Source organism: Apium graveolens, unplaced genomic scaffold, assembly GCF_009905375.1.
Source record: "Apium graveolens cultivar Ventura unplaced genomic scaffold, ASM990537v1 ctg3792, whole genome shotgun sequence".
Classification (NCBI taxonomy): Eukaryota; Viridiplantae; Streptophyta; class Magnoliopsida; order Apiales; family Apiaceae; genus Apium; species Apium graveolens.
In genome coordinates, this window is record NW_027418265.1 from 46,307 (window position 1) to 111,283 (window position 64,977).

The following is a 64,977-nucleotide window of genomic DNA, read 5'->3' on the forward strand; positions in this document are numbered from 1 at the left end:
CCCCTGAAGACACTGTCTTAGGATGTCGGGGTCTTGAATATATAGACTCAGTAGAAACCTCATCTTCATCATAATAGTAATCATCATCATCCTCTGAAAGCTTTACATAATCAAGTTCCTCATCACCACCTTCCTTAATCAACGCTTATTTCAACTCTTGCTGCAAACGATGAATCTCTCTTATTTTTTCCAATTTCGCCTCTAGTCTTTGAGTTTCAGCTTCTAACATCTTGAGCTCTTCATCTGAGCCTTCTACACCGTCTATCTCTTGTTCTCGTAAGAGTTTCTTCTACTACAACTTTTGTAAATGCAACCTAGCATCACTGGAGAGCACATGCTTCCCCTTTTCTGTTAAAATACGAGAGTGAGTATCCTTAATCATTTTCCTCTTGCGTTTGACTGGTTGTCTCTGCGCCTGAGATCCTTCAGGTGGGGGGTTTTCCTCCACCGGAAACAACCGTCTTGGTTTAAGGGTCGACGATATTTTATCATTTTCTGCAGGAGCAACATGTTCTGATTTTTGAATAGTTTGGATCTCTGTCGTGTTCCCACATTTCTTTGGATCTGTTTCTTCAATGATCATGTTGGAGTATCAAATTTAAGAGCTCCTTCTAGCGTCAAATGATGACCCTAAGTTTGAGCCATGTTTATATGAGGAACTATACTCTTTATTGATACTTATTTTTCCAACTTTTTACAAGTAGGGCAATTAGAGCGGGGCCGTATCTTGCTGGGTAAGTGAAATCAATGGTTGTCATGTAGATGACAGATTCAGTGGCTCGGTTTATATCCTGATCCAACTTTTATCGTAATTATACTTTATTGGAAACATCTACATGAGGATCTATGAAAGAAAAAGATCAAAGTTAGGATATGATTTTCATAATTTGATGAAAAAAATTACGAAGCCAAGGGTTACGGAGGACAAAAGTTGCAACCAACAAAGAAAAAAAGCATTATACAGACAGGACTCATGAATAAAACAACTGATCTTTCCTGGAAACTGTTGTTTATAATGATCAAGTGAACCAGCAACTAAATTGACACAATACTACACTCTAAAAAATATATCACGATTCCCGACCTAAATGTTGGACAACATATTATAATTTATATTAAGGTTTTTTGAAAAACACAAGCAATTTAGAGTGATGTTTGATCACATCTATGTGAGAAATCCTAAGTATGAAATTGATTACAAATTTTAGATTTTCTTTCCTCATTTGTCATATGTGATTTGTATTTTTAGTATATAATTATTTGATAACTACTTGGATTAAAAATATGAATAGTGTGTAGCCTTACTTGTAGACTGCAAATTTGTTGTATGGATGCATTAGAGGACATTTTACACATTAAATTATAGGTAGGTAGCTAACTAATAGATGTGATGGAAGTTCATATACAATGCTGACCTTTTTATAAATAATTTTAATTCAAATAAAAAATTAAAATTTTACCTCCTAATAAATGTAGACCTCACTTCTTTTGGGAGCACTTTCTTCATTGTTTCCTGTAATATAAATATTGAATATTTTAAAATTAAAAAATGAAAATGATTCATGACTTCTGTTAAACCTTGTATATGGATCAATTTTTTTCTTAAGGAAAAAAATTCATGTTAACAATTTTAGGCTATATCTTAATAAAAAAATCTAAAATCAAACTTAATGTAATTTGATTTACCGTAATATAATAAATAAACATAGATGTGTACATATAAGCATGTAACACTTAATCATGGTTTGAATCAAGTTCTTCTTCTGGTATGGTTACACTAAATATAAAATAATTTTTTTTTTGTTTAAGAAAATCTGAACAAAAAAAATCAAGATGATTTAAAATGTAATCATAATAAAGTATACATTCATTACTTTGTAAAATGACCCATTTCCGAGCACAAATACACACACATATATATATATATATTAAAAATTGATTCAGATGACGGGGTAAGTCGATTCATATTAAAATTAAGATGGTTAGCATTTTATAATTATAACTGGTTATAATTGGGAAAAGTTGGAAAAATTTACCAATATAGGAAAAATTTTAATTGTATTATTCCTGTTTTTGATGATTTTATTGAGTTATAACTCAAAAATAGTATACTACTAGAACAATTAATTCAATTTTGGTATAATAGGAATGATAGGATAGCAAATATATTTTAAAATTTTGAGATTATATTGTTCAATGATTTTATTGAGTTACAGTTCAAAAATAGTTAGAGTATTAGAACCGTGATTTAAATTTTTTAAAATTTATTTGGAAAGAGACATAGATCGGAAGGATGGATGATGTGTAAAGTGTCAAGGCTAGATATAGATAAGGGATGGATGTAAGGGTAGATATAGATATGCTATGGATGATGTAAAGTAAGGGTAGATATAGATAAAGGATGGATGGATGATGCACAGGGTAGATATAGATAAAGGATGGATGGATGATGCAAAGTGGTCACACGAGGACGTGGGAGCGACTTTCAGCACATAAACATAATCGAAAAAAAATTAACACAAAACTACTAAAATTCATGAAAAATACTTAATTCAAACGCTCATATTAATCTTAATAATTGATTAGAGTGGGTAATGAAAGATGCATGAATCCCAATACAATCCACTCGCACAATTTTTCTCTCTTGCTATGTCCAATTAAGGTACCGATGAATGATGAAAAATGGTTTGATGAGGAAGATGTGGGATTTGAGCATATAAACACAAACAAAATATTAAAAAACCTAAAATCTTAACTTCAAGGATTCATGAAAAAATTGTTAATTCAGAGGCTCAGAATCTTACGAGTTGATTGAAGTAGATACCGAAAGATCTACAGATCTGAACATATTCCACTTGCACAATTTATGTTTCTTTCTATATCCAAGCAATTGGTTGAGAATCGTCCAACAATCTACAACAAGAATGATTGACCGTGAATTGTCCAACGATCTGGAACAAGAACGATTATACAAATGTGTGCTCTCTCAGTGTTTCTCTCACTTGTGGGCGGCTAAGTATTTCACTGTATATGATATGAGTAATATTATTTTGAGAAGGAAATACATTTTGTGTGTATATAAAGGCAAGAGGAAAATCATATTTCCCTAAAGTGTTCAATAAAATTACTATTCCAACCCTGTATATCATATTTACAATTTTGTAATTAATTTATATAATTTTATCTAGTTAAATGTGAAATAATGTTATATTCGTAACTAGTATTTTTACAAGCCATTTAGTACAATATATTTAACCAACTTGAAAGGCATGAAGAAATTTAGAAAATGTAATATTTACTTTCTACTCTTTTTTGGATAACAACCTTGTAACTAATTTTTTGACATTAACTTAAACACGGTATATTAATATACATATTAAAAAAATTACGATGAGTAATGAGAAGAACTCCCTTCATCCAGTTTTTCCTTTTCATTAATCAGAATTCATATTTTATTCAATCAAACAAAAAAGGGTGATAATTGTGCTAATATAAAATTGAGACAATGATATTCACGCTCTATTTATCATAATTATTGGATCGGACAAATCATTTGGGATAAGAAAAAAATAGTAGAAATGGACAACAAGACTAAAATGGACGGAGTGTATATAATATTACAAAAAAAAGTATAGTTCGGTGTAACATGTAAAATGGTCTAATATATGAAATTTACCAAATTCGATTCTCTAAGACATTAGACTTCTTTTACTTAGATTATATTCAAGAGTATTGAATATCCTAGAGTTATATCACTATCTTCAATGGAAGATCAAGAACATAGGTATTCTACATAGTACTCATATTAATATACGACGTTCTTTTGCTTTTTCCAAACTTTCTAATATTCTTTTAAATTGTAAGGATGATAACTACAATTCTATAAACTTGCAGGAACTTTGTGGAATCATGATTTAAAGAAAAGTCTACAGAACATAAGATTTCATGTTCAATTGTTAGGTTCAAATCACATATATTTGAGAGGTGAAGTTGTCTCTTGGTGAAGAAAAAAATGGTCAAAGGTAAAGAATAATGATTTTAGATTTGCCTTATTTAGTTTGAAAGAGTATCGACAAGACTTGTTTTTTATCCTAAATTTCTAACAACTATTGTGTTCCTCTCATGTTAAGTTGTTCACTCATGGGTGTAAATTTATTAATGTGTTCTATTATGTTAGAATTAGGTGTGTAGATCTACTAAAGTATTTTGTTGTTCGTTTATGAAGATGTTATTGGTATTTCATGTTCGTCAAGAGCATGGGTGTAGATTGATCATCAAGGTACTCTGTTAACGAGAATGTCCTATTGTTGAGGCTCTTTAAGCATATATATTTCTATTTACTACTAAGAAGCAGGCACCCAAAAATAATCTTCTAGCCTCTCCAATGTATTTGTAAATATCCATCTACAAGTCTAGTAAAAAAGTAATGTGTAGAATTAGAAGTGAAATTGGAAAATGAGGAGAACTTATCCAAAATTTGAAATTAGAAGTGAATTAGAAGTAATGTGTAATGTATTTCATCTTTATATAATAGTATAGATATATCAAAATAAATATTTTATTTTATTTTGAAATTCTTCGAGGTGATTTTTAAGATCTAAAAATATTCAAAATACTACCCTCCTACTCTAAACAAACAAAATAAAGATATGTTTACACAAAATCCGAACCACAAGATCAAAATCAAATCAACCGTAATCAGTAGGACTCTCTAGTTCTCTCACTAAGCAGGGATTTGTTTTGAAATTCCTACAATGTATATGTATGTATTATATGAGTAAAATTCTATAAAGACCATGTTTTTCTTGGAGACCACGGAGACCACTTATGTTTTACAACTAAAATCTTGCATAAACATTATAAAATGTAATATTTTACGAATTATGTTCTACAAAGATTATTATTTTATTCAAAATATTGAATATCATACATGTACTTGCATGTAGAACATTACAAAATGTTTTATCCTACGAAACATGTTTAGTTTGCAAAAAAAATTGTTTAGATTACAGAATATACACATTATACTTATTAAACTTAAATGATATTCAATAATTTTAATAAATTAGTGATATTCATAAACATACTTCAGAAAATAATATATTTTATAGGGTTTTGATTGCAGAACATAGGTGCTCTCCGTGGTCTACAACAAAAATGTGGTGACTCATATATATATATATGCATTTTTTCAAATAGAAATAATCCTTAAAATGAAAACTAGAAAATAACTTTTAAAATTTGTATTAAGCTTTCTTTATTTTTAACACTAACATTTTACTAGTTCACACAATAACTTTCCTAATTTTAAAATTTAGCCCTCCACGTTAGTAGGGACCAACCACTACTAGAAATAGTGTCTACGACATCACCCTTTTAACATCGGTTACAAAATTTCACCGATGTTAAAAGCACTTTTAACATATGTCGCTTCAAAACCGATGTTAAAGGTATTGTCAGACATCGGTATCTTAACTAACCGATGTTTATAATCGTTTTAAAAAAAAAAAGGTCCGCTTGTTTCTTTCCCCCATTAATACACCAAAAAATTCCCCGCTTAACCAAAAATTTTATTCTCAGTTTTTCCGGATCTCCCCTCTCTCTCTCATTCTCTTTTCTCTTTTCTCTCTTCTCTCTCACTGTCTCATCTCTCTTCTCTCAGTCTCTCTTCTCCCTCATCTCTCACTGCCTCTCTTCTCAATCACTCTCTCTAAACCTAATTATACCTCTATTTGTACTAACCTTTAATTAAACTCGATTAATTCCTAAATCGAGCTCGATTGGTGCTAAATAATCTTGAAAGAAGTTGGGTGTACTCAATTTATGTGAGAAAAGTAAGTTTATTTCGAATTTATTTTCGAATTTTATGTTTTTATTTTAATAAAGTTTTGTTTACAGGTCTTTGGAGCTTTGTTAGTGTTAAAAGAAATTGGGTTTGCTTGATTAGGTAAGATTAACTTCTAATCTACTCAATTAAAAGTTGGTGTATGTATTGTTAATCTTGAAAGAAGTTGGGTTTACAGATTTTTATAAGCTATACTGGTGGCCTTGTTATTGTTACTGCTAGACAGGTGTTGTATTGATATTAATTTTTTAGAATTTAATGTTGAATCGGAATTTTTGGAGGAAAGCCTATTCAAATTAGAATTTACTGTTGTCATTTCGTACTTGCATAAATGATTTTATTTGTGTAGCTTATAGCTGAAGATTACATTGATGTTCTAACATTAGTGGGGGGATGCTGTGTTTTTCGGTGGCTGTGCAGGGTCCCAAATATTATATTTTCTTAATGATTTGAACTGTTATTTTATCCATGTCTTCAGAGTGCAGCACGTGTGTTGGTTCCTGCTGAATTTGGGGATCATGGGATTAAAGGAATGATACTGGCTGCTAATTATGTTCCATATCTTGGGATCTTCTTAGGAATGCAGATTTCTGTTATTGATTTTGCTCAATCTGTAAGTTAGAGTTTAATTTATAGATTTATTTATGTAGAACGTTCACTGAAAGATAATATACACTTAAGATTAACTGCATTGCTTCATGCATCTTGTAGGTGTTGGGTCTATAAAAGTTAAACAGTTCGAAATTTGATGCTCAGACACTAAATCATGTTGTAATTTTTATGCCAGAGGTACATGGCCGTTCATGATAATACTTAACGGTTATGACATCGACAGATGCCTTTTACATTCCTGAGCTCTAAATGCGCAAGGGTTTGAACATTTTGTAGGAATCAACTTACTTTAAGGTAACCTTGCACGTGTTATATTCACAGAGTCTATTTACTCATCAAGAATCATGTATCTGGAAATTCCTACCATTCATTAGAGTTTACATTACCTATTTATGGCACCTGAGTGTGTGTATAAATGTCTAATAACATTTTAATGTGTTGTTTACAGGGGATGTATTATCAGGAAACCAGCCGGACAGACCAGTTCACTTGGGAGTACTGCAAGAATGGTTTGGCATCCACTGGGGGAACACTCGAGCTTTCGCTCTTTTGTTCACTCTAATATTCATTTCACTACCACTAGTTTTGTTCCGTCGAGTAGGTCAGTACAAATAATCAATGTAGACCTCTCTCGTACATACATTAGCTATGTTCCAGTTTAGTGATCCCTGTATCCGTGTTCTTTGTTTTTTGTTTTAAAGAATCATTAAGGTTTAGTTCAGCAGTATCAGTTCTGTTAGCATTGGTGTTTGTGGGGATATGCTCAGGAATGGCAATCTCAGCACTCTTAGAAGGCAAAACAAATACACCAAAGCTCATACCTCAGTTGGACAATCGAGCCTCCTTCTTTAACCTCTTCGCTTCATCTCCAGTCACCGTCACTGCATTCACTTTTCACTTCAATGGTTAGTTACAACTAATAGAAACAAGTACTCTTAAATGACACTAATTTTCTGAGGAAATTACTTACGAAAATGTTTTTAATTTCAGTTCATATTATTAGAGGGGCGCTTAGGGAAGCATCAGATATGACCTCAGTTGTTCGAATTTCTCTAGTACTTTGTTCAGGAATCTACTTTACCATTGGGCTCTTCGGATACCTGTTGTTTGGGGATTCCATTATGGCAGACATACTTGTAAATTTTGATCAGGGTTGCCAGAAGTTAAAGCTACCCTTGTGATATGTCCTCTTGTTGTTGTGATTCAATGGGTAAATGAGATTGATCGATTTAACTTAAGAGGTAGCAACAAGGTGCTAGTGTGTCATGGAGGCAACAGAGGCAAAACCCTTCATGAATTCTCAGATTATGATTTTGTTATTACTACATATTCTATTGTTGAAGCTGAGTACAGGAAAAATGTTATGCCAGCTAAATATAAATGCATTTGGTGTGGAAAGTTATTATTTTATGAACATAAGATATCTATTCACCTGAAATATTTTGGCGGTCCAAATGCTGTTAGAACTAATAAGCAGTCGAAACAGAAGAAGGGTAAGAAATGGGATCGTATTATACTGGAAGAGGTGAGTAGGTGGTTACTGTTAGAAATTATTTCATGCTTGGCTGGTCTGATTTCTTATCTCATGTGTGTGGATATGTACATATTTAATTCATCTTTCTCACGGTTACTCTTTTTTGCATCTCTTTGAATCCAGATGATGTAGAATAAATTAGGAGCTGCTCTAATCATTTTTTTTGTCCAAATTTAAGCTTATAAGTGTATTTTTTCTGGTCAAGAGTGTCACCAAATTTCTTACTTACGGCTGCTACTACAGCAGGAAGCATCATTGGAATGACTTTTGTTCGGATGGGGTTTTTCACAACAAATTGTATGTTTGATAAATTCCTGAATCGGCTACTGGTGATACCCCTTTCTACTCTAGCAGGACTATCAGAAGTGTTATTGATTATTTGTTAGGAGCCACATTCCAAATTACCGGATTTTTTAGTGTTCATAATAAGGTAAGTTTCATATATTGCTTCGCTACACTATTATTTATATATTTTTGTAATTGATATGAAAGGCTCTACAAACATATTCTGATGTGACACGACCCTAGCTAATTTGGTAAAGTTGTTTTAGATAGATTCTCTTCTTCTCACTCTAGCAGCGACAACCAAGCCTTAATCAGTGGTTTTTTTCTTATCTTGACAGCTCTTTGAATTACCCTATTTCGAATTATTGATTTAGTTGAGCTGAGAGCAATGGTTCCTAATCAAGGTCCAAGACACCCTACTTTAGTCATTATCCGAGCTGTTGAACAAATTATGAGAGATAATTTATTCAACTGTAAAAGTTTTAAAGCAATAGCGGCTAGAGATAACTTTTTAATTTCAGCTTTGTGCTAAATATTCGGTTGTATTGCTTTTAGACTGATTATTAACTCATATTGTTGTGCGACTAGGGAACACAAAGGTAAGATCTATGAAGTCATTGACGAAGCTAGAGCTTTTGTGGAAGTTTTATGTGATGGTACCAACTTTGCTTCAGCTGATACTATTTATGGTTTCGCAGCATATCCATCTGGGGAGAATTGCTTGGGGAATGCGGCTTTAGTGAGTTAGATAGGTTAGGAATGTAATTGTAAGTAGATAGTTTTTGATGTTGATGTAGATGTAGATATAGAAATATGTTGGTTGAATGCTGATATATAAGTTTTTTGGTATATATTTGTTCTCTTTTAAGATTATTTTTTATTGATATAGCTTTTAATTATTAAATGGGTTATTCTAATTGAGAGCTTTGTTTCTGTATTCAATGGGTTATCCTCATTGAGAAACTTTGGAGGTAATTCTCCAATTTAAAGTTGTATGCTTGGAATCACTTACCTTGTAGTCTGGTGGATCAATTATCATGTAATGCATGGATTATCGTCCTTGGTGGATAAGAGGGTAAGCCAAGGCTATACCTAAACCTAAATTCAAGTGAGACATGTAATAATCGGAAATACCTAAAATCCCAAAAACATATGTAGGCCTTGGTTCATTGTGACTAGGCCTTATCGTTCGGCATTTTCAGACCGAGTTGGAGTCATAGTTAGATTTGGAGTCGATTCGGGAGTTTTTGTATTAAACTTGGATTAAATAAAATTAAATTAAAAATATGATATTTTTATAACCATACAAATTAATGAGCATGTTCAATTTTTAATTAAATTAATTTAATATCTAAATAATTAAAACAATAAAATTAGTTGTTGACCTCTAATTGAAGATGAAACAAAATTGAGTAATGAAAACATTGCTAAACTCTATTTCAATACGTCATTTTTACGTTAAGATTTTAGCGACACCAATGATTTAACCAATGTAAAAGTTTTACTTAATTCATTTCAGTTAATACTTTTTTAAGTTGGTAGTTCTACTCAAAATTTTGTTGTAATACAACCTCTATTTTTTTATATAACGCTTTAATTTTTGCACATATTTCAATCCGCTTATTTAGAAATATAATTTTTTAAATTGTTTTTGTGAATTAAAATACTTATCTATTTTTATTCACAGAAAGAAAATTGTGCAAATAAACTTTATCTGCCTAGTTAAAGAACATTGAAATGTGTGTAAAAGTTAAAGCGTCATATAAAAAGGGCGTAATGATTTAGCTCAATGCTAGTTATCATGTGAAAATTCCTTAGTATAAAAAACTAATAAGTTTACATAAGTTCATAAAGAGTTTTTTACAGTTAAGCATCGTGCGTGCATGAGTTCGTCACTATGTGAGTTATCATCAAGAAGCACTTGAATGTATAATTTTACTTTATTGTATTTGACTGGTTAACTACATATCACAACCGGCGTTTCTTGAACACTTTACATCCTCCGCTCTTCTATTTTTTAAGTATGCAATACAACATTTTACATTCATTCAATCAATTATACAAACATGAGCAAGTTAGCTAGGCTACAGCTAATTTGTAATCCGCATCCTTCAGAGTTTCTGGATTGATTGTTTTCTCTATTGTATCAAGTTACACATGGACGGATTTAAGGTGGGCATTGGTGGCCATAGTCCCCTCAAAACCTCTTCATGAGCTTACAATGTTCCAAATTATGTATAAAAATTGATTAGATAGTGTATTTCGTCCTCCCATAAATTGATGATCCCCATATAAATTCACAAATCTTGGAGCATCTCCAACAATGGATTGCCAAAATAGTTGTTAACCTTGTCAAATCATCATGGATATTAATATTTTATTTTCACTCAATTTCATATTAACTTGGCAACATTGTACTCCAATAGTTAGTAACATTTGTAGTCCCTAAATTAAATTATAAATAACTCAAAAACTAAAAAAAGTATTATTAATATACACATTTTATGCTTATATATATAGGATCTTACTCCACTGAGAACCTGTTTTATTGTGAGATATGAGATTCAATCATAACGACTGATTCTTATACATTATTTAATACTTTACCACACATTAATTTTTTAATATTTAAATATTTTATCACCCTATTCTTTCTAATTCCACCACCTGCCGCCTCCAACCACCGCCGACCTCCATTTCAGGCGACCAACATTTCCGGCGACCACCAATAATCATCACCGTCAAATATAATATCACTTACCACCAGAGAATGAAAAATCACCACAATAAGAAATCACCACCATAATAGCTGAAATCACTCTATCTGACCACCGGTAAACAGAAAATCACCGTCGCAGAAAAAAATCACCACAATTGATCACTTCCTCTACCCACCAGATCCGGCCACTAACTCCATCATTAACTCCAATCACCAATATCATTACCAAAACCACCAAATTTAATTAAAGAACACCACATTTAAAAACAAAATCATCACAATATCACTACACCGAGCATATATACAAACCACCAATTACATAAGAATCGCCAAATACAAGCCAAAATCACCACAATTAAATTAAAAAGACTAATACACAACAAAGAAAATGCAATTTTGTAAATATAAATCGGAAGCTATGTATATCTTTGTAGTCGTTAATTTTCAAGTGAAAGACGTCGGCGGCGATGAGGATGGTGCTGGAGGTAGGGGATGAAGATGGGGAGAGATAGAGGGAAGGGGGAAGGAGAGAGAGAGAGAGGGAAGGGGGAAGGAGAGAGAGAGAGAGAGAGAGAGAGAGAGAGAGAGAGAGAGAGAGAGAGAGAGATGAAAGTCCGAAAATGAGTGATGGAGCGGCGACGGCATCGGGTGGTGGAGGTGGAGAGAGAGAGCACAGGTTGGGGTTGTGTTGATGAGAGGGACTGATGAGAGGGACTGATGAGAGGGACTTATAAAGAAATTTTTGGGTTGGAACAATAATTGTGTGGTGGGGATTAAAAGAAATTTATAAAAAATTTAAAATAGAGGGCTGAGATAGTTCTCATATCTCACGGTTCTCATTTGAGCAACTCTATATATATATATATATATAATTGGAACAATGTAAGCTCGTGGGGAGGTTTTGAGGGGACCATGGCCACCCCATTCCCCCCTAAAATTCGTCCCTGTGTAGTTTGATACAATAGAGACAATGATCAATTCGGGAACTGTAAAGGATGCTGAGTACAGGCTAGCTGAGCTAACTTGCCCATGTTTATATAATTGAATGGATGTAAAAAAATGTTTATATTGGATACTTAAAATGTTGAAGAACTGAGGATGTAGAATGTTAAAAATAGTAAAATCGCACTCAAGTAAAATTTGAACTCAGGTAATTATATACATTGGAGGGCTTTTTGATGGATAACTCACCCAAATGCATGTAAACTTTTTATATTTTTACGGTTAAGAGTAAACGCAATTGAGCTAAAGTATACTGTACTCATCAATCAAAATTTTCAAAATGACCAACTTCAAAAAAAATCGTCAAATATTAATAAAGTATTTAGTATTTACTGATCAGAAGTCCATGTCAGCTACATTCTCCACATCATCCACTCACCATTCTCCTGGATCACTCCTCCGTCCTCTTGTCTTGCCTTTGGACCGATTAGGACCACCTTCATTTCTGGTATCCTTATAATTTTTGTTTTATCCTTGTTGTTGGAAAATTTCTGTCTTGGTGCTTATCATAAACTTTGTTCAACCTATTGAGACATGAATGAAATGTTAATAGAGATGTGCTTGTTTTTGTTCAACACTTGTGGTCTTATTCGCATTTCTTAGATTTTGTCTATTAATCATCATGGTAAAAGAGCTACTAATGCAGCACATTTCCTAAGTTTCTTTTGAGTTTTTTTAGTGCACTTTTTGCTTCTTTTTCATTCCTTGAAAGTATGAAGATGGAGAGAGAGAGATAGAGAGAGAGAGGACGGGGAAGGAGAGAGATATAAAAGCCCGGCGATGAGTGATGGAGCGGCAGCGGCGTCAGGTGGTAGTGGTGGAGGTGGAGGGAGAGTGCACGGGTTGGGGTGATGTCGATGAGAGGGAGGGATAAAAAACTGTTGGATTGGACCAATAATTGTGTGGTAAGGATTAAAAAAAATTATAAAAAAATAAAATAAAGGGCTGAGATTAGATCTCATATCTCAATATAATTGGGGATCTCATTTGAGTAACTCCATATATATATATATATATATATATTAGATAATTTGATGTGCCCCAGATATATTCACAAACCTTACACATTTTGAGGTTTTATACACATAAATTCACAGTATGGTTCTTGCAAATCCATAATGTCTCAAAAAAATTTGGCTTCAAAAGTCATGTTCTATATTTTGGCCTTCCAAAAAAAAATTCTGGTTCCATCCCTATAGCTATACTGGTGGAAGTTTCTGATTTATGTTGATACTTACGTTGTTGTTAAATATCAAAGGTGGTATTAGTATAGATGATTGATGTTGACTTCAGTATGGGTGTTCCAAAAAAATTCAGTTTCTGATTTATGCTGATACTTACGTTGTTGTTAAATATCAAAGGTGGTATTAGTATAGATGATTGATGTTGACTTCAGTGTGGGTGTTATGAGCATCAAAGTTCGTATTGATATCTAATTTGATATGACAACAAAGTAAGTATTGATTTCAAGAGTTCGGTTTGAGTAAACTTTATGATTTATTCCATGATCATTGTTTCATGTTATTGTGGTTTACGATATTTCCGTAAACACTGTTTTATGAGTTTTATTCTCGTCAAGATTCAAAGTATTGCTGAAGCATTTCGCTCAAAAATATCAAAATGGTTTTCAATATAATTAAGGAATTAAATCTGGGATTCCTCAACTAAAATTTTATGATTCAGCAACTATGATTCTAAATGTTCTGCTCTAACGCAGATGTCAGTTTTATATCAAAATGACCCTATATATGTTATAATTATCTTGCTGAGCATTTCTTTCGCTCATACTTGCCTGTTTTCAAATCTAACCTCCAGTGAGGATTAGCTTGCGCTGTTTAGCTGCGTAATTCGAGAAAGCAAAGAAGAAGCTTTTGGGAAGGTGGTTGGTCCAGGGTTTGCGGACTAGTGTAAGTTTTATTGTATAAAGTTATTTATATTATATTATATTATAGTTGTGTATTTTATTTGGGCCTAGTATACTTCATTTCGAAGTTAAACTAGCGGGTTAAGTTTGGAGATTGAGAATTATTGAAAAGAGTTTTAAAAGGAAGAGAAAAAAATTTATTTGTGGAATTTGGATATCTTGTTTCTAGAACTGTAACCTTAAAAGATCTTGGATTAGTTTATGGTCATAGATGATAAATATCTTCCGCTGCCATTTGTTTATTGATTAAACAGGTTAATTTGGATTGAGGTTTCATAGTGACGACCAAATCCTCTGACCCCGGATTTGGGGGCGTTACAGGTTGGTATCAGAGCTGAGGTTATAGTAAACTAGAAACGAGAGTGTGTAGGAGTGTGTATAGCTATGTGAGGACGTTTGAGCTCATATCGAGTTCCTGTTGAACTATCGAATATAGTACCAACGAGTAAGTTAAGATAGGCGTATTCGTTTGAGATGGTTGTGATGAGCTGGATGGAACTCCGGGAAGCTACAAACTTCTATTGTGGAACCTTTCGAGGATACTATGATTTGACGACGATGAAGATTATCGATATCCCTGGAATATGAAGAAGTGTCGAGAATCGGATGACGAGTCAACAGAAGAATTCAAACAGAAGATAAGCATTAAGACTTTGGCAATACCTTCTCTTTCTATAATTTCTTTTGGCCTCTCTCAAAAGAAGTAATTGTTAGAGGATATATTCCCTAACACTCATTTTCAATCATAATTGTGTTTTAAATGTGCCAGAGCCTGTCATGAAGCCTATTTTTTAGGTTTTGATAGCTCTGTCAAGTTATGATAATTAATTCCACTTTTCTTATTTGGTGGATAGTTTCTTGATGATGTGACACCATTTGCTCATTTGGTGCCATAATTTTGTTCTCTGGATTTCATTTCCTTCAGAAATATCAGCTTTGAAATCTTGTCAGCTTTATTCATTTGATTTTCAATTTCTTTCATATTCTTTTATTCTGAATGAGATGAACAACCCTAACTATAGGGGACACAAGGTATCCCTGTCTGTGTGATAGGAGTTGGATGGGACACCATCACTTGTGTGTGTTGTGAATACATGAAGGTTAACAACCTTTTGTAGTGTCTTAATTTGGACACGCAATACCAAGTTCATTTGATCATATTGATCTCTCAGTTATTCTTTTATTTCAATAATACTTTTTCTCAAATTCAGATTTTGGTTCCGTTATGGTATCAAATTCTTTTCTCTTTGAAATTCTATGTTTCATCATCTCAAATATTCGAAGGTATGCCAATCAAGTTAAGCTAAGTTGTCCTGGTCAAGTCAAAGCAGGGTTATGTGATAGGATTACCAAGAGCAACAGTGGACTGCGATGCGGTTAGAATATCAGTGGCGTATAACGAAGTCAATCTGTTTCTTTATTTCTCTCTCTATCTTTCTTTCTTTTCTTCTCTCTATCTTTCTCTCTATTCTTCTTTCTCGCGATCAGTAAAAGTGATTCTATTGAGGAATTGGTCAAAGGATGTGGATGGAACAATGTTGCAGGGTGAAGCTTCAGTGGTAACTGTGTGGTATAAAGAATTGCAGTGTTATTGGAAATTCTAAGAAAAGTTGCATATGCAAGATTGGGAAGTTGGTTAGGAAACCCTTAGTGCTCTCTTCTGCTGATTCCGAGGACGGAATCCTTATAAGGGGGTAGATTGTAATATCCCATATATTCAAATATTATTATTATTATTATTTAGAATTATTAATTTGACTTTTATGTGAATTTTAGTGAATTATCTGATAAGTGGAATTGATGTTTGGGTGTTTAGATGTGACATTATTTGAATATTTGAATTTTTATATGTACACAATAAAATATAGATAATTGTGATATTTTTCTGGTAATTTTTGGACTGTTAGATGATTTTATATTGATTTATGAATTATTAATTATTTTCTGAATAATTACCAAAATTATTTTATAAAGCCGGGAATCGTCCGACTTCAACTGTTTTTGCGTTTTTACAACCCGAAACTCTTCCGAAAACTCCTTCCTAACCTAATCTGGTAATTCCGGACATTTTCCGTGTTTTGACTTTTTCAATCGGGATTACGGTTTGACCCGTGCGCGGCCCGGCGCAAGATTTTCGATACGATAGTTATTTCGGTAATCAATAAAACCCGTATTCTCGAGATACGGGATATTTTTACGTTATTTTCGTATATAGTGTTTTATAAAAAGCCGGTTTTTATAATTATCCAATTCTGGTATTGAATTGTATCATTTTTATAGTTACTTAGCGGCTAAGCAACTAATTTAACGATCCAAAACGATCCAGAACGATCCAATATTTCATAAATATAAATAGTCTATTTCTTATTTCATTTATTCTGTTTATTCATTTGCAACCAGTTAAAATACCGTAAATACAGAGAAAAACCCGAGAAACAGAAACGTTTCCGAGAATCAATCACACGAATGAAGGCGTTATCAAACTCTGATTCGGGCGTACAGCATATCAAAACGAAGCTCTCGAAATCCTCTTTCTGAATCAATCATCAGTTTCTTCCCATAAATTATGGTAATTTTCTTATTTATTTATTTATATTCGAATTATTTAGTAATTAAATTATGAAAATTTGTTCTTGATGTTGTTGATATGATTTGATGCTTCCATGTTGTAGAGCATGTTTTTCTGGTCGATTTGGTATATTATACTTCAAAAATAGAGTTCAATATCATATAGAAATTAAGGTTTGATTTTCTGAAAATTTCTTGAATATGTGTTCTTGGTGTTCTTGGAGAATTCTGAAAATCAAAGTTAATTTTGAAGGTGTTATTGAACAGCAAATCACAAGTATGAATATCCGTTGTGAAGCTCTCAATCTATTCTATCTGATTTGAGCATCAAAATCAATTGAGGTTTGGTAATTTTCAAATTCGTAATTTTTGGGTTTATACCCGAATTTGGGGTTTTTATTTCTGCTAAACCTGGGTTGGATTAAATGATTTCAGTATATTACTCGTGACCTGAGCTTTGTTTTGAGATATATTTCATTAAATTTGGTGTTGGTTTGTGTAAAATCGGTGTTTGGCCGGAAAATCGGGCTTCAACGGCGGCGAGTTTTCCGTTGGCTTTTCCAGTTGATTCGTCAATGGTTTGAATGATTAGTTGTAGCAGATGAATTCCTGCAGGGTTGTAGAAGATTTTCCCATGTTTTTGACTGGGTTTGGTTCACTATTAGGCTTGCCGGAAAGCTTGGTGGCCATCGTTAATGGCGGCCGGCCCCCGGAGCAGAACTGGGGAAGACGATGGCAAACTTCAGTTTAGCCATCGTTCTTTCGTCCTTTTTACAAACCAGCCCCTGGCTTTTTCAGAAGATTTAAAAATTGGATTTCTGTTTTTATTATTTACAAAAATTGTATTATCTTTTTATAATTACTTTCAGAAAATGTTTGTATTTATTTTAAATTCCAAAAATCAATATTTTTAATTATTTAGTTAATTAATTTTAGTTGATAATTAATTATTTAATTAGTCAATTAATTTAAATATTAATTGATTAATTAATTTAATTAGTTATTAATTAATTTTAATTGATTATTTAATTAGATTTATTTATTTAAAATTGATTTAAAAATTCTGAAAAATAGTTTGAGCTTTAAAATATTATTTTGAATTATTTTCAGGCTCAATAATTCTTATAAAATTATTTTCGGGTGTTCGAGCCCTATTATTTAATTATTAAATGATTCGGAGATTGTTTTTATTCCGAAAAATGTTCAAAAATTGATAATAAATCAACCGTTCGTCCGTTTAATACAAAACGAACGCGTATAGACTCAGAAAAATATTCTGCTTTCAATAAAAATACTGTCGAGACCCAAATCCTTTTGTTTTGAAAGGTCGCTTGTTTTACGAATCATTCTGAGTCGATTATTGATCAAAAAATCATATTTTTGACCCGATTTCTGTTTTAAACATACTGAGTCGACCCTTTTGATGAACCGAGTCTTATGTGATATGAATTATGTGATCTATGAATTATGTGCTTATGTGCTATGTGAATTATGTGCATATGTGGATCAAGAGTCCTGTGATTGTCTGTTATAATTATGTGTGGGCTATCGTATGGGTAGATGATAGGATTTTGACGCGTAGTTCATCGAGTGATTATCATTTAGGCGATTAAAGTGTATCTTTTAATTATAGATGCGGATCGTTCGAGTTGATCAGGATAAGACGTTGGATAAAGAATGAGATGGAATGGCATTGGATATCTGGCTTCTAGCAATCGCAGGAGCAACATATTGATGGAGTGTTAAAAAGAAAGATGGTGATGTTTTGAGACAGAATGTCAGAATAGATGCGTCTTTATGAGTGTGACTAACCACTAAAACCCAAAGGCAAGTATCTCTATCATCACTTATTGTTCAAGTGATATTTATTTTAAATCTTTTGATGCAAGTATTGTTTTCCCTTTTCTCAGTTTAGAATCGATAAATGTTTTACATATCGTTGAATTAAATAATTCTGTTTATGAAAGTATTCTTCCGCTATTCTATGTTGAGAGTAGCTAAGTGATTTTACTTATCCAATTATCGGATTTACAAATGTTTTGGATTTTGAGAAAAGTGATTTGGTTGCGAGTATTCCTGCCCAAGTGAATGGGAGAATAAAATTATTTAGGATGTCGAAGGATTCGGCTCCTTTTTCAATAAAAAGGTTTTAAGATTGGAATGGTTACTGGTTATTGGTTACAGCGTAGGTGATCGAGATATTGGTCCAGCTGTAATATCTTTCAAGGCTAGTTATGCCTTTTATGGCGCCCTACAGGTACCGTATGTCTTCGGGATACGGGTAGTACCTATATTTACGGTATGGCTGCGGGATACCGGTGCTGTTTCGTGACTGATCATCAGGAACAACATAGTGCATAATTGGTTCCAATCTAAATAGATATCTAAAATTCTTTATTATTTTGATAATCATAGCATAAATGATTTATCAACTGTTTCTGTTTTGGAATAATGGTGAAATGCAGTTTTGATTTAGATTCTGATTTATGTTGATACTTACGTTGTTGTTAAATATCAAAGGTGGTATTAGTATAGATGATTGATGTTGACTTCAGTATGGGTGTTGTGAGCATCAAAGTTCGTATTGATATCTAATTTGATATGACAATAAAGTAAGTATTAATTTCAAGAGTTCGGTTGAGTAAAGTTTATGATTCATTCCATGATCATTGTTTCATGTTATTGTGGTTTACAATATTTCTGTAAACACTGTTTTACGAGTTTTATTCTCGTCAAGATTCAAAGTATTGATGAAGCATTTCGCTCAAAAATATCAAAATAGTTTTCAATATAATTAAGGAATTAAATCTGGGATTCCTCAACTAAAATTTTATGATTCAGCAGCTATGATTCTAAATGTTCTGCTCTAATGCAGATGTCGGTTTTATATCAAAATGACCCTATATATGTTATAATGATCTTGCTGAGCATTTCTTTCGCTCATACTTGCCTGTTTTCAAATCTAACATCCAGTGAGGATTAGCTTGCGCTGTTTAGCTGCGTAATTCGAGGAAGCAAAGAAGAAGCTCTTGGGAAGGTGGTTGGTCCAGGGTTTGCGGACTAGTGTAAGTTTTATTATATAAAGTTATTTATATTATATTATATTATAGTTGTGTATTTTATTTGGGCCTAGTATACTTCATTTCGAAGTTATACTAGCGGGTTAAGTTTGGAGATTGAGAATTATTGAAAAGAGTTTTAAAAGGAAGTGAAAAAAATTTATTTGTGGAATTTGGATATCTTGTTTCTAGAACTGTAACCTTAAAAGATCTTGGATTAGTTTGGGGTCATAGATGATAAATATCTTCCGCTGCCATTTGTTTATTGATTAAACAGGTTAATTTGGATTGAGGTTTCATAGTGACGACCAAATCCTCTGACCCCGGATTTGGGGGCGTTACAAGCTATGTGAGGAAAGTGACATTTTTTGACAAGTTTGTTGAACGGGTGGATGCTGAATTGAATGCTCAATCTGATGATTCTTTTGTAGTTATTATAGCAAGTGCTAAAGTTAATAAGTACGAAGGTACATTCTGGGAACTCTATCAAACCTTAATCTTAAAATTATAATTCATTGTTGTACCTGAGAATGAACTTCTAATTTCATTTTGTACTTTGATATTTAGGTGAACTTTATCTCACGAACTATCCGGCAACGAGATTTTATATTAACATCAACAACTATAGTGTAAAGGATTTGCAGAAAAAGTAATTACAATTGTAGTATAATAATATTTGCTTATACATTAGGATTGCTTCATTTATACCATATTATGAATATGTTAATTTAGTACTTCTAATATTAGTTCTGATATTAAAAACAGAATGATGGATCCTACTTTCCGAAGAACTCCAGATGATGTTGATGAAAATGACATTGTTCTCTTAAAGAATGTAGAACAGATTTGTAAGCTTGACGAAAATTTCAAAGGGGTAATTTGTTTAAATATATTATTTCATGAAGCATTACTGAAATATTGTTATTAGAAGCGCACTATCAAATTTCCATCCTATAACAAATTATGTTTTGTAGTGTATTGTCAATTGCCACCTTACCTTAAAAAAGGTAGAATATGAATCAAACTGGTTTGTTTACGTATGTTGGAAATGTGATCTTGATTTGGTCTTGGAAGATAAAAGATATACATGTCCTAATGTTGCATGCATGAGATATTACCCATACCCTGAGAAAAGGTATCTGCTGAGTATACTCTGAAGCAATTGACTTTTCATTTTATTTGAAACTTAAAATTTACTGAACTAATCGTGAACATTTAATATTAAATCAGGTTTAGAATTTGTGGGTTATTCTCCGATTCAACTGGAGTACTTCCTGTTGTACTCAAAGATGCTGAGTTGAAGAAGTTGACCGGCAAAACTGTCTTCGAAGTAATGTTGGATGAAGCAGAAGTACGTTCAATTTCCAGCTATTTGTTATTTGCATGAGCATTTCTTATTTTTAACATTGGAATCCACTGTGTTTATTATTTGGGAGTTCCACAATTTTTATAATTTTTTTAATTAAATGACGAACATGTTTTGCTTTACCTTTTAAGGATGATTGTTCTATATCAAAGTTACCTCCATGTATAAAACTGCTTGAGGGAAAAGACTACACTGTCACGTTATGCATTAAGGAAGAAAATCTGAAAGGTGCTAGCAAACTGTATGAGGCATGTTCTATTTTTGAAGGTTTTGAAATGGTTGATGAGAACAATAATAATGTTGATCCAAAGGCTTATACTGAAGAGAATGTGAATTCAAGTGTAAGAAACTTTACAGAATATGACCATATATTGTGCCCAACTAATGTTAAATTGCAGGAATCTTTATTTAAAATAACATAGATTTTTTTTCAGGAAATGGATTGTTTTGTGGTGGAACATGTTCCTAAGAATCAGAAGAAAAATGTACATGAACCGGGAAAGAAATCTAAAGCGCGCAAGAAGCCTCATACATTATCTCTTATTGATGATGAAAATGTTCCTTTGACAAAGTATAGGAGCATTAAGCTGGAGAAGGTATATACCATGGTACAAAAATTCTTTTTCATAAATGAAGACAAATTTTTTTGTATTCTGAATTAGGCTCATGTGTTTAATTTTGCAGTGATGATGTTGTTGCGTTTTGGTGAAATCGATGTTATGGAGATATATTTTTATATTTTTGTTAAAATCATTCTCGATGAAGGACGCTTTTGAAATATTGAAGGCCATATTTTGTAATATGTAATATGTTTATTTTCGGTACTATGAGAAATTTTTATTTTGCTATTTTGCTATCTCTGAAAACTTTGATTTAATCATCGTGTCGAAATTGTTGTGTTTTTTAAATCTTTATTGCAGTTTCATAGTTAATTCATAGAAAGTAAAGTTTATTATATTTATGATCGTTGAAATCGCTTTATTAAAATATTTCCTGTAATTCTATAGAGTATATCGTACTTTACAGGTTTTAGTTTTTTAATAAAAATGTTAAATGGAATCAAGTGTATTATAAAAAGACACTGCATGAACATTAACTTTATCCAACAACCAGTTGTTCAATTCTTAAATATGAAATACTTATGTTCCATTCTACTATAAATGTCAAAGTAGTACTAGCCTATCCATACTCATCAGCTGTAATACATATTTTACGCCAACAATGTCTACTATATTTCATGATTTGAGAATTGTTTCTCCTGGAAGTTACAAATGGAAAATTAAAGTCCGAGTTATAAGATTTTGGCGTGGAGTATCTTTGAAAGGAGAAATTTTTAAAGGCTTCAACTTGCTGTTACTTGATGATAAGGTTTGTTATTTATCGAGCATGTAGTCATCTATCAATTACATGTAATGGATATTGTGAATCATACGTAATTAACTTTTGTTATGCAGAATTATAGGATGCATGCTTTTGTTCTCGGAAGTATTTCTGATGAAAAACTGGAAGAAATTGTCATAGGAAGAATTTATATCATATCTAACTTCACTGTCAAAGAATATAGACCTGCTGATAAGTTTAGATGCATCCGTGCGGATAAACAAATCATTTTTACTGCTTATACCAAAATTGAAGAAATTGCTGAGAATCAGACTTTAATACAGGAGAACGTATTTGATTCTTTGATCTTGGCGATTTAGGACAGGTGGCAAAGCAAAATGTTTATCTTACAGGTACAATCTATTACACAAATTCTATTGCAGCCTATTTTCCATGTATGACGATTCAACTGATTTTATTGTAAATTGTATTTATCAGACATTGTTGGATTGGTTAAAAATGATCTCCCTTTGAAACACCTTATTAACTGCAATGGAGAAGCCCAGGTTCAACAAAAGTTTCGATTAACCGATGGAAGGTTGAAAACATGTTGATTAATAAACTTTCAAATGAAAACTAAAATTAGGTAATAAATGGTATTGTATGAACACTAAAAAATGGTTGATAAATATATGATTTATTATGTAGATCCACTATTGATGTTATATTTTGGGACAAGTTTGCTGAGGAGTTAGATGAGAACTTACAGGATGATCTTACAGGATGATCTAGAGGAACCTATAATCATGATAATTGCTAGCGCAAAGATATATCTTTATGAAGGTACATGTGAACATAGTATATATTTTAATCCTTGACTTTTGATTAACAAACATTCGATCTATTTTAGAAAAAGTCCAGGTTGGACATGTATGGTCTACAAAGTTTTTCCTCAATTATCATCACCACAGTGTTGCTCAACTTCGTCAAAGGTACTTCAATAGTACTTGCATTAGTTTCATCTTAATTTTTTATGTTCAAAACATATGATTAATAGAAATGATCATCAGGTACAATAGTGGTGATTTTTCTGAAGAAGATTTTTCAAGTGTTAAGGTAGAGAAAGTCCGACAATTTAACTTGGAAGAAATATTGAATCTTGGTCCTGAATTTACAAAGGCAAGATTCATACTATAGAAAGTTGCAGAATTATGTTGATATATGATGCTTAGTAACTGATGTGTTATAAAATATGACAACATTTGTAGAAAGAGGTTATCTGTAATGTCAAAATCTGGAAAGTAGCAACAGGAATGGGATGGTTCTTTCGTACGTGTACATCATACTACCGTGAAAATGAAAATGTGGATGAGTTGTTCAAATATGTTATGTGTAACTCTGACATTCCACATCCCCTGAAAAAGTAACTTCAATAATTATTAATTTTAATTATATTTTAAACATTTTATTTGCACCCTAGACTCTTTCTAATTGAAGTAGTTAATGCAGATTCAGGATATATGCGGAGACATTGGATTCCACTGGTGAAATTGGCATAATACTGGAAGATCACGAAGTTCGTTCATTGATAGGAAAAACTGTTTATGACTTTATTGATGAGGTGCCATTCTAATTTAAAAGTAGACCTTTTATTCCTTTAAATTTAATCATGTATTAAATCCGATTGAATGCCAAATACTTGATAATATAGGAATGTAATGAGAAGATATTTCCGGAGATGTTAAAACAAATTGCAGACAAGGAATATAGTGTGAAGCTATTGATTAAACAGGCTAACATTGAAAAATCATGCAAGTCTTACCTAGCTACAGATATTTATGAAATGACCCTATTATGTGAATCTGAAGAGATCAATCTTAGTTGTGAAATTGACAAATATCAAGACTCTCCACTTGAGGTAATTTTTAACATGTATCTGTTTGATTTAATTTTATTTCTTATTGTTACAAAGATTATAATTATCCTTATTGTAGCCATCTACATGAAAGTATCATTTGGATAGTTTGTCGCAACTCAAGTTCAAGACCCCCGAAACGTCAACAAAGAGCAAAAGGACTTCGGAAAAAATTTCAAAGACTAAGAAGTATATTAATTAATTTTCTTTTTTTATGCTATGTATTTGGGATGGTGAATGAACATCCAGAGTTCAAATTATTATTACCTTAAATTGTAGAATCTTCTACGTAGGTGTGTTCTACATTGGACTGCTAATTTATATGCTTCATGTTGGACTTATGTTATTAATGTATTTTGATATATTTTTTATATAAAAAAATATGAATGAACTAGGTAATTCAATGATGTTGAAAAGTGTGATAGTCCAATATATTGGAAAAAAAATTGTTGCGATGGAAGAATATTAAGTTATGGAAAATATAATATCAACCCAGAAATTGAATTTTTTGAACAGTTGAACTTTGCAGTGTAGTTTTCACAATTCTTCAATGAGAGAGTTATGTTTTCTTCAATTTCTTGGCATGACCTAATGCTAAATGATATTTGTAATTCTTCAAATGTTATAGGTTGTAAAAATTTAAAAACTCACATTGTTACACATATAAGTAGAATATTAAATAAGAATTTTCTGTTCTCTGGATGACGAAAATGTATTGTTTAGAATGTTACACCATTTCCAATTATAATTGACCCTTTCTACAATACATGATTAAAATAATTATAAAGCTTGAAGAATTTTTAAAATAATTATAAATTATTTATTAGTTTAACTGTCATCTAGAGTTTGGCGCAATTTAAAGTTGTAACTCCATCAACAGATCTAAAGTACCAAATTAATGTAAAATTACAATTGCTTTTCTACTTCCTCGAAGGAAATAATATAGAAATAATATTTTGTATCAATTTTACAATATTTCTATATTATATTATAGTATGTTATGAACACATATTGATAAGACGTTGACTTGCGAGATAAATTATGGCTTCTTACAATATTTTTTTGGACAGTCATAATCTTTAGAAAAAATGGTAGAAGTAAAATTTTGTCTTTAAATAAAGACAGTACTTACTACAAATTAAAGTTGAAAATTTATAACTTTAGGGACGAGAAAATCTCTAATTATCAGAATAGTTGCAACGACGAAAAAGTGATTAGCATCGTTTACTAGAAAAAATAAATAAATAAAGTGTAAAGTATCAGTATTTATTTAGAACTGTTTTCTCTAAATAATGTTGTTAAAATAATCGCATTAATATATAATTTCCAATAAAGGATAATCAGATTAACCTTATAATAATTAGGAGTCTAGGTATACCGGATATATGAAGAATTGGCCAAATTCTATCCCAGTATTGAATTTTTGTGACACGGCTAATAAATATTAAATTATTAAAAAAATTATACCGGATATAGCTCGAAGTCTTGACATTGAGCGTATTGTATATATATGTATATAGTATTGTCGATAGTAATGTTGCTTTACTTATATTTTCTCAGTCATTCTAATTAGGGAAAATGAAGTGGTAGAAAATATGTAGTATATTGTGGGTAAAATATTTATAATAAAGCAAACCATTTTTTAAGTAATTTTGTTGAAAAAGAAAAGATAATAAACTTCCAAAGAGTTTGAATACATAAAAAATTTAAAAAAAATATAAAGTTAAATTTAGTGCAATAATTTGAACTGCACCAGTAGTTGTCGAAATATGCATCAACTAATTAGTTCCGGAAAACTGTAATATCATTATACAAGTAAAGAACTTAAAGAAATTTCAAATATCTGCAGTAGTTAAGCATATAAAATACATAGTAGTAGGTAAGACCTGCGGCAAAACTATGATTACTTTATGGAAAAAGCTATGTCATTCTCATATTAAGAACTACATCACACACGTTAGCCTCAGAAGAGAAGCAAACGTCAAGTTGATTGTTGAATAAAGTTGGAAGAAGAATACTTTTAACAAATCTTCAAAATATCATTTCTTCTTACCAGCAATAACATTACTATTTACCAGCCGTTTTATGATAGACAGTTATACATCAACTCAAAACTTGACAGTAGAAGTTAACTTTGACATTAAATAATGTAAAGTGGTTGATGCATGTATGGTTCTTCAGTTGACTTCATTTATTGTACAATATTAATTTTAATATGCCTATATAAGCTCAACTTTCAATACTTCTAACTGATTGTTATTTGTAAAAGTAAACTACTTAATTGTACAAAATGGCAACCCATGTTATAGGGGATCTAAGGCCAAAGCGAACATCCAATTGGAGAATCAGAGTACGAGTTTCAAGTAAGTGGTGTGATAGGAATTTTTCCACCGGACATCGCAATGCATTAAACCTGATCCTGGTGGATGAAGAAGTAAGTTCAATTATTTAAAAAAATTATAAATCTTTACTTTGATAATTTTCCACATTGTTCATTTTAATGCATCTACATTCGTTTTTTTTAGCAGCATAATCGAATTCGTGCATTCGTTGGTGAGACAGTGTTGCATTATTTTGATAAAAAATTCATTGAAGGTCATGCGTATGAGATTAGAAATTTTGTTGTCAAATATTATGAACCAACAGAGGCAGCAAGATATTTCAAGGATGACAAGTTTATACTACTGTCTAACTTAACAAAAGCTACAGCGTTGCACAATGTACATGCAAATATTCCAACTAATGTCTGGTAATTTACGGAACTCGCGGCGATTAGTGAATTCCAGGAAAATGTTCTTCATTGCATTGGTATAACTATTACACGTATCTCTTTAAATAATTTTTTAAGATTAAAAATTTAATTTAGTTAATTAAGAATGTTACGTAAATAATTTGTAGATGTTGTTGGAATTGTTTACTCGGTTGAACCCGCAGAGAAAACAGCAATTCCAGGAAAAACTAATGTTTCGCGAATAAACTTCTGTATAACTGATTCAATGTAAGCATAATTTGCTCTACTATTTCTCATTTATCCTCCTAACATTGACACATATGCTTATATTTCATTATAGAACTGGATTATGCTTCTTGGCAGCACAAAAGTAAATGTTACATTCAAGGGTAAATTGGCTCCATTACTTGATGTTGCACTAATTGAAGCAATAGAACAACCCGTTGTACTTGCAATGACTAGCTGCAAAATTATGTTTGCCAAACAATTGAACGAAATATTTATGTGCAACACTCAAGCTACAAGGATTAAGACAAATCCAAATACAGAAATTGCAGCTACACTAAGGAGAATGTATTTTACTTTCTTAAGATAGTAATTCTTTAGTTCTTCAATAAGCAGTATTGCAATATTAAACAAGTACTGTTTATTTTGTACAAGATTTTGGGAATTGCATGGAGGATGAGCAATCAAATAATATTGGAGATGCCAATATTTGTTGGCAGGCTACTCCTGTATTTTGTTGGCATGTAATGAAGAAATAGGTATAATTATGTAATACTTATCCCATAAGTGGAACATTTTGTTTAATCGCTCTACTATCATGGTTTACAAATGATGTAATGAGAAATTTATCAAAATCATGCTTTGTGAAACATGTTTAATCAGTCTACTAATATGTTTTTATGAATTTATAGTTACTTAGACCAATATTATTTTATCAAAGTTGAGAATTTGATTACCACAAATATAAAACTGTAAGTAGAATGATAACTTCAAACAGGTGACTTAAAATAATAATCAACATCCGTTACAATTTCAAATTCTTAGAAATATATCAATTTTACTGGAAAATATGAAGAAATCGAAAGATGTCTCTTCGTTGCATTCCGATAGAAACTAGACATGTAATCAAATGCATGCTTTGAAATTACTCTAAACAAATACTACGAAGGTGAAATTGCCAATATACTGAAAGGTTAGAATCTGACCAACAGTGAGATTGTTATCCCTTGTGAATTTATCCCAGCCCTTTGCAAACCTGCAACATTTCTTCATTTTCCGAACATCAACATTCCAAAGTGTTTCACCTACGGATAAGAAAACTGTAGTACGTCTACCCCATTTTGCATAAAAAGTTCTCATCCACCTTGGAATATACTGCATAAATGGAAAAATTCGATTTGAGTAAATAGATAAGATTTGGTATTTAAAAATTTTATATGATATAAAGTATACCACTCCATGACCACGCTGATCAACAAAAGAAAGTAACAATCGAACTCTGAAAGTATTGTCTTGATCAGGAACTAAGGCATCATGGTCTGAAATTTAAGATTGTTAGGTAATTGTTAAAATAATTTGAAGAAGACAGAGTATCATTTTATTGAGAAACTGCAGAACTGATGGTACAACTTTTATACTAACCTTCTTCTACATCATCATCTCCTTCCGCTTGAATCATCATTTCCATTTCATTGTTTTCTGAAGAACAGATGCACTATGTAAAATTAAATGAATCAGGAAATATAGATTATGCTATATGTTCCAAAGTAAAAGTATATATACCTTGAAGAATATTTTCATCATCTGATATGATAATAACAACATCATTTACAGGAGGATACATGAAATCCTCAAAGCGGAAATATTTTTCTATATCGCGGAAGTGGTTCATGCACTGGTAATCAAATACTGTGATGGCAAATGTAGAGTTTCCCAAGTACTTAAAGAAAATTACAAAGTTCTCATCGATATCATACTTCCCAAAGAATCGACGAAGCCCATAAATTTTACAGGTTCTAGGACAGTACTTGAATTTTGAACGATATCCACCTTCAAGTTCAATGTTTATAACATCACTAATGGTATCACCGTGAACATCTGAGAACATTTTCGGAAGTTCCTGAATGAGTAAAAAATGCAATTAACATATAATCATTCATATATCTCATTGGTAAATGTACAAGGTATTACCAATTCAGCTTCTTCAAGGACATAATGGTTGATAAATTTGAAAAAAATTTGATCTTGAGTTCTGTAAAGACACATCTGTTGTATACGAAATTTCAGAACTCAAACATTTTGGTAATTGGAAGAAAGTTAAATGCAATTAAGGTCAATATACCTAAACTTGATCCTGTTGCACCTAAAGTTGCTTTATCAATAAAATGGTAGAGGAAGTTCCTACATAATAAATTACAAAAAATCATAATACCTCAGTGTACAACACATGCAGACATTTTTTTGCAATAATTTTACTTACAAGTTTGCCTTGCTCGAAGTGTGATGGATAATTGAGACATATGAAGTTTATTTCCCTATCTTGACTTTCCATCTGCAAAGAACAAATTGGAACAATAAGTCTGTGCCTGAAACCCTAGATATGTTATAAGTTGAAACAATTGTGCTACAAGCATTGTAACTATAATATGAGAAAAGGAATCGAGAAAAAGGAACACAAATTCGATTAAGACATAATAATTTAAGATCTGTGTATAAGAAGATTGGAGTATGAAGGTTGAATGAGAGTAATAAACCGTGAGTTTAGATTATATCTCAGTTGAAATTTTGAGTAATTAATTAGGTGGTTGAGGAATTAGAAAATGCAAAATAAGTAACATCTTTAATTTACATAAATGAATTAGTTGGGGTTACAAAACCGAGTTAATTAACAACATTAAGGTAATGAATTTAAAGTTAAAAATATAATATATAATTTAATGTCAAATAAACAATTCGAAACAAAATAAAGGTTCAAAGAATATATTTACTCCTGGATAGTATTAATGTTATAAACGCCGCAGCAATGCGGGCAAAAATCCTAATGTTCTATATTTTGGCCTTCCAAAAAAAATTTCTGGTTCCCCTATAACTACACTGGTGGAAGTCGCCGCCTGCAGGTTGGGCAATCCATCTTTATATCCATCCACTTAAGTAAGCAATGTGAATGGAAGACATGTTCACATGGCGTTACCTGCACATATAGGTTCGGACAACGTTAGTTACACAGGGAGTGCCTAGCTACCTTTTAGCCTTAAACATTTTTAATTCGCTAAATTTTACATAGCCTTAAACTTCAAGCTGAAAGCTGTCCAAAAGTACCATGCAAAAATCTGGATGTTGAGTGAAATCAATGGGCGTCATGCAAATGACACAGTCACTGGCATGATTTACATCCTGATCCGGCCGTTTATGGTAATTATATTTTAGTGGAAACATCTGCATGAGGATCTATGAAAGAAAAAGATCAAAGTTAGGATATGATTTTCATAATTTGATGAAAAAAATTACGAAGCCATGGTTTACAGAAGACAAAAGTTGCAAGCAACAATGAAAAAGAGCATTATACAGACAGGACTCATGAATAAATTGACACAATACTACACTCTAAAAAACATATCACGATTCCCTGCCTAAATGTTAAAAAACATATTATAATTTACATCAAGGTTTTTTGAAAAACAGAAGCGATTTAGAGTGATGTCTTATCACATCGATATGAGAAATCCTAAGTATGAAATTGATTGTGGTTCCTCATTTATTTAAGAATCCTTAAGCATTATAGTTATTGCAGCTCCTCAGAATATTGGTTGGCACTCTCTTTACAACAATATACAGGGATTAGGCATTCTCTACCTTGATTTTATATAAAAATAACAGGGAAGAGTTACATAAACTAATTAACAAAATAGAGAAGGGTTGCACGAATTAATATATGGTGAAAAGTTACATCAAACCTGCCAAAAAATGAAGAATCGACATCCAAGATAGTGCTGCAGAAGAAAAATGTTTGCTTGCAACCCAGCAAAACCCACCAAATAGATGCACCAACTCCTGTCAGGCTTAAATTGCATGAAGTTGCGGGGACATCCAAAGATATATAAAGGAATTGCAAGCCGAGTTACACTCATTCCAATAATGTAACTAGGCTGTAGTGGCTTTCTTGGGTCACGAAAAACATTTGTGGCGATCTGAGGTATCCAGTAGGAGTGCACAACCAGAGTAATAACTGGAAGGAATTTAGGGAACTCATACGTGCACAGAATAACTCCCAAAAGGATACCACCTGCAAAACGTAAACCATAAAGATGTGTGAGTGTGAAGTAGCACTACTTCCCTACTAAGAATAAATATCCATAACTTTTATTCCATAAAAAAGTTATACGCCATCAAATGTTTTTATCAGAAATCTTATTTTACAAGTACACAAATGCTTTTCTTTCAAATGCAGAAGAAGAGTATAGCTTAGGATTGCAACTGTTCTGGAGCAGAACTGGCAACCGTATATATCCTCTCAAAAGAATCATGATTATGTTTTCTGGTATAATAATATCTTCTGTTACTAGAATGAACCTTACATATACTGCCAAACACTACAACAGCACAATGTTGCACAAGCTCATTCAATAAAATGATCATAATCTTAGCATTGCATGTACGAATATCAGAACACGTAATCCAAGTAACAGAGATACATGTTAGATTGGGGAAGCAATTCAAAATTTAAAATTGAAAAAGGTATCTTCCTATGCAGAGTGGCCCGAGATTCAGGTATAAGTGCATTCATAGTGATAAATGTTCAATGTGAATCTCAAGTTATGAATTTCAAAGGTATGCATACAGAACAGAAATTCATTACAAACAGCTAAGCAAAATTTTTACTCACAGAAATTAATACAAAGAACTGAAAGTTCACGCCTCGCTTCCACACTCTGTATGTAATTTGTAGACCTATTTGCCTTCCATATATGGAGAAAAAATCTCAACTCACAAAAAGAGAAGACAACAAACTTGAAGAATGCAGCAGTGGAAAATGCGTTATACAATTGTTCTGCATACATGAAGAAGTGACGATTATGGAGAACACAATTAGTGAGATATAGTTTTTTAAAATAATATAATTTGGTCAATGCCAAAGACAGAGAATAAGTTTTATTCTAATTACCAACTGTGATTCCTGCAGTCAGATGTAAAAGACAAAGGTATGCATCCATGATAGCCTGTTGTCCAATTGTGAAACTTGAAACTTTGACAGCTCCCTGACAGTAGGATGGAATATCCGTCAGCTAGTATATAACAAAACTGCAGATATCCAAAAAATAAGAACGGTACAAGTGTCTCAAAACAACAAAACTGCAGTAGCTGATCACTAGCACAAATTGATAATCCTACAGAAGCAACAAATAGGATCGAGATGGAACCCTTACAGATTGCGTGTTGCTATGTTTCCTTTGCTGAATTAACAGGAGAACTTGAAGGAGAGAGATCTAATATATGTCACACGGTTAAGGAAAATCAACCATTCTCAATCTATAAATACATAATGTTGGATCAAGTAATGTTAGAGAAGGATACAAAAGTGACCATCAGGTTGTAATTAAATGCTTTGTCAAAGAACATCTCAGTGTTTACAGAAGTTGCATTCAATTGCATGGGCGGCAGACAATCTCCATTGTCATCCATCAAAAATCTTACCAATGCGGCTTCTATATGGTAACTACTCCCATCTTCATCTAAACAAAGTAAAAGCACAATATAAAATATATAACACTGCAGTCCACTACAGCCAGCTGAAAATTATTTTCACAAATTTTGAGCAATTGTGCCTAAATATAAGTTACCATTGGGGCACAGCGCAATGGAAGGCATAATACTTTGCATTATTTATATTATAATTTCTGAAACTGAAAAAATAAATAACATTGAGAGTTTACGCTCCATGGAAAAGGACGTACTACTTTGCATGGACGGAACACGTGATATCCGAGCCCTTACTGTGATGTTACAATGTTTCTCCATGTCGATCACAGGTGCTACAACAAGAATGAACAAGTTAGTAATTAGTATGGACTCTAGCCAATACAGAGTTAGAAAAAAAATTGCAAATAATGAAGTAGATATCATACAGAGTTTTCTGTTCCAAATCTTGACCCATTGAAACTCTTGAAAATCCTGGGATGTGAGAAGTCCAAACTGTTTCAAGGAATAGCACGTGATGTAAGTTAAAAATTTCAAAACTCCAGTCAAACACATGCATTAAAGTTAGTTTTTAGAGAAATTTAACAATTATTAGATGACTAGTTTAACTAAAAGAAAGGTTAACAATGAGTAATTGAAGTCCCGTAGTTGCTAAATCTCATTGATATAGTCCCAAGTTCTACAGCTTATCACGGTCCTGCTGCTGCATATGATATGCCAGTGTGCCACAAGTAACAGGGTAAATTACGTGATAAGGAACTATACAATGGCAAATAACATTACTATTAATTTGTGATAACAATTAGTGATGTGAGATACTTTAATCAACAATTTACTATCAAGTATCATATGGCCAAAAACAACATTCAATTCAAATTGTTATGATAATTACCGAGTAATGTGGATTGGAGATATTGTAATCATCTTTGTATCCAGATTCTCCTGCTTTTTCTCTGCAATATAATTATACATATATCAGTACTGAGCATGCTATAAGATTTATAACTGGAGTCACGAGTGCAAATCATATCAGTACGTGTAGGCTACTGCTCGAAGTAGTCGTAAGGGCCATATATAATCCCCTTCTATTTTGATTGTTGCACCCCAGACTTTATGTTCATCTTCAAACACCTTATAGAATATAACCATCCCCTGCCGATGGGAAAATGGAAACTAAAAATGAGTTTTTCTTAAGGAGAAAAACGACAAAAGCGAGCCAAATCAAGATTAAATCAACAATAGCATAATGCAAACATCCTAGTTAGGCTAAACATGCAAGATGATAATGTAAACTGAAGTAAACAAGTATGTTGCCTACCCCCATAGAAGAACACTATAAAACATTAAACAGTTACAGATGAAATCACTAGGCAAAAACTTCAGCCACAAAAATCAAGCCAGGGAATAAGGACGAATCTCATTTTTTACCAAATCAATCAGACAGTTGTTACTCCTCAGTCAGTTGGTATCCCCTAAATGAAAAGGTTTTATCACAGAGAGAGGGGAAGAATAATAGAATTACTTCCGATTGGTCGTCCCTTGATAAGATCCTGGACTCGGGCCCATAATATAATATTTAGTATCAAAGCCCTTCAACATGGAAGAGCCATAAAATCATAACAAGAAAAGCTTGACATCTAATCCAGTAAAAAAAACACACAAAGTTTGACAAACTGAATCACAAGGTATAGGAGTTGATGCAGGATTTTACGGAAACTCAACATTAAGAGGCAAACAGCGGAGCAGGAACTAGTAGTGATCAGAAAACAAGAAGAACAAAGGAGAGGCTCTTATATATTCACTTAACATGTGAGGTCCAAGTAAGGATCTAAATATTTTAACTTAAAGAACCTAAAGTTTTGTGCAATATATTCAAATCATAGTAGTCCTCGGTTCTGCCTTCCAATCAGCAGAAACCAATCCACTGGGCGATCTAGCCAATTCAAAGCAACGTAGATCTGTTGAAGATTTTCAGAAGTAACAATCCTTGTTGAAAGTGGTAGCTTGGTTTGCAAAGGTCAATAATGTAGGATCCAAATGTAAACCAGACACTTATATGTATAGATATATGTGAATGAAATTAGAGATCGTGCAGGCAAAAATAAACTCACTGTATTTGCAACTAAACTGATAGACTCAAAGTTACAGATGATAAAGAGAAAACTGATAAACTACCACTTCCTAATAATGCTCTACTACTCCAGATAAGAAAGGACTCTCCTACAAACTCTCCAACTAAACAGAGACTAGTTCAGCCCGCAACAAACATGTTAGCCAGCTATTTATTTTCCTAATAAACAAAAATACTAGCTTAGATTAAATATAGTTTCAACACTCCCCCGTAATCTAAGCTGGTTACTGCAGATCCTTCAGGCCAAGCAACGTTCGCATTCTTTCAAATTTAACCGTGGACATTGGCTTTGTAAGAATGTCTGCTCTTTGCTCCTCAGTCTTCATATGTTTAACCTCGATATCACCCCGTTCTACACACTCTCGAATGAAATGATAGCGTATGTCGATATGCTTGCTACGTCCATGAAATACCGGATTTCTTGCTAAATCAATAGCACTTCTGTTGTCCACATAAATTGTGACTACACCTAGTTTTAAGTCTGTAATTTTCCCAAGCAAGTTCCTCAACCAAACTGCCTGGCAAGCTGCAGCTGTTGCTGCCATAAACTCAGCTTCACACGATGACAAAGCCACACAACGCTGCTTTTGTGACACCCAAGTTATAAGGTTCTCATCAAGATAAAATGCCATGCCACTGGTACTCCTCCGGTCTTCTATATTCCCAGCTAAATCACTATCCGAGTATCCTGATAACAGGTTATTTCCAGCCCTCTTTGTGTATACCAGACCATACCCCACAGTGCCTTTAACATAACGTAATATCCGTTTAACAGCATTATGATGTAGAGCAGTTGGACGCTCCATGTATCGACTCACAACCCCAACAGCATATGCTATGTCAGGGCGTGTGTGTACTAAATACCTTAAACCCCCGACTAAGCTCTTAAACTGTGTTGCATTCACTGGTTTCCCTTTGCTATCCTTGTGCAACGTCAATTTTGTTTCCATCGGGTACCTGGCTGCATTACAATCAATCATACCTGCTCTCTCGAGTAGCGTCTTAGCGTAGGCAGATTGCCTAAGTTCAATGTACTCTCCATTTTGACTGACTTCAATGCCAAGATAGTGTGATAACAAACCCAGATTGCTCATGTCAAATTCTTGACTCATTTGAACCTTGAATTTTTCTATAATTGTAGCGTTCATACCAGTGATTAACAAATCATCGACATAGACTCCAATCACCAAAGCTTCATCCCCTTCACGTTTAGTATAAACGGCATGCTCGTGTGGGCATTTTTCAAAACCCAAACTCTCCAAATATTTATTCAGCCGTGCATACCAAGCGCGGGGCGCCTGCTTGAGTCCATAAAGCGCCTTCCTTAGCTTGTACACCAAATGTTTCCCAGTTTCTTTTACAAACCCTTCCGGTTGCTCGACATAAACTGTTTCTTGCAATTCCCCATTGAGAAAAGCAGATTTCACATCTAGATGATGGACTTGCCACCCGTTTTTGGCTGCCAAAGCAAGTAATAACCTCACAGTTTCAAGTCGTGTCACCGGCGCAAATACCTCCTCATAATCAATTCCTTGTTTATGCACGTACCCTTTCGCAACGAGCCTAGCTTTATGATTAATGACATTCCCTTCTGTGTCCCTTTTCAACTTGAAAACCCATTTAAGTCCCACTGTCTTATGTCCTGTTGGCAATTCAACCAACTCCCATGTTTTGTTCCGTTCTATCGAATCAATTTCGTCTTGCATTGCTCTCTTCCAAACCTGTTCAGTGACTGCTTCTCTGTAACTACTTGGTTCATCAATTCCCATGAAAAACAACTCGCTTTCAGCTTCAACTTCCTCTGTTTCATTGTATATATCACCTAGTAATCGAAAATGTCTTGGCTGACTACTAACATCACTCTCTTGTGTGTTGCTCTCCCTCGTAACAGACTGAGTACTACCAGACCCTGCACTCGGCTGAAAAACTGTGGTGTTAGGATCTGTACTCGCACTTGAAAACTGTGGCGTACTAGGTGTCCCATGGCTAGACCTTGTACTCGTGTTTGAGGTCTGTGGCGTATCTGGTGCCTCATGGCTCTCAAAATCTTCCTGACTTGACCAACTCGAGCCACTGTTTATCAGAATGAATGTACCAATTGTCCCTGAATTTTCTTCTTGTTTATTCCATTCCCAAGCCTTTGATTCTGCAAAAACCACATCCCTGCTTACGTGCATACTTCCAGAGACAGGATCGTATAGACGATAGCCCTTCGTTCCAGGTTCTTTACCTAAATAGATTACTGGCTTACTTCGATCACTTAACTTTGTTGTGTGCACCTGTGGTAGCTTCATATATGCTACACAACCAAATATCTTGATATGTCCTATATCTGGTTTTGTTCTGGTCCACGCCTCATAGGGAGTTTTTTCTGAAAGAGCTCTAGTCGGTAATCGATTTAGTACATACACTGCATGACGAGCAGCTTCACCCCAAAATTCTGATGGCACCTGCATTGTTCTCAACATACTACGAGACATTTCAACAACGGTTCTGTTTCTACGCTCTACAACTCCGTTTTGCTGTGGAGTGTAGGGCGTAGTGAAGTGTCGTATAATTCCTTCATTTTCAATAAATTCTACAAACACTTTCGAGGTGAATTCCCCTCCTTTATCTGTCCGGAAAATTTTAATCTTTTCTTCTGACTCATTCTCGACCATTACTTTAAATTTCTTGAAAACACATAGTGCCTCATCCTTAGTTTTTAACATGTATATCCACATCAAGCGAGTGTAATCATCTACCAAGAGGAAAAAATACCTGTTGCCTCCTTTAGTTGCTGGTGTGATAGGACCGCACAAATCGCCGTGAATCAATTCTAGACGTTTTGTTGCTCGAAACTCTGATTGTTTGGGAAAAGATTTTCTTGGGTGTTTTGACATTAAACATCCCTCACATATCTCCTTTAGTTGAGTAAATTCAGGAAAACCACGTACCATTCCCTTTTCAGACATCATATTCATTGCTTTGTAGTTTACATGGCCAAGACGTGCGTGCCAAAGCCTTGGTAATTCCTCCCGTTTGCTCATTAAACACATAGGATCCGGTACGGTCTCCAGAGTAATCTTGTATAGTCTGTTTGCTGATCGTTGTACCTTCATAACCAACCTTTCTTGATCATCGTATATCCACAAGTAGTCCTCCTTCAGGATTACTTTGTTCCCATTCTCTGAAAGTTGACCAAGTGAGATTATATTGTTACACAAATCCGGAATGAAGTACACGTCATGAAACATTAGCTCTTCACCATTTTTACACTGAAACCCAACTGTTCCCTTTCCTTTTATACTTACAGTCGAACCATCACCAAAACGAACCAGGCCAGTTACTTCGTCATCCAATGTTTTAAATTTCGATCTAAAACCAGACATATGGTTAGATGCCCCGTTATCTAAATACCAAACATTTGAGTCAATTCTTTTATCAGAATTGTGACTTAGTTTTGGCACAGTATCCTGTTCATTCAGCAACAGCTGATTCCTTTCTTTAACCTTGTGTTCAACCAATAGCAATGCTGGCTCATCGTCACCCTGAGCTTGTGTTAGATGTTCTTCAGTTTTAACATCCCTCCTTCTCTCTCGTTTTGGCCTACGGCATTCAGCTGCATAGTGGCCATAGATATTGCAATTGAAACATTTTATCTCCCTCATATCTCGTACTGAGCGTCCTCCATCACGAGAAGCGCCAGCACCTAAGTTTTTAATACCTGAAACCACATCGCCTTTGCTGGTTTTTTTAGCCATTCTTCCCGTGTAAGCAGCAAATGTCCTTCATTCTTTTCCCGTTTTCTCCACTCCTCCTCGGTTAACAAAAGTTGTTCTCCACAAACTTCAGTTTTTCCCCGTAGTCGTTCTTCATGCGCCTTAAGAGAACCCACTGCTTCTTCTATTGTCATTTTCTCGAGATCTCCAAACTGTTCGATAGTAGCCGTAATATGTAAGAATCTGGACGGAACGGATCGCAGCAGTTTCTTCACAACATATGTTTCATCAATAGTTTCTCCCAACGCCCTTATATTAGTGACCAACCCATTCAACTTCATGCAGAAATCATCAATCAGCTCCGAGTCTTTCATGCTTAAGAACTCGAATTCAGCTTTCAACGTTTGAATCCTTGCTTTCTTAACCCTGTCTGCTCCTAGGCACATCATCTTCACTGCGTCCCAAGCTTCTTTAGCAGTTTCCTTGTCTGCTAGAGATAACAGTACATCCTCGGGGATACCCTGGTATATTGCAGCTAACGCCATCTTGTTCGTCTTAACCTCAATCGGTTCTTTTGTGTTGATGGGTTCAACTGCTACCCATATGCCATGCGCCTGCATATATACCTTCATCTTGAGTGCCCAGGCCGTGTAGTTGCTCTTGGTTAACATAGGATAGGTTAATCCTACTGAACCATCTTTGCTCTTTACTGTCTCCATCGTGCTTGTTTTTGGCATGTACTTTGGCATACAAAACAGAAGCTCTGATACCAAATGTAGGATCCAAATGTAAACCAGACACTTATATGTATAGATATATGTGAATGAAATTAGAGATCGTGCAGGCAAAAATAAACTCACTGTATTTGCAACTAAACTGATAGACTCAAAGTTACAGATGATAAAGAGAAAACTGATAAACTACCACTTCCTAATAATGCTCTACTACTCCAGATAAGAAAGGACTCTCCTACAAACTCTCCAACTAAACAGAGACTAGTTCAGCCCGCAACAAACATGTTAGCCAGCTATTTATTTTCCTAATAAACAAAAATACTAGCTTAGATTAAATATAGTTTCAACAAATAAGTCTGCTCCTCTATTGCAGATTCCTCCTAAAAGTTAAGAATGGAGTCATGGACGTTGAAATGCAAAACCATCTCTATCTTGTAACACCATGAACCTGGCTTGATCTTGTAAAGAGAAACAGCGGCCTATTAATATACTTCCATACAGGGACCAACAGGGTTTTTTGCAGCAACTAAGAATGACAAATCTGCAAACAACGTTAACTTAGGATTGAAAGTGGAAAAATGAATCTACAGACCACAAGCTAACTAGTCTTCTTTTAGCCACAAATACAAGATACCAAGTTTTGAATTGGAACAGAGGTGGTGGAATGCAAGATCTTTCTTTAGGTGGGCTGCATTCACAATGCAGATATTTGGCAAGCAAAAGGAATATCATAAATTCATAATCATGAGCTTAAAAACAAAATTCAGATTTTTTCACCCCCTTCATTCAGTTTAAAGAAGGCTCTAAAATTCAGCACGGTTCGTGCTGAAATTAGTTCAAAGAAAGAATAAAGACGTCATACTACTGAAACTTAAATTGAACTAATTTCCTAGTTAATTCAGCCGTAGTTGTTTATGTTCAAAGCCCCACGCGGGGTAAAACACGTGGATGCATAATAAATTTAAATTCATGCACAAACTTTTGGACTTCTATTATCGCAACAATTTCTTTTCAGAACGTCACTGATGACGTTGTCAGGGTTCCGTTTACTTTCATATTGGATTTCGCATGACATTACTGCATCAGACAACATGCATCCATATTAAGAATCATAAAGATTCGGACGAATCAAACATATTACCTTAACATGATATACCCCTTTACTTGTTGTTGGGGTACTGATCAATTCGAGGACAGAGTCACCGCTGGACTTTCTTATTATAGGATTGCTTTCCGTGGGATTCATTAAGCGCCAAGATCCTGCATATAAGATGCCATTCAAAACAACTATACATTGAGATCTAAAACCAAAGTTTCCAAAAGAGTTAATATGAACATAAGGTAACTCGAGACCTTGTGTGATGACGTGCAACTACTGAGTGCAGACATGCATAAAACGTATAGACTATAGTAGTATAGCACTTAATACAACACAGAAAGAACTGAAATGCTAAAGACTTGGGGAACATCCTCAAATTTGTGCACTCCAATTCTCTGCTTAACGCCTAATTGACCTAACAAAAAACCACCATTTTTTTTTTGTTATTAAGTCCTACAATCTCCACTATTACCACAGTCCTCCACAAATGCAATACAACTACAAAGAAATTACTCAAAAATAAGCACTCAAACACACAAAATTGACAAAAAATATCATGAAGTAGCTGTAATAAACCTTCAACTGAACATTCATTTTAAACAGTAGCTGATCAATATATAGTCAGAAAACGATAACTACATAATCCAAAAAAAAACAAGTGCAAAAACCAGCCAACCTGCATACTTTCCGGTAATGTTCCAATCAAAAGGTGATGTTGGTTGCCACTGCAAAAAAACATCAAGCCAATAATTACTAAACCACAACATACCGGCCCTAATCAAGCCTCATCAAATAAAACTTAAATTGTCAAGAAACATCAAAGATCATCAAAAACACAATCTTTACTAACAAATTAAAACATAAACTAACCTGATCGTCGGTTGAATGAGTAGTATTTCTTATTGATTGCACCGCAGTGGCAAGAGGGGCAAAGAGAACTAAAACAACAGATAAACTTAGGAAAACTCTAATCAAGACAGTTGTGAAATGTAAATTTGTGATCACAGAGTCCATTTTGTAAAGTGAATTGAAATGAAATGTGGTTCTTATCAGGTGTGTGCTAGATTGTAGTAGCAGTAGATAAAGAGTAAGAAATGTTTCAACAACATAACCCCTTTACTAGCTAGTGTAACATTATAAGCATGCAGTTTCTTGACACGTATAGACATAGCTAAAAAAGCTTACGCATACAGAGGTGTATGTCTATCTTTTAAGAAATAGTGGTAGTTGTTCTACCGTTTATGGAGTTACCGACTTAAAATTTGTGTGTTCTTTGTTGGAGAATGTTTTGTTTAGATTTTATACTTTATGAAAGGGAAAAAATCAAAAAAATAAGCCACCCCACCAAAGTAAAATTTTTTAAATCTTAATTTTTTAAATCTTAATGTGTACATAAAAGGTTTGGTTATTTTTGCTCCTACATATATATTAATAATTTTCTTTAACTTGTTTCATTTTTATTTTATTCAAAATTATAGTTTTGAAAATATTGTTAAATAAATTTGTAATCATTTACAAATCAAATATTATATAATATTGATATGTAAATTATATAGCCTTTCTTTTATATTTTCACATATTTTTTGAATATTAGATTAGAGGTTTAAAATAATGTAACTAAAAAAATTGAACTTTTTTATTAATTTGATTTTTTTCCCTTCATAAATAAATTCTAAATTGTTTATCTTTTTAAAGTATCTCTAAAATTTAATCAAAGTTATAATAAGTTAGTATAAATATATTTAAAATACTCTCTCTATTTATAAATGTTTGAAAATAGTTATAGATCGAGGGAGAACGAGAAAGATAGGGGGAAGGACAGAGAGGCGGTGAGAGGGAGAGAAGTTAAAAAAAATGGAATGGGAAGATGAAAATGATATTTTTGCAATTTAATTGTTTGTGTGTTTAAAAAGATAGTAAATTTGCAAGATTTTAAGTAAGGTAGTAAAGTTGCAAATAAATATCCAAAAGTTGGTATATTTGTCAAATTTTTTATATTTTAAAATCTAAACACACTTTGATGGAACACAATAATACAACATACAAACGGTAACATTTGATATTGACTCACCTTACTTAATTGCAATAGTATTAGATTGGCTGCAGACACATTATATTGTTGAGTATCCAACAACGAAAGCAAAATTCAAAGCGAATAAACAAGAACAAGAAAATAAACGACAATAACACAAGACAAAGATTTACGTGGTTCACAAATTCATAGTTCACAAGCCGCACTAATTCTGTATTGATCTCTCACAATTTGTTGTGTTATGATTTTACAATAACATGAGTATTTATAAGAGAAGAAATTAGGTCTAAATCAAAATTATAGTCCAAATCTGAAAAGTAGACTAATCCATAAACTAATCTGAATAGTTTATTTTCATGAGTTTAATTAATAGTCTCCACAAACCCAACAATCTCCCACTTGGAGTCTGGCCAATCTTCACTTCACTCTTGTAAGTCTAGTAAAATTAATTATTCAATCAATAACTCTAACTAGTGCAGCGCCTTCTCATCAATCAATTCTGAAGGTCAGTTAAAGTTACGCAAATCTTCAACTTTTCATTCATAACCACCTTAGTCAACATATCTGCAGGATTCTTTGAACAAAGAATTTTCATCAAGAAAAATGTATCATTGCTTATCAACTCTCTTGTAAAGTGATATTTCAGTTGAATATGCCTCGTCCTAGCATGAAACGCAGGATTCTTCGCAAGATGAATAGCACTCTGACTATCGCTATACAAAGCACTGTCCGCCTGTTTCTTGCCCAACTCCTCAAGAAAATTCTTCAACCAAATCATCTCCTTGCTAGCTTCAGAGATAGCCATATATTCTGCTTATGTGGTTGAAAGAGCAACACTCTTTTGAAGTCGAGACATCCAACTAACTGCGGTGTAACCCAAAATGAACATATAACCCCTTGTACTTTTTCTTGTATCCAAACATCCACCCAAATCTGCATCAGAGAACCCTTCCAAGATAACATCTTTATTACTGAAACATAGTACAACCTTGGATGTGCCTTTCAAGTAGCGTAACAACCACTTGACTGCTTCCCAATGCTCTCTTCCTGGATTAGACATAAATCAGCTAACAAATCCCACTGAATGAGCAATGTTTAGCCTTGTACACGTCATAGCATACATTAAACTGCCAATTGCAGATGCATAAGGAACTTTAGCCATATCTTTCTTGCCTTCATCCGTTTTAGGTGATTGCTTCTTTGTGAGATTAAAGTGACTCGCCAATGGTGTACTTCTGGTCTTCGCATCCTGGACACTGAATTTCTGCAATAGTTTCTCAACATACTTTTCTTGAGATAATTTTAAAGTACCTTCAGCTCTATCCCTTATAATACTCATACCAAGTATCTATTTTGCTGCACCCATATCATTTATCTCAAACTCCTCAGACATCTGTCTCTTTAACGTGTTGATTTCCTTCATGTTTGATCATGCTATCAACATGTCATCAACATAAAACAATAATATGATATAAGATAAATTAAACTGTTTAAAGTAACAACAATGATCCATAGCTGTATCCATTCTTCATCATAAAGCTGTCAAACTTCAAGTATCATTGTCTTGGTGCTTGCTTTAAACCATACAAGCTTTTTATAAGCTTGTAGATAAGGTTTTCTTTCCCAGCTACCTGAAATCCCTCTAGCTGAACCATGTAGATATCTTCCTCAAAATTACCATGTAAGAATGCAGTCTTAACATCTAGTTGCTCTAGATGTAACTCCTATGCAGCCATAATACTTAGCACAATTCTAACTGTAAACATCTTAACAACGGGAGAAAATATATCGGTATAGTCAATACCCTTTTTTTGTTGATAACCTTTGACTACTAACCTTGCCTTGTATCTCTTACTGCCATCATGTTATTCTTTGATCCTGAACACCCACTTATTCTGTAAAGCCTTCTTTCCTGCTGGTAACTCTGTTAAAGATCAAGTCTCATTCTTCTCAAGAGAACTCATCTCCTCATCCAAGGCTGGTTTCTACTGAACTGAATCATCCACTTGTACTGCCTCTGAATAACACTGAGGCTCCCGTCCTCGGTCAATAACATATAATATGCTGAAGGAGAATATCTTTGTGGTGGCCTCACACTTTTGCTAGATTTACTTACCACAGCATATGGAGTTACTGGAACCCTGTCATCAATATTCTCTGAACTCCCATTATTTCCTGCAAGATCTGTTTCTGTAATATCTTCAAGCAGTGCTTCCTCTTTCTCAGATTGTTCCTTTGTAAACTCGGAATCGACTACAAGCTTATCCTTATACATTGTATTCTCAATATAAGTAACATCTCTACTTCTAATGACCTTCTTAGTCAGTTCATCCTAGAAACGGTAACCCATATCATCTGGATAACCAATGAAGATACACTTCTTTGCTTTCGGATCAAGCTTGTCCATGTCGGAATATTTAACACGCACATAAGAAACACAACCAAAAATTCGCAAGTGTGAAAGATTTACCTCTTTTTCCTGCCACTCTTCTTTAGGAATCTTGAACCCCAAAGGACTTGAAGGTCCTCTATTTATGAGATACGTTTTTGTGCTAACTGCATCTGCCCAAAACATCTTTGGCAACCCTGCATGTAATCTCATACTCTTGGCACTCTCATTCAAGGTTCTATTCATGGCTCTGCAACACCATTCTGATGTGGTGTCTATGCAATAGTTGTAATCATTCTAATCCCAAATTTCGCGCAATAACTTTTAAACGCATCACTACTGTATTCACCACCATTATCTGACATCAAACTCTTCACCTTCAAACCGGTCTGATTTTCAACTTCAGTCTTCCATTTCTTGAAAGTAGAAAACGCTTCTGATTTATTCTTCAAAAAATAAACTCATACCTTTCTAGTGGAATCATCAATGAAAATGACATAGTATCGAGATCCGCCCAATGACATAATTGTTGGACCATATACATCTGTATGAACTAACTCTAACTTCTTAGCCTTGGGGGTCCTCCCTGATTTTGCAAAAGTAACATGTTTCTGCTTTCCAAGAACACATGGCTCACAGAATCCAACTTCCACATTCTTCAACTCTGGAATCTTCCCCTTCGAAGTTAACAACTTCATACATTTTTCACTCATATGACCAAGCCTTTGATGCCACAAAGTTGAAGACTCAATCTCATCAGCAACTGCATTTGCTTCATAGCTAAATTGTTCAACAATGTATAAAGTCCCCGTTTTCTCTCCACGAGCAATAACTAGATTCCCCTTTATAACCTCCCACTGTTCGTTTCCGAAAGTAACTCGATACCCTTCGTTATCTAACTAACCCACAAATAACAACATCTTCTTCAGTCCATGAATGTACCTTACATCTTTCAACATCCATCTAGTTCCCAAAGAGGTCCTGAGATTAATATCTCCCATGCCCGCAATATCCAAAGTCTCATCATCAGCAAGACGAACTTTACCAAAATTTTCAACTCTGAAATTTAACGTTAAATCCTTGCAAAGGTAGCATGGAATGATGCACCAGAATCCATAACCCATGATTCAACCGAACAATCAACACAACAAATCAAAGTATCGTCATCCACCACTTCTTCAACTACGTTAGCTGAATTATCCTTTTTACTTTTTCCTTTAGGGGCCACGGGAGCCGTGCACTGATTCCTGAAGTGGCCCTTCTTCTGACAATTTCAACGAACAATATCCTTGCGATCTTTGGATTGTCCTCTCTTCTGTGACTTCGATCTGCTACGCCACTTATTCTGCCCCTTTTTGAACTTTCTGCCTCTACTCTCAGCACTCAATAAGGAACCTAACGACTCTCCTGAGTTTCTCCTACGAATATATTTTCCAATAATTGAATCTCGAACTCCATCAAAAGTTATCTTACCGCTCCCAGATAAATTATTTATAGTAGTGACAAATCCCGACCAACTGTCTGATAATGAGGATGCCAACAGCAAGGCCTGTACTTCAACATCGAATTTAATATCCATCGATGTCATTCTTGCTAGGATAGAATTAAATTCATTCACACGATCAGCAACACAATCGCCTTCATTCAATCTAGTGGCAACTAACAAGCGAATCAAATACACCTTATTTGAAGCAGACGGCTTCTCATACATGTTGGAAAAAACCTTGATCAAACCATAAGTTGTCATTTTCTTGACGATATTGTAAGCAACGTTCTTCGCCAAAGTCAGCCTGACAACCCCAGAGCCTGCATGTCCAAAAGCTTCCAGTCTTCATCCTTCATTGAAGTTGGTTTCTTCTCTTGCAGCGGTTCGTGTAGTTTTTTCTGATACAATCCTAAATTTGCATCTTCCAAAACCCATAATCTTTGCCATCAAATTTGTCAATCTTTACCTTCTCGTCTTCTGTCATCGCTCCCACTCGCCTGAAAACCTAGGCTCTTATACCAGTTGTTGAGTATTCAACAACGAAAGCAAAATCCAAAGCGAATGAATAAGAACGAGAAAATAAACGACAATCACACAAGACAAAAATTTACGTGGTTCGGAAATTCCTACTCCACAAGCTGCACTAATTTTGTATTGATCTCTCACAATTTGTTGTATTATGATTTTACAATTATATGAGTATTTATAAGAAAAGAAATTAGGCCTAAATCAAAATTCTAGTCCAAATCTGAAAAGTAGACTAATTTATAAACTAATCTGAATCTGAATAATCTATTTTCATGGATTTAATTAATAGACCCCGCAAAACCAACATATATAAATACTCCCTCTGTCCCTCCCATTTGTTTACACTTTCCTTTTTTGGATGTCCCTTCCAATTGTTTACATTTCAAAATTTTCGAAAAATAGTAAAGTTTTTATAATTTTAAAAATAACTACATCCACTACTTCCCTCCACTTATCCACTTTATAAATAATATTAATCGGTCCCACTACTTTACTCATTTTTTCAACTTTTCTCCACTACTTTATCATTTTTCTTAAACTCCGCGCTCAACCCAAATGTAAACATTTGAGAGGGACGAAGGGAGTATTTATTTATTTCATTTAACTTTTTTTTAATTAGATTCTCCGTCTATTGATGAGCCTTGAGCCTGGAAAGAAAGTACTAGTAGCTTCACAAGTAAGAAAATAAGAAGAATGCAACAAATGGCTACAACCCTCCACATTTATCTCCTTCCGGTAGTTTCTAGTGCTGGCTATAGATCACTTTAACCCGTTTGCAGCTCTGCCACATATAAGCTGTTGTTTCGAAACTTGGACCTTTTTTTGCTTGATATTCTCCAGCTTTCTCTCTAAAAATTCTGATCTCCTTTTCTGTAACCGCTTTCTCAAGTGCTGCACGACCATCATAAGCCCTGTATGTGATTTGTTTCATCCTCAATTCTTTAACTTCCTTGGTTGCAACCTAGAATTTGTAGTGGTGATTTGAAATAGTAGTAATTAGTAATATACCAAGAATATTATGGCTTCCATTTATGTTATGATGTAACAACCTTTATATAATCCGTTATAGCTTCTTTTGTGTCGAGAATATGCCCTCCCAAGGTACAGATTCGAGTCACTGGTTCTCAAGGACTATTGCCACTGATCTTTTTTACTTCTTCCCTGGCTTGGTTGATTTTCTTATGAAGCTGTCTTTCCTTTACCAAGTTCTTACATCCATGTTGTCTTCCTTTGTGCAACTTCACAACCTAATTTTACATAACATGAAGACGAATAGCGTTTTAGATATTGAACTTAAATTCAAATTGCAATGAAGTAATGACAGAGATTACTTGTTCATGCATCAAATCACTATCTTTTCTCTGGCGTGCTCGTTTGGAAACGTATAGTTCATAGAGAGATTGTTTTAATTCCTCGATTTCCTTCACTTTCCACTCAATCTTTTGTCTTGTGTTGAACCGTGTATATGCTGCTTCAGTATATGTGGAGAAGCATTTCTTTTTATGGTCTAGCTTGACTAGATTTAGCTGTCAGGAATGCAGAAAAAGATATATCCAATCAAACAAAATCTATACTATGAGAGTCGTTAAAGAGTATAAGATCATGTTGGGGCCTTCCTCTACCACCTTAAGGTTTTAGAGAGACTGGTTACAATTTTGTTCAAAAGTAGGCTTGTACCTTCAGCATATGTAGCTTCTGGATGATCACCAGTTCCTCCTGCCACAGTTTTCTAAATGCCTCTGGACTTTCCGGAATCTTGAAATTATTACTCTTCTTTTCTATTGCTTGATAATACATTCTGACAGGTTTTTCGTCTTTATATTCACAATTAGACAAGCCTGTCTGTATTTCAGCATTCATCATACCATCTCCGAAGCATTCAATCTAAATGTTGGTTATGCTTTTAGTTACAAATTCAATTGCAGTTGGACGAATTTGAAATTTAAATTTAAAGAGTAAGTATGAAAGAATAATTTTTTTTCAATATTCATCACCTCCGGGCTCCAACCAATCTGTACTTGTAAATTTTAACATTCATCTAGTAATTTGTTTGTATATAATCATACAATTAGCTGAGTCTTGAAAGACAATCACGCATGATGCATGACAAACTTTGTGCATACTACTTCAACTACTAAACCAAAATTAAGAAAATAATTAATATAAGATGCTAGAAAGGGTCTTCTTCTAATACATTGAAATTTTAGAGCGACTGGTTGCTTAACGGATAGCAAATGTACCTTGAGTTTTTGTAGCTTCTCGGTGATATCCTGTTCCACTCGCCACAATTTTGTATAGATCTCTCTACTTTAGTCAACTATTGTAGTTTGATTTCATTCACCAATATTGAATAGTTTAATGTCAAATGTGTTGAGAAAATTTTTAATTTGTTTGAGAATGTCATCGCTGTCATTTCATTTCATTCATATATATTCTTCTAATGATATTACAACCATTTATCGCGTATAATGTCTTTCATGTCATTTTAATTTAATTATGCCAAGGACAAAAAAATTATGAAGCCTTTTTTTACGCAAGAAAAAAATGTCCCCAAGTACAACATGAATTCATAATTTATTTTAATATTGATGTAGTGTATACTGAAGCTAAAAAAGTTTCCAAATCTTCTCTTAGTTAGAGAAGCATTCGATGGGGAAGAGAAATTACTCCCTCATTTCCCATTTCCCGTGGGTTGTTTATATTGGGAAAACGAGAAATCGGTATGTATTTTTAGATTCCCGTATAACATGATTTTCTAAATAATTTTAAATATTTTTTCTTTTAAATAAAAATATAATGTTTAAACTTTTATACAGAAAAAGAAAATTCTAAAAATAAAATATAGAACTATATTTTATAGTAGCCTTAAAATGCTTAGCATGACGAAAAAGTATGTAAAGAATTCAGTGGGACAGGAGAAGTATTATTAGGGATTATCCGTGGAGGATTGGAGATGGAAACGATGTCAAAGTTAATCTTGAAGATCCTTGGCTGCCATGGCCTTTAAATTTTAAAGTGGTTGACAAACTTTACTTCCTACATACACTCTATGTAGTGGATCTGAAACGTGGAAATGTGGATTGTTTTATAAGAATTCACTTCAGCAAGGAGAATGCTGATTTAGTTAGTATGCTGATTTAATAGGAGAAATTTAGGTACTGCTGATTTAGTATGCTAAATTGAACAGCTAAAAATGTACAGAAACAACAAAAATAATTATGGATACAAGTGTTTGCAACTGCTTTTTTAAATTCGTAGGCTCAACAGAATTAGTTAAAGTGCAACTGTTCACAAATGAGACAGTCTCTTTTATCTTAGCAAATGAGACAGGCTGTAACTGAATGAGACAGATACTATATATTCAGTAGAATGTAAGTTGCAGAAATATAAACATGCAATGCTGGAAATATGTTAATGCAAGAACACCAAATCTTTTCACTTGGTTCGGCCCCTATACCTAGTCTATGGCCTACATCCAAGTCCCCATGCCAACTAGCATAGAGAATGTATTATATCCACTTAAATAAAGTACTTACAAACTTTTCTTGATTACAATCTTGGCCCTGAATGAAAGAACCCTTTCCCTAGCACACAGCTACCTAGCACACAGCTACTTGGCCTTGATCTTGTAATCAATATTCCCACAACCCGGGACAAGTGATACAATACACCTTTCTTTCAAATACAAAGATAATAATGTGAAAGATTACAACTCGACTATAAACTCTTAATTAACTGGATAATCAATGAATGTAATTAAGAGGATGTTTTTCTCAGAAAGATATAAGATGGAAAGTGCAGAGAGTTGTATGTTTCTGAAAAACATCAAGTCGGTTTAAATAGAAAACATGTAACGGATATAATGTATTTCAAACTCTTTTAAAGATAATAAAAGATAAGATTAGGTTTGAAATATTTGAATGTATAAAACAAGTAATCCGTTAGTATGTTTCTTGAAAGAGATAAACCTGAGAGAGATAAGGAATTTGAAATATGTTAGGTTTATCTAAGAAAGAGTTTGTTTTGAAAAGATAAGTCAAAGGTTATCCAGTTAACTAAGTTAACATTAAACAAAACTCTAATACTTATCTAACTAACTAACAATCTGATTTGCTGTAGACTTCTTCAATGCATCATCAGAAATCACGGATTAACATTCTCCCCCTTTTATGATGATGCCAAGGGTAAAGAAGTGTTATGCTCCCCCTATCAAAAACACTTTAATCTCCTGTTGCAATATGTTAGATAGTAACAGTGTATATATGCAACAATCAGTTGATAATCATGAGAATATGCAAATGAAACATAAGACTTATCAAATGAGACAGGTAAACAATTGGGACAGCAAATAAGATTAAAAACCAAGATTAAAAACCAAGCACTCAACAGTACTTAAAGTTATAAAACCTTAAATATTTAATCCAGCACATAAACCAGTGCTATCCAACCAAAATCATCCAATCATCCAGATAAATAAACCAAGAAGCAATCGTCTTAAATTAAACAAACAAACACATTAAAAATTCTCCCCCTCAACATCATAAAAGGCGCGTAAAGAAACTAGTCAGAATCATCAACATCGACAGGAGCAGATTCTCGAGTCTTTCGCTTTCCCTTGTTATGGTAAACTGGAGAAGCACCATACTCGGAGAACAGTTTGTCTAACTTGCCTTCATCTGGAGCTTTCCCATCCCTCTTGCGAAGCCATTCTAGAATATACGAACGATATTCAGCACGAGTCATTCCAAAAGCTTCAGGTGGAGGAACTGCAGGCAGGGGCAAAGGGGAAGTAATCTCGGCCAGAGTCATATCACCAAGTCAGTCCTTTTTCTGGTGCCATGGCATGCTACGGGTAGAGACCTGCTGAGATATGTACTTGGTTTCTGTACCAAGTTTATAGAAGAGCTTGACAAATTCTTCCTCCCACGCCTTGGCAGTGGTAACCATCCCCTCATGAAGCACACCAAATTCAAAATCTATAGCCCTACTCACCTTCTTATCATGGACATGTAAAATCTCCAACTTAGCATTTATTGATTCAAGAGAAGCAGTAACAGATTTATTAAACATCTCATAGGAGGCACGCATCATACTGACTTGTGAAGTCAGGGATGCCAAGGACTCGATAGAAGCAAACTGAGTTTTAAGAGACTCCAAAAGATGGTTGTTTTCAGAAACTTTTGACAACAACGATTTCAATAAAACAGAGTCCTCTTGATCAGGATCAGACATATAGTGAGGAGACTCTGAAAACGAACCAAACGACTTATGACCCTCACCAAAAATAAGAACACCAGACTCAATAATCTCAATATTATTAGCAGACAGGACAGACAGATCAAACATAGTAGACACTGGCTCAGTGCTATCATCATCAGAAATAATAGAAAAATGTCTAAAGATCTTTGTCAACAAAGCAGGAAAGGACAAGTTCATAGACTCATGAGACGCACAATGACTCATGTATTTGATAATCAACGAAGCAATATCACAAGGAGTTTTAGTCATGAAAACGGAAATTAAAACAACATCTTGATAAGTGATACGGTCACGACCGCTCTTACGAGGCAAAAGATTTGTATGAAACAATTTAAAAAGCAATAAAGCAAGTGGAGTAAGATCATGTACCATGGGCTTAAGAGATGTACCGATAAAGTTCTCACCAAGAATCACTTTCAGTTGTTCTTCATACTGTAATCCTGGAAACTCCATGAATGCTGCATGCGTGGTATACGGACAGACACCAGAGCACGAGATACCACAAACTCGAGACAACAGATTAGCATTGAACACAATCGGAAAACCTTGAACCTCAGAATAAACCATATCCTCCTTCATCATTGAGAAATTAGAATAAAATTCCCAAACCAAAGAAGGGTAAATAACATCTAGTGGGGATAAAAGAGGTTCACAACCTTGAAAAAAAGGACAGCATTTTTTAGAGGCTTGTGGTATGAAACGACGAAGGGCCGCTATCCATCTAGTGAGGCGTTGAACCTCTTTTATGGTAGAAGGGTCCTTCATTTCAAATATAGCTATTATTTGGGAGGGGTCAGCCTCAATCCCTCATTGGGAGAAAAGAAATCCCAACAATTTTCCAGATTTTAGATCAAAAGAACATTTTAACGGATTTAATCACATTATTACGATGAACATTCTCAAAGGTTTCTCGAAGGTCTAGGGTATGACCGCTTGAAAATTTTGACTTTGTTATCATATCATCGACATACACCTCGAGGTTTCGACCCAACTGATTTTTAAATATTTCATCCATCATACGCTGAAATATCGCACCGGCATTGATCAACCCAAAACGCATGTTTCGATATGCGAAGATACCTCGATGTGTGATAAACGCCGTTTGTTCCCAATCTTGATCATCCATCCTGATTTGATTATAGCCTGAGAAAGCGTCCATGAAAGATAGCATTTCATGACCCGCCATTGCGTTGATAAGTTGATCTATATTTGGCAAAGGATAATAATCCTTAGGGCATGCTCTGTTGAGGTCAGAGTAATCAACACACATTCTCCATTTTCCATTACTTTTCTTAACCAGGATAGCATTAGCAATTCATGTAGGAAATTTCACTGGTTCGATAAATCGAGCCTCTAAAAGTCGATCAAGCTCTTCGTCGATAGCTCGACGCTTTTCATCTGAGAAAGTCCGCCTCTTTTGTCTGACAGGATTCTTTTGACGGTTGACATGCAGAGAGTGTCTTGCAACGTCAGTTGGAATTCTAGACATGTCAGATGGTGACCATGCAAATATGTCCGAGAACTCCCGAAGCAACCTCGTTAATTCATCTTTTATTTGAGGATTTAAATCTTTTCCAATTTTAACCGATTTGCTGGGGGAATTTTCATCAATCGCAATCTCGATCGTTTCACTGACAGGTGAGAACGAGGGATCCCTTGGAATGTCGAAAATTCTACCGGCATCTATCTAAACGACTTCATTAATAGATTGAGTGTCATTATCTTGCTTCTTATGCACAACAGTAGTGAAGTAGCATTGTCTTGACACGGCTGGGTCGCCACACATCTCTCCCACTCCAAACTCAGTCGGGAATTTCATTTTTAAGTGAGGGATCGACATAATGGCTTCTAATGCCGAGATTGTCGTTCTCCCTAGTATGGCATTGTGACTTGAGGTTGCACTTATTACGTGGAACTTAGCTATCTTCCATACTTGGCAAGGCATCGTGCCGAAACGCACCGGCAAGTTAATTATCCCGACCACTTTCACCTCATTACCTGTGAAGCCATAAAGAGGTGAATGGGTATTTTCTAGCTTTCTATCTCCTGTATCCATTCACGCTAAAGCATGATGATAAAGGATGTCGACAGAACTACCGTTATCGACAAGGATCTTTTTTACTATGTTAGTGCTGATTTTGGCGGTGATAACCAGCGCATCTTGATGGCCTCGTATGATATTTGGGGCATTGCTCTAATCCAGAAGGATATGACGAGAGATGGAGAAGGCTTGTATCTTTTGGGACACTGAGGATTAACATTATACACTTCTCGAGCGTACAACTTACGAGAGTTGTTTGACATGCCTCCAGCGGCGTAACCCCCGAAAATTACGTCGACTATTCTGTCATCTTGTCTCTGATGAGTTTGGCCTTGTCCTTAGATATAATGGATGAAATGGCCTATTCTGATTTTGGATTCAATGTGATTGCTTAATTGGTAGCACTGTTCTATAGTGTGTCCAGTATCTTCATGATAGTCGCAAACTGTGAGTTTGGTAAACTATTTATCTTTTCTGTCCCGGGCCTGCCATTTTTGGTCTGAGAAAGACCGTCATTGATATTCATGACCCCTCGCGGTTCGATGTTCTTCCATCCTATTATCTCTTCTTGCTGCTGAACGTCGAGGGTATTTGGAATTATATCCTCGCGATCTCGGAGTCCGGGGATTGTGAGCTTTTGACCTGTCATATTTGTAACTAGAGCATCTCAAAGATCTTATACTACCCACTGCCTCTTCGAGTGTCATACGGTGTTCAACAATTTGGAATGTTGCATGAAGGTGTTGAGGATGTTTTTCTATGAGTTCTTCTAGTAAAATGCCATGTCGGTTTCCATCAATGCCTGCTGCTAAATAATTCACCGCCAAAGGCTCCTCTAGGTCTGTTATCTCAGATATAGCTTGACAAAAGCGACCTAAATAGCTTTTCAGAGATTCGCTAAGCCGTTGTCTCATCGTAATCAAAGATTCCGTAATTTTTCCCCCTTTGTAGTTGCTTGAAAATCTTGTTTGAAATTTAATCTTCAACATAGTCCAAGAGTCGATTGACCTAGATGGGAGATTGTTGTACCAACGTAGGGTTGTTCCTTATAAGCATGTAGAGAAGAATTTGCAACGGGAGACTTTTGAGTGTTCGTAAAACACCATTCGACTGTCAAATGTGTTATGGAAACCCGATGGGTCAGAGGATCCATCAAATTGATCAAGTGCCAGAGTTTTTAAAGTCATGTCTATTTTTGCTTTCTTAATGCTTCGAGAGAGAGGGCTTTCCACCGGGGCTTCGAACCTCGATTGAGTGCGAACTAGATCTCGCAACTGGTCCATATCTTCCTGTATTTTTAAGAACTCCTCCAGTAAGATTGAGTCTATTGACATCGACCCTTGCAAAGTTCCCCCTGAAGATATTGTCTTAGGATGTCGGGGTCTTGAATATATAGACTCAGTAGAAACCCCATCTTCATCATAATAGTAATCATCATCATCCTCCGAAAGCTTTACATAATCAAGTTCCTCATCACCACCTTCCTTAATCAACGTTTGTTTCAACTCTTGCTGTAAACGTTGAATCTCTCTTATTTTTTCCAATTTTGCCTCTAGTCTTTGAGTTTCAGCTTCTTACACCTTGAGCTCTTCATCTGAGCCTTCTACTCTTGTTCTCGTAAGAGTTTCTTCTACTGCAACTTTTGTAAATGCAACCTAGCATCACTGGAGAGCACCTGCTTCCTCTTTTCTGTTAAAATACGAGAGCGAGTATCCTTAATCATTTTCCTCTTGCGTTTGATTGGTTGTCTCTGCGCCTGAGATCCTTCAGGTGGGGGGTTTTCCTCCACCGGAAACAACCGTCTTGGTTTAAGGGTCGACGATATTTTATCATTTTCTGTAGGAGCAACATGTTCTGATTTTTGAATAGTTTGGATCTCTGTCGTGTTCCCACATTTATCTGGATCTGTTTCTTCAATGATCATGTTGGAGTATCAAATTTAAGAGCTCCTTCTAGCATCAAATGATGACCCTAAGTTTGAGCCATGTTTTTATGAGGAACTATACTCTTTATTGATACTTATTTTTCCAACCTTTTACAAGTAGGGCAATTAGCCTATATTTATATGGAGCCTTTAATGGGTTTTTCCCCTTATAATTGGGCTTCTATTAGGATTTTTATTACAAACATCTATTCTAAGGTTCTAATTTCCTATTCGAAGTCCTCTTCCTTTCCTTGGCCCAACACTGTCCAAAAGTACCATGCAAAAATCTGGATGTTAAGTGAAATCAATGGCTGTCATGCAGATGACAGATTCACTAGCTTGGTTTATATCCTGATCCAACTTTTATCGTAATTATACTTTATTGGAAACATCTGCATGAGGATCTATGAAAGAAAAAGATCAAAGTTAGGATATGATTTTCATAATTTGATGAAAAAAATTACGAAGCCAAGGGTTACAGAGGACAAAAGTTGCAACCAACAAAGAAAAAAAGCATTATACAGACAAGACTCATGAATAAAGCAACTGATCTTTCCTGGAAACTGCTGTTTATAATGATCAAGTGAACCAGCAACTAAATTGACACAATACTACACTCTAAAAAACATATCACGATTCCCGGCCTAAATGTTGGACAACATATTACAATTTACATTAAGGTTTTTTGAAAAACACAAGCAATTTAGAGTGATGTTTGATCACATCTATGTGAAAAATACTAAGTATGAAATTGATTACAAATTTTAGATTTTCTTTCCTCATTTGTGCTATGTGATTTGTATTTTTAGTATATAATTATTTGATAACTACTTGGATTAAAAATATGAATAGTGTGTAGCCTTACTTGTAGACTGCAAATTTGTTGTATGGATGCATTAGAGGACATTTTACACATTAAATTGTAGGTAGGTAACTAACTAATAGATGTGATGGAAGTTCATATACAATGCTGACCTTTTTATAAATAATTTTAATTCAAATAAAAAAATTAAAATTTTACCTCCAAATAAATGTAGACCTCACTTCTTTTGGGAGCACTTTCTTCATTGTTTCCTGTAATATAAATATTTAATATTTTAAAATTAAAAATTGAAAATGATTCATGACTTCTGTTAAACCTTGTATATGGATCAATTTTTTTCTTAAGGAAAAAAATTCATGTTAACAATTTTAGGCTATATCTTAATAAAAAAATCTAAAATCGAACTTAATGTAATTTGATTTACCGTAATATAATAAATAAACATAGATGTGTACATATAAGCATGTAACACTTAATCATGGTTTGAATCAAGTTCTTCTTCTGGTATGATTACACTAAACATAAAATAATTTTTTTTTGTTTAAGAAAATCTGAACACAAAAAATCAAGATGATTTAAAATGTAATCATAATAAAGTATACATTCATTACTTTGTAAAATGACCCATTTCCGAGCACAAATACACACACACATATATATATATATATATTAAAAATTGATTCAGATGACGGGGTAAGTCGATTCATATTAAAATTAAGATGGTTAGCATTTTATAATTATAACTGGTTATAATTGGGAAAAGTTGGAAAAATTTACCAATATAGGAAAAATTTTAATTGTATTATTCCTGTTTTTGATGATTTTATTGAGTTATAACTCAAAAATAGTATACTACTAGAACAATTAATTCAATTTTGGTATAATAGGAATGATAGGATAGCAAATATATTTTAAAATTTTGAGATTATATTGTTCAATGATTTTATTGAGTTACAGTTCAAAAATAGTTAGAGTATTAGAACGGTGATTTAATTTTTTAAAAATTTATTAGTTAAAGGATGGATGGATGATGCAAAGTGGTCACACGAGGACGTGGGAGCGACTTTCAGCACATAAACATAATCGAAAAAAAATTAACACAAAAATTCTAAAATTCATGAAAAATACTTAATTCAGACGCTCATATTAATCTTAATAATTGATTGGAGTGGGTAATGAAAGATGCATGAATCCCAATACAATCCACTCGCACAATTTTTCTCTATTGCTATGTCCAATTAAGGTACCAATGAATGATGAAAAATGGTTTGATGAGGAAGATGTGGGATTTGAGCATATAAACACAAACAAAATGTTAAAAAACCTAAAATCTTATCTTCAAGGATTCATGAAAAAATTGTTAATTCAGAGGCTCAGAATCTTACGAGTTGATTGAAGTAGATACCGAAAGATCTACAGATCTGAACATATTCCATTTGCACAATTTATGTTTCTTTCTATATCCAAGCAATTGGTTGAGAATCGTCCAACAATCTACAACAAGAACGATTGACCGTGAATTGTCCAACGATCTGGAACAAGAACGATTATACAAACGTGTGCTCTCTCAGTGTTTCTCTCACTTGTGGGCGGCTAAGTATTTCACAGTATATGATATGAGTAATATTATTTTGAGAAGGAAATACATTTTGTGTGTATATAAAGGCAAGAGGAAAATCATATTTCCCTAAAGTGTTCAATAAAATTACTATTCCAACCCTCTATATCATATTTACAATTTTGTAATTAATTTATATAATTTTATCTAGTTAAATGTGAAATAATGTTATATTCGTAACTAGTATTTTTACAAACCATTTAGTACAATATATTTAACCAACTTGAAAGGCATGAAGAAATTTAAAAAAGGAAATATTTACTTTCTACTCTTTTTTGGATAATAACCTTGTAACTAATTTTTTGACATTAACTTAAACACGGTATATTAATATACATATTAAAAAAATTACGATGAGTAATGAGAAGAACTCCCTTCATCCAGTTTTTCCTTTTCATTAATCAGAATTCATATTTTATTCAATCAAACAAAAAAGGGTGATAATTGTGCTAATATAAAATTGAGACAATGATATTCACGCTCTATTTATCATAATTATTGGATCGGACAAATCATTTGGGATAAGAAAAAAATAGTAGAAATGGACAACAAGACTAAAATGGACCGAGTGTATATACCATTACAAAAAAAGTATAGTTCGGTGTAACACGTAAAATGGTCTAATATATGAAATTTACCAAATTCGATTCTCTAAGACATTAGACTTCTTTTACTTAGATTATATTCAAGAATATCGAATATCCTAGAGTTATATCACTATCTTCAATGGAAGATCAAGAACATAGGTATTCTACATAGTACTCATATTAATATACGACGTTTTTTTACTTTTTCCAAACTTTCTAATATTCTTTTAAATTGTAAGAACGATAACTACAATTTTATAAACTTGCACGAACTTTGTGGAATCATGATTTAAAGAAAAGTCTACAGAACATAGGATTTCATGTTCAATTGTTAGGTTCAAATCACATATATTTGAGAGGTGAAGTTGTCTCTTGGTGAAGAAAAAAATGGTCAAAGGTAAAGAATAATGATTTTAAATTTGCCTTATTTAGTTTGAAAGAGTATCGACAAGACTTTTTATTTATCCTAAATTTCTAACAACTATTGTGTTCCTCCCATGTTAAGTTGTTCACTCATGGGTGTAAATTTATTAATGTGTTCTATTATGTTAGAATTAGGTGTGTAGATCTATTAAAGTATTTTGTTGTTCGTTTATGAAGATGTTATTGGTATTTCATGTTCATCAAGGGCATGGGTGTAGATTGATCATCAAGGTACTCTGTTAACGAGAATATCCTATTGTTGAGGCTCTTTAAGCATATATATTTCTATTTACTACTAAGAAGCAGGCACCCAAAAAATCTTCTAAAAATATTCAAAATACTACCCTGCTACTCTAAACAAACAAAATAAAGATATGTTTACACAAAATCCGAACCACAAGATCAAAATCAAATCAACCGTAATTAGTAGGACTCTCTAGTTCTCTCACTAAGCAGGGATTTCTTTTGAAATTCCTACAATTTATATGTATGTATTATATGAGTAAAATTCTATGAAGACCATGTTTTTCTTGGAGACCACGGAGACCACTTATGTTTTGATAACTAAAATCTTGCATAAACATTATAAAATGTAATATTTTACGAATTATGTTCTACAAAGATCATTATTTTATTCAAAATATTGAATATCATACATGTACTTGCATGTAGAACATTACAAAATGTGTTATCCTACGAAACATGTTTAGTTTGCAAAAAAAATTGTTTAGATTGCAGAATATACACATTATACTTATTAAACTTAAATGATATTCAATAATTTTAATAAATTAGTGATATTCATAAACATACTTCAGAAAATAATATATTTCATAGGGTTTTGATTGCAGAACATAGGTGGTCTCCGTGGTCTACAACAAAAATGTGGTGACTCATATATATATATATGCATTTTTTCAAATAGAAATAATCCTTAAAATGAAAACTAGAAAATAACTTTTAAAATTTGTATTAAGCTTTCTTTATTTTTAACACTAACATTTTACTAGTTCACACAATAACTTTCCTAATTTTAAAATTTAGCCCTCCACGTTAGTAGGGACCCACCGCTACTAGAAATAGTGTGTACGACATCACCCTTTTAACATCGGTTAGAAATTTCACTGATGTTAAAAGCAGTTTTAACATCGGTCGCTTCAAAACCGATGTTAAAGGTATTGTCAGACATCGGTATCTTAACTAACCGATGTTTATAATCGTTTTTTAAAAAAAAAAAGGTCCGCTTGTTTCTTTCCCCCATTAATACACCAAAAAATTCCCGGCTTAACCAAAAATTTTATTCTCAGTTTTTCCGGTGCCCCCTCCCTCTCTCATTCTCTCTTCTCTTTTCTCTCCTCTCTCTCACTGTCTCATCTCTCTTCTCTCAGTCTCTCTTCTCCCTCATCTCTCACTGCCTCTCTTCTCAATCACTCTCTCTAAACCTAATTATACCCCTATTTGTACTAACCTTTAATTAAACGTGATTAATTCCTAAATCGAGCTCGATTGGTGCTAAATAATCTTGAAAGAAGTTGGGTCTACTCAATTTATGTGAGAAAAGTAAGTTTATTTCGAATTTATTTTCAAATTTTATGTTTTTATTTTAATAAAGTTTTGTTTACAGGTCTTTGGAGCTTTGTTAGTGTTAAAAGAAATTGGGTACTAGTTTTATTTTAATAAAGTTTTGTTTTACTCGAGCTTTCGCTCTTTTGTTTACTCTAATATTCATTTCACTACCACTAGTTTTGTTCCGTCGAGTAGGTCAATACAAATAATCAATGTAGACCTCTCTCGTACATACATTAGCTATGTTCCAGTTTAGTGATCCCTGTATCCGTGTTCTTTGTTTTTTGTTTTAAAGAATCATTAAGGTTTTGTTCAGCAGTATCAGTTCTGTTAGCATTGGTGTTTGTGGGGATATGCTCAGGAATGGCAATCTCAGCACTCTTAGAAGGCAAAACAAATACACCAAAGCTCATACCTCAGTTGGACAATCGAGCCTCCTTCTTTAACCTCTTCGCTTCATCTCCAGTCACCGTCACTACATTCACTTTTCACTTCAATGGTTAGTTGCAACTAATAGAAACAAGTACTCTTATAAATGACACTAATTTTCTGAGGAAATTACTTATGAAAATGTTTTTAATTTCAGTTCATATTATTGGAGGGGCGCTTAGGGAAGCATCAGATATGACCTCAGTTGTTCGAATTTCTCTAGTACTTTGCTCAGGAATCTACTTTACCATTGGGATCTTCAGATACCTGTTGTTTGGGGATTCCATTATGGCAGACATACTTGTAAATTTTGATCAGGGTTTCCAGAAGTTAAAGCTACCCTTGTGATATGTCCTCTTGTTGTTGTGATTTAATGGGTAAATGAGATTGATCGATTTAACTTAAGAGGTAGCAACAAGGTGCTAGTGTGTCATGGAGGCAACAGAGGCAAAACCCTTCATGAATTCTCAGATTATGATTTTGTTATTACTACATATTCTATTGTTGAAGCTGAGTAGAGGAAAAATGTTATGCCAGCTAAACATAAGTGCATTTGGTGTGGAAAGTTATTATTTTATGAACATAAGATATCTATTCACCTGAAATATTTTGGCGGTCTAAATGCTATTAGAACTAATAAGCAGTCGAAACAGAAGAAGGGTAAGAATCCTGAACTAAACAGATCAGAGAAAGGCAAGGGTGTTGAGTCGGTGGATGAAGGAAAGGAGGAGTCTTCAAAGAAAGGGAAGCATTACAACAAGGATAAGACTTTTGGAGCTGGTTCTTCTACCAACAAGTCGGAAGGAGTTGAATATGGATCCTGTAACGGCAAATCTACTTTACACTCCGTGAAATGGGATCGTATTATACTGGAAGAGGTGAGTAGGTGGTTACTGTTAGAAATTATTTCATACTTGGCTGGTCTGATTTCTTATCTCATGTGTGTGGATATGTACATATTTAATTCATCTTTCTCACGGTTACTCTTTTTTGCATCTCTTTGAATCCAGATGATGTAGAATAAATTAGGAGCTGCTCTAATCATTTTTTTTGTCCAAATTTAAGCTTATAAGTGTATTTTTTCTGGTCAAGAGTGTCACCAAATTTCTTACTTATAGCTGCTACTACAGCAGGAAGCATCCATTGGGATGACTTTTGTTCGGATGGGATTTTTCACAACAAATTGTATGTTTGATAAATTCCTGAATCGGCTACTGGTGATACCCCTTTCTACTCTAGCAGGACTATCGAGAAGTGTTATTGATTATTTGTTTTGTCAGGAGCCACATTCCAAATTACCGGATTTTTTAGTGTTCATAATAAGGTAAGTTTCATATATTGCTTCGCTACACTATTATTTATATATTTTTGTAATTGAGATGAAAGGCTCTACAAACATATTGTGATGTGACACGACCCTGGCTAATTTGGTAAAGTTGTTTTAGATAGATTCTCTTCTTCTCACTCTAGCAGCTACAACCAAGCCTTAATCAGTGATTTTTTTCTTATCTTGAAAGCTCTTTGAATTACCCTATTTCGAATTATTGATTTAGTTGAGCTGAGAGCAATGGTTCCTAATCAAGGTCCAGGACACCCTACTTTAGTCATTATCCGAGCTGTTGAGCAAATTATGAGAGAGAATTTATTCAACTGTAAAAGTTTTAAAGCAATAGCGGCTAGAGATAACTTTTTAATTTCAGCTTTGTGCTAAATATTCGGTTGTATTGCTTTTAGACTGATTATTAACTCATATTGCTCTGCGACTAGAGAACACAAAGGCAAGATCTATGAAGTCATTGACAAAGCTAGAGCTTTTGTGGAAGTTGTACGTGATGCTACGAACTTTGCTTCAGCTGATACTATTTATGGTTTCGCAGCATATCCATCTGGGGAGAATTGCTTGGGGAATGCGCCTTTAGTGAGCTAGATAGGTTAGGAATGTAATTGTAAGTAGATAGTTTTTGATGTTGATGTAGATGTAGATATAGAAAAATGTTGTTTGAATGCTGATATATAAGTTTTTTGGTATATATTTGTTCTCTTTTAAGATTATTTTTTATTGATATAGCTTTTAATTATTAAATGGGTTATTCTAATTGAGAGCTTTGTTTCTGTATTCAATGGGTTATCCTCATTGAGAAACTTTGGAGGTAATTCTCCAATTTAAAGTTGTATGCTTGGAATCACTTACCTTGTAGTCTGGTGGATCAATTATCATGTAATCCGATGGATTATCGTCCTTGGTGGATAAGAGGGTAAGCCAAGGCTATACCTATACCTAAATTCAAGTGAGACATGTAATAATCGGAAATACCTAAAATCGTCCTTGCACGTGTTATATTCACAGAGTCTATTTACTCATCAAGAATCATGTATCTGGAAATTCCTACCATTCATTAGAGTTTACATTACCTATTTATGGCACCTTAGTGTGTGTATAAATGTCTAATAACATTTAATTGTGTTGTTTACAGGGGATGTATTATTAGGAAACCAGCCGGACAGACCAGTTCACTTGGGAGTACTGCAAGAATGGTTTGGCATCCACTGGTGGAACACTCGAGCTTTCGCTCTTTTGTTCACTCTAAAATTCAAGTGAGACATGTAATAATGGGAAATACCTAAAATCCCAATAATATATGTAGGCCTTGGTTCATTGTGACTAGGCCTTATTGTTTGGTATTTTCAGACCGAGTTGGAGTCATAGTTAGATTTGGAGTCGATTCGGGAGTTTTTGTATTAAACTTGGATTAAATAAAATTAAATTAAAAATATGATATTTTTATAACCATACAAATTAATGAGCATGTTCAATTTTTAATTAAATTAATTTAATATCTAAATAATTAAAACAATAAAATTAGTTGTTGACCTCTAATTGAAGATGAAACAAAATTGAGTAATGAATTCATTGCTAAACTCTATTTCAATACGTCATTTTTATGTTAAGATTTTAGCGACACCAATGATTTAACCAATGTAAAAGTTTTACTTAATTCATTTCAGTTAATACTTTTTTTAGTTGGTAGTTCTACTCAAAATTTTGTTGTAATACAACCTCTATTTTTTTATATAACGCTTTAATTTTTGCACATATTTCAATCCGCTTATTTAGAAATATAATTTTTTAAATTGTTTTTGTGAATTAAAATACTTATCTATTTTTATTCGCAGAAAGAAAATTGTGCAAATAAACTTTATCTGCCTAGTTAAAAAACATTGAAATGTGTGTAAAAGTTAAAGCGTCATATAAAAAGGGGGTAATGATTTAGCTCAATGCCAGTTATCATGTGAAAATTCCTTAGTATAAAAAACTAATAAGTTTACATAAGTTCATAAAGAGTTTTTTACAGTTAAGCATCGTGCGTGCATGAGTTCGTCACTATGTGAGTTATCATCAAGAAGCACTTAAATTTTACTTTATTGTATTTGACTGGTTAACTACATATCACAACCGGCGTTTCTTCAACACTTTACATCCTCCGCTCTTCTATTTTTTAAGTATGCAATACAACATTTTACATTCATTCAATCAATTATACAAACATGAGCAAGTTAGCTAGGCTACAGCTAATTTGTAATCCGCATCCTTCAGAGTTTCTCGATTGATTGTTTTCTCTATTGTAT

At 33.7% G+C, this 64,977-nt stretch overlaps 3 protein-coding genes and 2 long non-coding RNA genes across 15 annotated transcripts; 3 read left to right on the forward strand and 2 right to left on the reverse strand.

Moving 5' to 3' along the window:
- The first annotated feature begins 5,861 nt into the window (after positions 1-5,861).
- LOC141701403 (uncharacterized) lies at positions 5,862-9,075 on the forward strand. Of its 6 annotated transcripts, none has more exons than XR_012566769.1 (9): positions 5,862-5,947; positions 6,324-6,458; positions 6,557-6,634; positions 6,906-7,058; positions 7,159-7,362; positions 7,448-7,982; positions 8,235-8,421; positions 8,615-8,680; positions 8,865-9,075. It is a non-coding gene; the product is annotated as an uncharacterized LOC141701403 (long non-coding RNA). The 6 variants fall into 6 exon arrangements; XR_012566770.1 differs by having other exon boundaries at positions 8,238-8,421; XR_012566767.1 differs by having other exon boundaries at positions 7,448-8,421.
- A 12,019-nt stretch (positions 9,076-21,094) lies between these two features.
- On the forward strand, positions 21,095-21,485 carry LOC141701387 (uncharacterized). The gene is made up of 2 exons (XR_012566765.1): positions 21,095-21,255; positions 21,349-21,485. It is a non-coding gene; the product is annotated as an uncharacterized LOC141701387 (long non-coding RNA).
- Positions 21,486-28,035: 6,550 nt separating this feature from the next.
- On the reverse strand, positions 28,036-28,993 carry LOC141701394 (uncharacterized). Its single transcript, XM_074505056.1, has 4 exons — positions 28,669-28,993; positions 28,528-28,584; positions 28,339-28,424; positions 28,036-28,260 (listed from the first exon to the last, which is right to left on the reverse strand). Exons 1-4 carry the CDS (start codon positions 28,991-28,993, stop codon positions 28,036-28,038), a joined length of 693 nt encoding a protein of 230 aa, XP_074361157.1.
- Positions 28,994-29,240: 247 nt separating this feature from the next.
- LOC141701402 (transmembrane E3 ubiquitin-protein ligase FLY2-like) lies at positions 29,241-41,351 on the reverse strand. Its single transcript, XM_074505061.1, has 16 exons — positions 41,116-41,351; positions 40,922-40,970; positions 40,288-40,406; positions 33,617-33,732; positions 33,473-33,533; positions 33,009-33,075; positions 32,838-32,915; positions 32,458-32,615; positions 32,310-32,369; positions 32,048-32,141; positions 31,769-31,933; positions 30,840-31,168; positions 30,205-30,333; positions 29,874-30,076; positions 29,366-29,437; positions 29,241-29,286 (listed from the first exon to the last, which is right to left on the reverse strand). Exons 1-14 carry the CDS (start codon positions 41,257-41,259, stop codon positions 29,975-29,977), a joined length of 1,671 nt encoding a protein of 556 aa, XP_074361162.1. The 5' UTR covers positions 41,260-41,351; the 3' UTR covers positions 29,241-29,286; positions 29,366-29,437; positions 29,874-29,974.
- A 19,695-nt stretch (positions 41,352-61,046) lies between these two features.
- On the forward strand, positions 61,047-63,958 carry LOC141701390 (uncharacterized). 6 transcript variants are annotated; one of them, XM_074505048.1, is made up of 5 exons: positions 61,047-61,112; positions 61,217-61,420; positions 61,508-62,228; positions 62,469-62,674; positions 63,118-63,376. In XM_074505048.1, the coding sequence occupies exons 3-5, from the start codon at positions 61,881-61,883 to the stop codon at positions 63,275-63,277; spliced, it is 714 nt and encodes a 237-aa protein (XP_074361149.1). In that variant the 5' UTR covers positions 61,047-61,112; positions 61,217-61,420; positions 61,508-61,880; the 3' UTR covers positions 63,278-63,376. The 6 variants fall into 6 exon arrangements, with proteins under 6 accessions (XP_074361149.1, XP_074361148.1, XP_074361147.1 ...); XM_074505047.1 differs by adding an exon at positions 63,825-63,958 and having other exon boundaries at positions 61,053-61,420; positions 63,118-63,296; XM_074505046.1 differs by adding an exon at positions 63,825-63,958 and having other exon boundaries at positions 61,053-61,420; positions 63,118-63,281.
- Positions 63,959-64,977: the final 1,019 nt, after the last annotated feature.

Bases quoted from the DNA above. Each gene is read 5' to 3' on its own strand.
- LOC141701394 (XM_074505056.1), bottom strand. From the start codon at position 28,993: ATGTTCTCAGATGTTCACGGTGATACCATTAGTGATGTTATAAACATT. The intron at 28,585-28,668 runs GTATATATACTT...TCTGTTCTTCAG, and splicing joins TGATGAAAATATTCTTCAAG to AAAACAATGAAATGGAAATG. The intron at 28,261-28,338 runs GTATACTTTATA...CCATTTATGCAG, and splicing joins ATCAGCGTGGTCATGGAGTG to TATATTCCAAGGTGGATGAG.
- LOC141701402 (XM_074505061.1), bottom strand. From the start codon at position 41,259: ATGGACTCTGTGATCACAAATTTACATTTCACAACTGTCTTGATTAGA. The intron at 33,076-33,472 runs GTAATTATCATA...TCCTTGAAACAG, and splicing joins TCTCCAATCCACATTACTCG to TTTGGACTTCTCACATCCCA. The intron at 31,934-32,047 runs GTAATTAGAATA...TCATGTATGCAG, and splicing joins GACTGCAGGAATCACAGTTG to AACAATTGTATAACGCATTT.
- LOC141701390 (XM_074505048.1), top strand. From the start codon at position 61,881: ATGCCAGCTAAACATAAGTGCATTTGGTGTGGAAAGTTATTATTTTAT. The intron at 62,229-62,468 runs GTGAGTAGGTGG...TCTTACTTATAG, and splicing joins ATCGTATTATACTGGAAGAG to CTGCTACTACAGCAGGAAGC. The intron at 62,675-63,117 runs GTAAGTTTCATA...CTCTGCGACTAG, and splicing joins TTTTTAGTGTTCATAATAAG to AGAACACAAAGGCAAGATCT.